Source organism: Nicotiana tabacum, chromosome 9 (genome assembly GCF_000715075.1).
Source record: "Nicotiana tabacum cultivar K326 chromosome 9, ASM71507v2, whole genome shotgun sequence".
NCBI lineage: Eukaryota > Viridiplantae > Streptophyta > Magnoliopsida > Solanales > Solanaceae > Nicotiana > Nicotiana tabacum.
In genome coordinates this window covers 2,610,468-2,682,556 of record NC_134088.1, presented here as the reverse complement: position 1 = coordinate 2,682,556, position 72,089 = coordinate 2,610,468, and the positions used below count along the sequence as shown (strand labels likewise).

Sequence of the window (72,089 nt, the reverse complement as noted above, 5' to 3'; positions counted from 1 at the left end):
GTGGTTGAAGAAAATTATTATGGAATTAAGGCAATGGCAAAAGCTGGATCACTTATTAAGGGGAAGAGATTAAATGGATTTATTTTAAATGTTTTATTTTCTATAGTTTCATTATTATTGTATAAAAGTTATTTAAAGATGAACATAGGTGCTAAAGGTGTAATTAACCAGACACTTGTGTCTTTATTTCTGGTTATTTTTTCTTCATTGGTTAATTTCTTGTGTTTAGTGGCATATACTGTGCTCTATTTTCATTGCAAGAAGAATCATGGAGAAGAAGTTGAATTGCAGTGGGATTTTGAGTATAGCAAAGTATAAAAGAAGTGTTATTTTCTTTTTTATTCTTTGTTTGTCTTTACATTTTGATGGGAGATTAATATTGTAAAGTAATACGAGTTTATTCATCTAATATAATTTGTATATCATTTTGTTACTAGTGTTTTGATGCATTTGGACTTTTGAGGCCCCCTTTTTTTTTTTTTGGTTTGGCTATTATACAATGAGTTGGGGTAAATATTGTTGTTATTGTCTCTTAATCTTGACTTGGTCATTTCAAGTAGTATGAAAATCACATTCAATAATGCAGTGGTTTGGTCTTCTCCCTTTAAAAAGGCTAAAATGAAACAAGTCAAGCAAGATATTGATGGGCTTACTTGATGGAAAATTGGAAACAGTCCAGATCGTGCGCTAACGTTCCTAAGCAATCACATAGTGGAAAAGAAGTGATCGAGCACCCAATAACCGTGAAAATGAATGGTTTTCATTTTTTGACACGGGCTTACTTCATAAGGAAACCTTTAAGGTCAAAAGTTAAAAATGTTACCTACGAGGCAAGCGAGGGGCAACACTTGTCAAACTTGAAGTTCTGCTCATGGAGCAACTAGGATTAAAAAACCAAAATTACCCACTTCCAAGGCCATTCTTGCAAATAACCCCTTACATGACAGATGCTCCCTTTAGCCCAACAGAAAATTACACCTAATGACCTTGAAAACGGATGATATTGATTTTTTGATCCATACTTGTGCCATGGACATACTTTTAAGGTCAAAAAGTCAAGTGATGACCATAAGCTAAGCGAGAGGCAACACTTGTTAAACTTGAAGTTCTACCTATGAGACAAGTAGTGTCAAAAAATTAATAATGGCACCGAAGTGTCCTATTTGTGCAAATCATCCTTAACCCAATGTGGTGAAATGATTAAAGATTTTTCACCCTTAATTAGAGGTTTTGACTAAAGCTCTTAATACATGACATTTTATTAGAGAGTGTTTTACTCCTTTGTGAGCTTACTTGCAGAGCCAAATCACCCCTTTGTGGGCTTATACAGCTAAAACCGAATTAATGTAATAAGTTTCCAATGCCTCATGCATTAAGAAAAAAAGAATAGAAAAAGAAAAAAAAATTCTTTTAGTGCACCGAACTGTCCTTAAAAAAAAATCTTTAAACTTCAACTGATAATTTTCAATCTTCAATTAAACGAATGAGATTTCCTGCTCTATTTTGAAACTATTTTCCTGCAAAATTAGTTACTACTACATTTCATTTGATAAAATGAAGATGGAGTATAGAGGTCAAACTCTCAATCTTTTAACAACTAAAGAAATGGCAAAAAAAGCTAAAAATTTAATATTGGCTTTATTAAGAACTTATCACAATCCTACTTGTTCACACCAATTGCTTCTCAAAGGAAACCAAATCTGTATATTTAATTCTGCAGTTTCGTCCAAATTTTAACATATTGTTGGAAAGAATAAATGAAGATTACAACAGAATATACATGATTGTAGGCAGTTGTAGACATATGTCAAACCAAATTTTGATGTCACTTTTTTTTTAAAAAAAAATTGCTTGAAAATTCTGGCAATGAAATTTCTTAAACCCATATCAGATTACCATTGTTAAACGATCTAATGAGATGAAAATACATGTTAATTAATCATGGTTAAGTGAAAAATTATATGTGCAAATACAGTCACACCTCTCTATAACAATCTTGTTTGTTCCGATATTTTTTGGCTGCTATAATGAAGTGTTGTTATAAGAGTCCATTACTCAAATGGTCACTCAACTATCCCAAATTATCTCCTAAAGTCACTTTACTTTCGTTTGTAACAACAAAGTCACTGAACTATGTCTATTGCACACAGAAGGTCACTCAACTAGATTTTCCAAATTTTGGATTGCCAAATATCTATTTTACCCTCTAAATTATAAACATTTATCTTCTTTTTTTTTTTAAAAAAAACCTTTTAATATTGTGATTTTCTCTTTTAATTTATATTATGGACTTACCTATAAAATAAATAAATATTATTTATAAATTAAAAAATAGAAAACATTTAAGCATATATAATGCTGGAATAACAAAATAATGAGCATAGTAAAAAAATAATTAGAATAATATGTTAGTGAAAGTAATTTTAGTATTAACAACAAAAATTCAAAATTTATTTACACAATTCAGAATGAATAAAAATAAAGGTTGTAAAATATATATTCCATGCACGTAATATAAAAAAAATTATTTAAATAAAGGTATTTTTATAATATACATTATATATTCTTAAAAATTATGCTCAATTATATTATTATATTTCTACCAACTTTCCGACAACACAAAGTTATATCACTGGAAAGCAGAGGAACTATCTGTATATGGTAAAATATGCTATGTTAAGTCGTGCATGGAATATATATAATATAATTGAGCATAATTTTCAAGAATATATAATGTATATTATAAAAATATTTTTATTTAATTATGGCTGTAAAATGCCAAAAAAATATAATTTGGTCATGGCGGTGCGGTGACAATGGTTGCTTAGGCTGTATTTGATATCTGAGACAAATATTAGGCGATTCTAGGACGGATCCATCCGGGCCCAAAGAAGAAGGCATGGGCTATGCACACAAAAATTTGTGACTCGCGCGGATTTCTAGTTTTATGGCTGTAAAATGCCAAAAGATATAATTTGGTCATGGCAGGACGGTGAAAATGGTTTTATTGTGTCGTATTTGATGTCCAAGACAAATATTAGACGATTCCAGTACGGAACCATCCGGGCCCAAGGCGGAAGACATGGGCTATAGCACACAAAAATTTGGGACTCGCGCGGATTTCTAGTTTTATGGCTGTAAAATGCCAAAAAATATAATTTGGTCATGGCGGTGCGGTGACAATGGTTGCTTAGGCTGAATTTGATGTCTGGGACAAATATTAGGCGATTCCAGGACGGATCCATCCGGGCCCAAAGCAGAAGGCATGGGCTATAGCACACAAAAATTTGGGACTCGCGCGGATTTCTAGTTTTATGGTTGTAAAATGCCAAAAATTATTTTTATATTACGTGCATGGAATATATATTTTACGATATTTATTTTCTTTCATTCTGAATTGTGCAAATAAATTTTTGAATTTTTGTTTTTAATACTAAAATTATTATTACTAACATATTATTCTAATTATTTTTTTACTATGTTCATTATTTTGTTATTCCAACACTATATATGCTTAAATACTTTCTATTTTTTTAATTTATAAATAATATTTATTTATTCTATAGGTAAGTCCATAATATAAATTAAAAGAGAAAATCATAATATTAAAAACTTTTTTTTAAAAAAGAAGATAAATATTTATAATTTAGAGGGTAAAATAAGTATTTGACAATTTAAAATTTGGAAAATCTAGTTGAGTGACCTTCTGAGTCCAATAAGCATAGTTTAGTTACTTTGTTGTTACAAACGAAAGTAAAGTGACTTTAGGAGATAATTTGAGATAGTTGAGTGACCATTTAAGTAATTGACTCGTTGTTATAGAGAACATATATCATAACATAACATAAAAATCGGTTCTGAGAAAACTTGACTTTTATAGTGAATTACTGTAATATAGAGAATGACGTTAAAGAGATGTCTGACTGTATGTGTTATGCATTTGTTTGTTTGGTGTAAACACTTGATGCGTATAAGCTTTTACCTGAGTATGCATTTATGCTTAATACAATGTGATTAGTGAAGCTACATTAATAAAATTCCTAAATAATCTAGAGTCCCAACCAAATTCTTATTAAATTATCCGATGTGATTTCATGCTCAACTTAGGAAAGATTTTCCTGCCAAATTTCATTTATTTAACAAAATCAAGAAGAGGCCAAACAGTACTGATGATCCTCTTAACAAGTAAAGGCAAAAAGGGTAAAATATCTAAAATTGATTTTACTGAGAATTAATTAATCCCTTTCATACTTGTTTACGCTATTGCTTCTAAAAGATATAAATCTAAATAATTAACTCTGATTTTTCATTCCTATTTTAGGCATATAAGGTTGGAAAGGTTATAGAAATTTAAAGTAGTATATAAATGATTACAAGACGTAATGGACATTATTTCAAATCAAAATTTTCCATAGCAATGGAAAACCTCCTCCATATTCATCTATTAACTTCAACTATTTTCTCAATTTTATTTGTAGTGTTGGGCAATGAAACATTTCTTTCACCCCTTAATTCCACTTATATTTAGCAAGCTAAAGAAAAATTTATGTCTCTTGATCCATCTAAAATTTCAGATCCTCCAATGTCATCCTATACTTTTGCTCTTTACAACCGCGATGTATTTGAAAAATCAAACTTCAAGGACTACGACTCATTATTTGAAAGTAGGCTTGCTCGATGTCATGCTAGAGCAAGTTATTTATCTACAATTTTTGAAGACAATAACGACGTTAAAGAAGGTGCAAATCTCTCGTGGCAACACGATGCACAAGGAGGTAAGATTCGCGAAAAGGTTCCAACGGGGATTGCATTCGACGGGGTTCAAGTTGCATGATTGAGGATCCAACTTTACACTGTGACCAAAATAGTCGTGAGTGTAGGTATGATTTTACATATACGGATGGATCAAGAACAAAAGGTTTTATAGCAGATGACGTGATAACTTTTGTTGTAGACCAAAGACCAATTAGGGTTACGTTTGGATGTGGCAAAGATCAAATCGGTGAAAGAAACTTCACTGGTACATATTCTGGGATTGCTGGCCTCGGACGTAGAGTAAACTCACTAAAAGTAGGTGGATATTCTTTACCATCACAATTTGGGGCTAGCCTATTTTCCATGTGTTTACCAAGTTTTTATTCAAGAAAGGGATCTACAATTAGTTTCCATAAAACTCCGTGGCCTAGATCAACATCAGCAAAATTATTACCAAATTATAGGTACCCTACACTTCATTTTGTAAACCTTTATAAAGTTTTTATTAATGATAAGGCAGTCCCGGTTAAGCCATCATGGTGGCGTTTCAAAAGAGATATGAGTGGTGGAGTCGTCTTGGATACAGGCACAACATTCACCCGTTTTCCAAATGGTTTTTATGTCATATTTCGCTACATATTTAGAGCTGAAGTACGAGATATTCCTATGGTCGAAGGTCCTATCGGACCTTTTGATACGTGCTATAAAGTGGATCCAAATGGTCGCAATCTATATTTTCCTGTTGTGAAGTTATATTTTGGTAGTGAAGATCCGCGGACAATGTTGTTGTTGTCATTCGACATAGATGCATGTGATTAAGGTATTTAAATTTCTAGTCTTATAATACAAGGTATATCCACGTTCACTACTATATGCCTTCTTCTTTTCTGTCTGTTTCTTTTCTTATGACTCCTATATACAAAAGTTATAGATATCAATATTTGCTAGAATCTTGCATTTGTAATTGTAAAGGAGATAATTGGATTGATTATTGTTGATTGATTAGACGATTAAATAATTAGAAGTCGTTAAGTCAGAAATGCCTGAACTGAGTTGGATTAAAGTAAACATAGAAGAGAGTAAATTAGCGGGGGGAAGAGCTGGAGCAGGAGGAATTGTGAGTGATCAAGTTGCAATATGCTTATGGCACTTGATTATCAACTAGACAGGGCGACAAAGTATTAGAATCAAAAAAATCAGGTGTCATGCGGAAGCTAACAAAATATATATTCAACGATGATAAATCAAACAATAAAGATAAATATATCAAAAGAGTTACAAATATTTAACGTAGTTCAATCAATTGACCTATATCCACATGCGGAAATGAGCAGTCCACTATAGAAAATAATCTCACAGAATTTACTTCTTAAAGAGGTTTATACAAGTGTCAAAATAACAACTGTATTACAAATTCTTCTCTTAAACAAGACTCTCAAATCCCTTAGGATGCGCTACATTGTGGATTCTACCAAGTGAGGAGGAATGAACCTTAATTTATAGGAGTTCAAAATATTTTCCTCCAAGGAAAAGATTGTTAGATGTAGACTTCAATGATGAAAAATAACATATTATTATGTGCAAGATCACTTGAGATGTAAAGAAGGATGCGGGCAAATCTATCAATGATGTACGGAGGAAGACAAGAAAGGAGGAGTAAAAGAAACAAGGCGAAATACCTGTCAACGGAAGCAAGAAAGGAAGGTCCAAGATTAAACCAATATGACAACAAGGATAATTGGTATAAAGAAGGAAGAACCAAGATTCACGGAGATCTGAACTAAAATTGCGCCTACCCTGATTGCTGAAGATATGTGTCGAAAATGAAAGCTATCAATCCCATGGATCAAGGAACAATTTATGGACCAATTATAGGGGATCTTCTTTTGATGAGGAAAAGACCGGCAGTCATGGACCATCTATGGAAGCTCTGCACTTATTCTTGGAATGAATCATAATAAATTCAATTCCAAGGATCAATTCCCTTGGAATCACAAGTCTCTCAATGGTCTGCCAAAGATACGTCAAGTTAAGCTCGAGTATATAATGCAGATTGTCAAGGAAAAATCATATACTTTGATCATACCAACTTCATACTCTTTGTTCTACTCTAAATAAGCACTGTAATCTTAGCAAAGTTTATTGTGTAATTAGTAGAGAGAAGAAAGAGAGAAAAATATTATTGAGGCATTGTATTGAAATATCATGAGCTTACATAGGTTCAAAAGTGAGTTGGTGTTCGAAGTTAATATCAACACAATTGTACTAAACTTTTAAGGAGCTTTGAACAGAGAACACCCTTGCAACTCAAGGGGTATAGAATATGATTCACATCGAATCCGAATCAGTATAAAAATCTGAGTATCTTTAATTCCTGCACTTTATTTCTGCTTTTAGTTATATTTCATCTTTATTTTTGGTTGACTAATTGGTAAAATAATCAACTACTTAGGATAGAAAAAGAAAAATTGGCAACCCCCCTCCCCGTTACTTTCAAAGATTCGCTGAATGTGGAAGATTCAATTTTTGTTTAAGTAAAAGGAAAAACCAATTACGATAAATATATTTCACCCCTTTCAAGAAAATATATAGTAAGAAAATTAGGGTAAACACCTAACGCAAATAACTGTACAACAACAAAATACATAGTGTAGTCCCACAAGTGGGGTCTGGACCTAATACAAAGAACTATGTAAAAGCAAAAATATTGATTGGTATTTAATAGCGCCATGCTAATGGTTTTAGCAAAATTATCTTTGAATTTTGCCTAATTCCCAAATTTTCACGACCATCTACAAAGGTCCGGGAGACCGGATCCGAATCACCTAAAATTTTGCCGCCCGATCAAAAATGACCTAAGGAATAGTAGTCATTGCCCAGCCATGGCCGTTCCTTTTTTATGGCGTTCTACGGCCATAAAACTAGATTACACCCATGGTGTGGACTATAATATACAAAAATCTAGGAATCAAGTGAAATTCTAGTTTTATGACCCTAAAACTCCGAAAAAGAGGAATGGTCATGTCGAGGTGATGACCAATATTCCTTAGGTCGTATTTGATGGGCCAACAAATCTTTACGCCATCTAGGTCCGGGCCAACCAATCCGATGGTATGGGCTATAGCATACGAAAATCTAAGAACTGGGCGGAATTTCAGTTTTATGGTCCTAAAATGCGAAAAAAGGAGGAACGTTCATTGTGAGGTGGTGACTAATGTTTCTTCGTTCATTTTTGATGGGCCGAAAAATTATTAGGCGATCCTCGTCCAAAAAACGAGAAAAGGTCATGGCGAGGCAATGCAGGTTGTTTTAAAGGGCCGACAAAATTTAAGAAGATCTGGGTCCAGGCGCCCGAGCCAATCCGGTGGCATGGGCTACAACACACGAAAATCTAGAAATTGGGCGAAATTCCAGTTTTATGGCCCTAAAATGCGAAAAAGCGAGGAACGGACATGGCGAGGCGATGACTAATGCTTCTTAGGTCATTTTGGATGGACCAGGAAAATTTAAGGCGATGCAGGTCTGGGCGCCCGGGCCCAGCCTAGTGGCGTGGGCTATAGAACACGAAAACTGAGAATCAGACAGAATTCCAGTTCTAAGGCCCTAAAATGCCAAAAAGGAGAAACGGTCATGGCAAGGCAATGACTAATGTTCTTTAGGTCATTTTCATGAACAGACAAAATATTAGGCTATTCGGGTCCGGGAGCACGGGCCCACGCCATACCACACTAAAATCTTGGAATAAGGTAAAATTCCAGTTTTATGGCCCTAAAATGCCAAAAAGAAAGAACTATCATGACGAGGTGATGACTAACGTTACTTAGGTAGTTTTTTATGGGCCAACAAAATTTTAGGCGATCTAGGTTTGAGAGTCTAGGCCGATGTCGATGACGTGGACTATAGTACATGAAAATATGAGAATCGAGCGGAGTTCCAATTTTATGGCGCATAAATGCCAATAAAGAGTATCGGTCTTGGTGAGGTGATGACTAATATTCCTTAGGTCGTTTTTCATGGGCCGAAAGTTTTTTAGACTATCCAGGTCCGAGCGGCCGGGCCCATGTCTGTGGCGTGGGCTATAAGCACACAAAAATTTGGGAATAAGATATAATACCAATTTATGGCCCTAAAACACCAAAAAAGGAGTAACGGTCATGAAGAGGCGATGACTAATATTTCTTAGGTCATTTTTGATGGCCGAGGCGATCCGTGTCCGAGTGCCCGGGCCCACGCCGGTGACATGGGCTATAGAACACAATATTTGGAATCAGGCGGAATTCTAGTTTTGTGGCCCTAATACTCCAAAAGGGAAGGAACGGTCATGGCGAGACGATGACTAATGTCCTTTTGTTGTTTTTAGTGGGTCGACAAACCTTTAGGGGATTCGAGTCCGGGTGCCTTGGCCTGGCATAACCTATAGCACACAAAAATCTAGGAATTAGGCGGAATTCAAGTTTAATGAACCTAAAACGTCAAAAAGGGAGGAATAATCATGAAGAAGAAATAGCTAATGTTTCTTAGGTAGTTTTTGATGGGCCAACAAAATTTTAGGTGATCCAGTGCCCACCGGCGTAGGCTATAACACATGAAAATATGGGAATTAGGTGAAATTCCAGTTTTATGGCCCTAAAATGCCAAAAAAGGAGGAACGGTCATGGCAAGACGATGACTAATGTTCCTTAAATCGTTTTTTATGGGCCGAAAAACTTTTACTCGATCCAAGCTCGAGCTCCTTGGCCAACACCAGTGACGTAGGCTATAGCACAAGAAAATCTGAGAATCGATGGAATTCTAGTTTTATAACACTAAAACACAAAAACAAAAGGAGGAACGATTATAGTGAGGCGATGCCTAATGTTCCTTAGGTCGTTTTTTATGGGACGAAATAATTATAGGTGATCCGGGTCTGGGCACCCAGGGCCACGCCGGTAACATGGGCTATAGCACACGTTAATTTGGGAATCGGGAGGAATACCAATTTTATGGCCCTAAAATGCCAAAAAAGAAAGAACGCTCATGATGAGGCCATGGATAATGTTCCCAAGGGTTTTTTTATTGGCCAGAAATTTTTTTAATCAATCCGGGTCCGAGCGCTGGTGCCCATACTGGTGATATGGGCTATAGCACATGAAAATCTGAGAATAGGGCATAATTCCAGTTTTATGGTCCTAAAACACCAAAAAAGGAGGCACATACATGGTGAGGAAATGACTAATGTTCCTTAGGTCATTTTGTATGGGCCGGAAAAGTTTTAGGCAATCCGGGTCCGAGTGGCCAGGCACATGCCAGTGGTGGTGGCTATAACATACGAAAATTTAGGAATCGGGCGTAATACCAATTTTATGGCCGTAAAAAGCAATAATGGTGGAATGTTCATGGCGGCGCGATGTCTAATGTTCCCTAGGTTGTTTCTGATAGGCCGAAAAAGTTTTAGACGATCAGGATCTGAGCGCCCGGGACCATGCCGGTGGCCTAGGCTATAGCACACAACAATTTGGAAATTGGCTGGAATTCTAATTTTATGACCCTAAAATGCCTAAAAAGGAGGAACGGTCATGGCGAGGCAATGAATTATATTCCTTAAGTAATTTTTATGGTCAAAAGTAGTTTAGACGATACGGGTCCGAGTGCCCGGGCCCACGCCGGTGGCGTAGGCTAACATGAAAATCTAGGAATTGAGTAGAAATCCATTTTGATGATACTAAAACGCCAAAAAAAGAGGAATGATCATGGCGAGGCGATGACTAATGTTTCTTAGGTCATTTATTATGGTCCTACACAAATTTAGGTGATCCGGCTCCGGACGTTCACTGGCGTGGGTTATAGTACATGAAAATGTAGGAATCGGGCAAAATTCCAGCTTATTGCCCAAAAATGCCAAAAAAGGAGGAACGATCATAGCGAGGTGATGACTAATATTCCTTAAATAATTTTTTACGGGTCAAAATTTTTTTAGGCGATCCGGCTTTGGGTTCCCTAGCCCACACCGGTGGCGTGAGATACAACATACGAAAATCTGGGAATCGGTAAAATTCCAATTTTATTGTCCTAAAATGCAAAAAAAAAAAAAATGGAGAAACGATCATGGCGAGACGATGCCTAATGTTCCTTAGGTCTTGTTTGAACGGCCAAATTATTTTTGGTGATCCGGGTCCGAGAGTCGGGGCCCATACTGGTGGCGTAGGCTATATCACATGAAAATTTGGGAATCACGCGAATTCCAGTTTTATTGCCCTAAAATGCAAAAAAAGGAGGAACGGTGGGTCCACGCGGGTGGAGTGGGCTATAAAACGCAAAATTTAGAAACTGGTTGGATTCTAATTTTATGGCTCTAAAATGCCAAAAAGGATGAACGGTCATGGGGAGGCGATGACTAATGTTCTATAGGTCATTTTTTACGAGATGATAAAATTTTAGGTGATACAGGTCCAGGTGCCAATGGCCCACATGGGTGTGTGTGCTATAGCACACAAAAATCATAAGAATCGGGTGGAATTCAAATTTGAATGCCCCTAAAAATGCCAAGAAAGAGGGAACGGGCATGGCGAGGGGATAACTAATGTTTCTTAGGTCAATTTTTATTGGACGAAAAAACTTTAGGCCATCCAAGTCCGGTCATCCGGGCCCACACCGATGGTGTGGACTAAAGTAAATGAAAATTTGAAAATCGGGCGAAATTCTAGTTTATGGCCCTTAAACGCCAAAAAAGGATGAAAAATCATGGGGAGGCAATGACTAATATTCCTTAGGTCGTTTGTGATCGGCCTGCAAAATTTTAGGCGATCCGAGATCGGATGCCCTGGCCCACTCCGATGGAGTGGGCTATAGCACAAGAATATCGGAAAATCGGGTAGAACTTCAGTTTTATGGCTCTAAAATGCCAAAAAGGAGGAATAGTCATGACAAGGCGATGAATAGCGTTCCTTAAGTTGTTTTATAGGCTGGTAAAATTTTAGGCGATCTAGAATAAGGGCGCCCGGGCCCACGTTGGTGGCATTGGATATAACATACGAAAATCTGGGAATCAGGCAAAATTCCATTTTATGACACTAAATCGTCAAAAAAGGAGAAGCGTTAATAGCGAGGCGATGACTAATGTTACTTATATCTTTTTTGATGAGCTGACAAAATTTTAGGCGATTTATGCTCGGGCGACCGAGCCAACGCCGGTGGCGTGGGCTATAGCACACAAATTTGGGAAACGGCTGAAATTCCAATTTTATGGCCCAAACACGCCAAAACAGGGGTTACGGTCATGACGAGGCTATAACTAATGTTTCTTAGTGGGCACATGGAAAACAAAAATATGGGAATGTGGTGGAATTGCAGTTTTATGGCCCTCGAACGCCAAAAAAGGAGGATCGATCATGATGAGTTGATGACTAATGTTCCTTAGGTCATTTTTGATGGGCCAGCAAAACTTTAGGCGATCCCGGTCGGGGTGCGCGGGCCAACGCCGATAGCGTGGGATGTAGTACACGAAAATCTGGGAATCAGACGGAATTCCAATTTTATGGCCTTAAAATACCAAAAAAGAAGGAATTGTCATAGGAGACGATGATTAACGTTCCTTAGGTTATTTTTTATGGGCTGCCAAATTTTAGGCGATTCGGGTTCGAGCGTCTAAGCCCATGAGGGTGGCATGCGCTATAGTATACGGAAATCTGAAAATTGGGTAGAATTCAGTTTTATGGCCTTAAAATGCCAAAAAGAAGGAGCAGTCATGGTGAAGTGGTGACTAATTTTCCTTAGGTCATTTTTGATGGACCGGTCAAATTTTAGGCGATTTGAGTCCAGGCGCCCGGGCCCACTCCGGTGGCGTGGACAATATAACACATGAATATATGGGAATCGAGCAGAATTCCAGTTTTATGGCCCTAAAACGCCAAAAAAGAGGAACGGTCATGGCAAAGCAATGACTATTGTTCCATAGGTCGTTTTCAATAGGCTGACAAAATTTTAGGAGATCCGAGTTCAGGCGTTGGGGCCTACGGCGGTGGTGTGGACTATAGGACATGAAAATATTGGAATCGAGCAGAATTTTAGTTTTATGGCCCAAAAATGCAAAAATGTGAGGAACAGTCATGGCGAGGCGATGACTAATATTCCTTAGGTCATTTTTGATAGGTCAAAAAAATTATAGAGATCCTGGTCCAGGCGCCCGACCCATGTCTCCGGCGTGGGTAATAGCACATAAACATTCTTCAATCAGGTGGAATTCTAGTTTTTTGTCCCTAAAATGCCAAGAAAGGAGGAATGATCATGGAGAGGCAATGAATAACGTTCCTTAGGTCGTTTATGATGGGTCAACAAAATTTTTGGCGATCCGGGTCCTGGAGCTTGCGCCAATGTCGGGGGCGTAGGCTGCAGCACATGAAAATCTGCGAATTGGACGAAAGTCGAATTTTATGGCCTTAAAATCCCAAAAAGGTGGTAAGGTCATGGCCGGCAAAATTTTAGGTGATCCGGGCTCACGTGGGTGGCGTGGGCTATATAACATGCGAAAATTTGGGAATGGGCCGAAATTTCAGTTTTTCGGCCCTAAAACTCCAAAAAAGGAGGAACGATCATGGTGAGGCGATGACTAATATGCCTTAGCTCGTTTTTGATGGACCGATAAAATTTTAGTCGATCCGAGTCCGAGCGCCCAGGCCCACGTCGCTGGCGTGAGTTATAGTATACGAAAATCTTGGAATCGGGCGAAATTTCAGTTTTATGGCCCTAAAATGTCAAAAAAGGAGGAACAATAATGGTGAGGTGATGGCTAATGTTCCTTAGGTCATTTGTGAGTTGGAAAAATTTAAGGCGATCTGGGCCCGAGAACTCGAGACCACGCCGACGGCGTGAGTTATAACGTACAAATATTTGGGAATCACGCGAAATTCTAATTTTATGACCCTAAAACACTAAAAGGGAGGAAGAGTCATGGAGAGGCAATGGCTAATATTACTTAGGTCATTTTTTATGGGCCGAAAATGTTTTAGGCGATCTAGGTCCGAGCGCCCGGAGCCGCGCCATATAGATCATGAAAATCTTGGAATCAGGCGAAATTTCAGTTTTATGGCCCGAAAATACCAAAAAGGAGGAACAGTCATGGCGAGGCAATGATTAATGTTCCTTAGGACACTTTTTATGGGCCGTCAAAATTTTAGGCGATATGGGTCGGGGCATCCAAGCCCACACCAGCGGCGTGGCCTATAAAATATGAAAATCTGGGAATCAAGCCTATTTCCAGTTTTATGGTCTTAAAACGCCACAAAAGGAGGAACTATCATGGCGAGGCGATGAATAATGTTCCTTAGGTTGTTTTTTATGGGGCCAGTAAAATTTTAGGCGATCGAGGGTTCGGGCGCCTAGGCCCATGCTGGTGACGTGGGCTATATCACCCAAAAATCTGGTAAATCGTTTAAAATTTCTGTTTTATGGCCGTAAAACTCCAAAAAGGAGAAACGGTCATGGCGAAGCGATGACTAATGCTCTTTAGGTCATTCTTTTATGTGCCGACAATATTTTAGGCATTTCGGGTTTGGGCGCTCGAGCTACGGCGGTGGCTTGCGCAATCGCAAACGAAATATGGAAATCGGGCGAAATTCTTGTTTAATAGCCCTAAAATGCCAGAAAAGGAGGAACGGTCATGGCGAGCCACTGAATAATGTTCATTATGCCATTTTTATGGACCGGTAAAATTTTAGGCGATTCGGGTCCGGACGCCCGGGCTTATGCCCGTGGGCATATTTTCGGGTGCTATGTCCCACGCTATCTGTCCGGATCCGTATCACCTAAAAAATTTTGGCCCATAAAAAATAACCTAAGGTAGCGCTTTGCCTTGGCTGTTCCTCGATTTTTGGCGTTTTAGGCTATAAAACTGAAATTTCACATGTTCTCCAGATTTTCGTGCAATATAGCCCACACCATTTGCATGGGTGCGGGACCAGACCCGAACCATCTAAAAGTTTGTAGGTCCATTAAAAACGACACCAGGAACAATAGTCATTGCCTAACCATGATTGTTCCACGTTTTTCGGAATTTTAGGGCCATAAAACTAGAATTCTACCTGTTTTCCAGGTTTTCATGTGCTATAGTCCACGCCATCTGCATAGGTCCGGGCGACCGTACCCGAATCACCTAAATTTTTCCATTCCATCTAAAACGACCTAAGGAACAATAGTCATTGCCTCTCCATGACCGTTGCTCGATTTTTTGGCGTTTTAGGGCCATAAAACTGAAATTTCGCCCGATTCCCAGATTTTCATGTGCTTTAGCCCATATCATCTACATGGGCCCGAGCTAGCGGACCCTGTGAGCACATGATTTTTCCCTATATGAATTACTCCCACAAATTCAAAACAAAATAATTTTTCCATTGTTTGCAATTTCGTAGATTCTTTGTAGCATTTCTGTTAATTGTTTGCATTTGTTTGTGCATGTTAATTTTGAAAAAAATACAAAAATATGTTGCATTTTGCATTTAGGATTTAATTTTATATTTTTAGATTAATTAAAAAATTAGTTGTTTTATAAGAAATAGAAAAATCACAAAAAATAACTTATTTTTGCACTTTTTAATTTTAGTTTTTGCATTTTGGTAGTTTTTTATTTAATTTTAGTTTTTAATTAATTGTGGTAATTATTAGTTAGAGTTAAATAATTTAATGTGGTAGGATTAATTTGATTTAGGATTTAGTTTAGGTTTTTATTTTAATTTTGAAACAAAAAGAAGGAAAAGAATTAAGAAATAATTTTTAAAAGGGAAAAGCATTGAATCAGATTTTTGGGCAGTTTTTATTTCAATTCTGTCAAGCCCAATCCAATGCTCCCTTAAACCCGTTAAACCCGCCCAATCCAGACCCAGACCCGCCTCCAATACCCGGTCCGCCCCCACCAGTAACCAAACGACGCCGTTTCCTTTCTTTCCATCACAACCATTGATCTCATGTGATCCAACGGCTGTGAAATGGGCACCAGTAAATATATAAGTGTCCGAACCCTTCACCCCCCTTTTCGTCTCACCTCTCTCACCCAACCTTCAGAGATTCACCCAAAAAACCCTAAAGCGCCGCCTCCATTCCCCCACCTCAAGCCCGGTGGTGCCGGTCCCAAATGACCCCAAATTAACACCACATAGCCACCACGACCCCCTCATGCCAAATCCTCACTCTGTTTTACTCGAATTTTGCCGGAGTTTCTCGAATCTTAAATCTGAGTTTGAGCCCTGAAAGTTCAAAAATCATTTTTCTATCGGACCTGGAACATGCATGGTCTTAGGACACTGTTCCTTTGAGTTTTGAAGTTTGGATTCAACAAAACTGATGTCGTTCAGTTTGTCCTTGACAGATAACAAATGATCGACATTAGTTTTGTTAGGTCCTTTGTCTCCAATAGGTTTCGAGTTCTGAATTGGTAAGCTCCTTTCCCCTCTTGTCTTTTCTTTCTTTTACTATCTTATTCTCTTTCTCCTTCCCCTTTCTCTAGCTTAGTTTTCTTATACTAATTTGGCTGAAACTTAATTAATCTTCCGAGTTTAAATTTGTCTTCTATTCACTATTTTTTTCTTCGTGAAAGCCTGTTCTCTGATTTCTTTAGTCTGTTGTGTTAATATCATGACTAATTCTCTAATCTTGACTTTCTGTTTAAGTCACTCAAGTTAGTTTAATTAGGTTATTTCAACTTAGTTAATTCCCTACCTAGTTGTGTTAATTGATCAATAATTTAAGTCGGTTTGCTTTGAAATCATTTCATGTTATCATGGCTTGCAGATTTTCTCTTCAAATAGATAAGTGTTCGTTTGGGCTTTGGGTTGTCTCTGATCCATTTGGCAAAGAGCATCCCGTCCAAATTGGTTTGGGTTATTGGGTCAATTCTGACCCATTTTTGGGTCTGGTTTTCAGAAGTAATAACAGGGTGCCTAAGGGGTAATTTGGAAATCTGGTTTAGGGAATATATCTGTAACTGATTTAGGCAGCTTCTAGGAAGGTGCCTTTAGGACTGAGGTGAAAACCTGATTCTAAAATTAAGAGTATGAGCAAAAACGAGAATTCAAAAAGGTTTTAAGTGAAAAACTGATACTTTGAAGCTGCCCTAAACGCCTTGCCTATAAAGACTCTTTAACTTGGCATTCAAGACAGAAAATGAAGAAATAGAAAAATCAGAAAGAAATAAAAGAGGGCTGAACTTAAAAAAGGGCGGTTCCATTGCTTCTGGGTTTCGGATTGAGAAGTTTTCCATTGCAGAAGTAATTTCTAATTTTCTTTGAGTTGGAAAAATGGATTGAACTCGGTATTAGAAAAGTTGGTTTAAATCAGTTGATGGGATCACTGTTCTATTGATTTTTTTGTGAGAGAATTTTATTGTTTCATTGGCTAAAGTAAGCTGGTATTTGGCTTGATCTATTCCTCCTGGGTGTCGATTGCTGGGCTGCCTATTACTTACTGCTTCCTTACCTCTTTCTTCTTTTTTCAATTTCCAGGTACACTTCTTCATTCTACCCCATATGAAGATTGATTCGAGGAATAGAAATGAAAATTCTAAAGTTCAAAACATGCTTTCAGTTTTCTATTACGATTTTAGCCTTATTACTTTGTATTTATGGTGTTTCATAGCTCAGTTCATTGTTTCTTTGTAGTTAATGCTAATCTAGGACAATAGTTTGTTGATTTTAGCCTCTATTTGGCCTCGTTTCTTTTAAGTTTGAGCTCTATGTGGCTAAGTAGGTGCCCTACGAGATATCTCTTATCTGTTTAGCTATGAAAGCATATCTGATGTCTCGTCTTCAGTTTTCTTTCCTTCCGTGTGTTCTTTCAAAACTGTAATTGATGTTTAATTATTTGTTGCTGTCATATAGATCAATTAGTGTTTTAATCTTAAGTTATGAATTAAATGTCAGCATGGAATTTAAGCTTCATGAGGTTTTGAGCATGCCCTTTCGTTTCCTTACTTGAGTTTGGCCTTCGTGAATTGGGAATGCAACTGTTTGAATGGATCAATTTTTCTAATTCAATAATACAAGGACAAGATGAAACATATTGGTAAAATCGAGTTAAATAAGGGCAGCATGCTTTCTTTGAAATCTGTCCGAACTTGATAATGTCGGGTTCGACTCTTGAAGATATGGTTTGTTAGAATGCATCTCAAATGTGGAGTGTTTTAGTAATACACATGAATTTGAGAGTTAACGAGGTAAAGATGAATAATGAATAAAGTTTCCTAGTTAATACATTTAGTTGTTGGCACTGATTACTTTAGGCTCTAAATTGTGTGTTTATTTTGAGCTATGATCCATCTTGGTATAAGAAATCTGTTTGTTGAAGGTTGGCTTTAACTCAGCACTAGCCATGCCTGTGTGGATTCGATCCTCGGCCCTAGCATAGTTTGATTTCATTGAGGCTTGGTTTTTCTTTATGGGCCTGGATTTGAAGTGATGTGCAAAATTGGAATGACATATTTTTGGGCCTGTTGGCATTTGTTCACTCAAATTAACTTATATTCTTCCTAATTAAAAATGGTTACAATTTCATTAGGCCTTATTTAATGGGTAATCCCTTTTAATTAATTTGAGGTGAGCTATTAATTAAGTCACAATTTATGGCCCTCAGACATCTAGTTTGAATTTCCTTTTAAATTGGGTTTGAGGTGCGCCGTGCCAAATAAAATATTGATTGCACGACCCCCGTTTTAATTAATTTTGTTTTGTCTTTAAAAAAATCAAGGCGCGCCATTTAGCAAATTTTCATGGCCCTCGCAAAGTTAAAAAGTGTGTAGCTGCTTTAGGCGCGCTATTTTAATAATTAATTTCCTTAAACTTAGGTGTGCATTTCATATGACCCAAATTCGAATCCTAACAATGTTAAATAAAATATGTCGCGGATCACGAGTGCATTTCATGTGGAGTGATCCAAAGACATGTTTTGTATAACGCTGAGTCTTCTTAATAATTAATTAAAGCGGTTATAAAGTTAAAATTGAACCATAGGTTAAAATATGTACTAAAATCAGATAATAGGCCAATTATAATAGTTGAGCGACCGTGCTAGAACCACAGAAATCGGGAGTGCCTAATACCTTCTCTCGGGTTAACAAAATTCCTTACCTGAATTTCTGGTTCGCAGACTGTAATACAGAGTCAATCTTTTCCTCGATTCGGGATTTAAAACCGGTGACTTGGGACACCATAAATTATCTCAAGTGGCGACTCTGAATCTTTAATAAAATAATCCCATTTCGATTGTCACTTAAATTGGAAAAACTCCTTTATACACCTCTTCCGGGAATGTAGGTTAAAAGGAGGTGTGACAGACCGGAATTGCCTAAAATTTTATCGACCCATAAAAAAAGACCTAAGGAACAATAGTCATGGCCTCGCCATGACCGTTCCTCCTTTTTAGCATTTTAGGACCATAAAACTAGAATTTCGTATACTATAACCCACACCATCTACATGGGTTCGGGCGACCAGATCTGAATCGCCTAAAATTTTTCCGGTCCATTAAAAATGTCCTAGGGAATAATATCTATCGCCTCTCCATGACGTTTCCTCCTTTTTGGTGTTTTAGGGCCATAAAACTAGAATTTCGCCCGATTCCAAGATTTTCGTGTGCTATATAACCCACGCCATCTGCATGGGCCCGGGCGACCGGATCTAAATCGCTTAAATTTTGCCTGCCCATAAAAAACGAACTAAGGAACAATAATCATCGCCTCTCCATGGCCTTTTCTCATTTTTTGGCATTTTACGGCTATAAAACTTGACTCAATGTTCTTCAGCGGAGTGGTATAGCACTCTACACTGTTTTAGGGAAGAAAATCAAATGGTTAACGTATTAGCAAAATGGGGATCTGATGAGTACGATGATTTTTTCGAATGCCCACACTAATTATAGACAATAGAATTATGAAGAACTCATTTACATGGCCTAATTGAGCTGAAGCTTTTAAAGAGGTCCAGGTTATTTGCCTAGACGGAGCCAGGGTGGTTGAAGGGGTTTATCCACATATATTTAGAGGATCCCTTTGATTTCTTTGTATATTTACTTCTTTTATTTTGTGAATCCCATCGGTAGAAATCCTACTTCCGCCACTGGTTATTTGTCTATTGCAGACAAGAATGCTGCTCCATACCGATGTACATAGATGATGTAAGAAGTGAAGGGAAGCAACCCATCCACAATTCGATTTTCAGGCTGCAACTAGCCTGCATAAAGCCTAAATTCCTAATAGTCGCTGGTCAGCCTTAGGGCGGCAAATTTTTTTCAGGGCGTTATATACACCATCCCGCTCCATTTTTAGCTGCAAAAATTGAACTCCTCTAAGAACAACTAAACTATTAGCCAGTGGTTATTACTTCCTTTTTAAAAAGCTTACATAAAAATTCATGCCTCAATTATCCAGTCAACGAACTTAAATGTACAACCAGCTTAAGGTATTAAGCATCCATCCACGGTATTGTCCCTTTATCAGTGGATGCTTAATACAATTTGAATAGTAGTTGAGCTACATTAATAAAGTTCCTAAATAATACATATCCCATACCTAATTCTTGTATATCTCATCAGATTTCGCACAAAATTAAAAATATTCTTTCATTTGATAAAAATCAGTAGGTGATCAAACTCTGATCCTCTTATCATTTATTATATCAAAGGAAAAAAGGTAAAACCTTTATTATTGTCTTTATTGAGAATTTAATTGTTTCATTCCTAGTTCTTTACACTATATATGGCTTGTCAAAGAGAATCAAATCTCTATAATTAGCTCTGGTTTTTCTTCCTATTTTGACGTAGAATTAAATATTTTACAATAAAATATAAAGATGATTTCAGGAAGTGGTGATCCTATTTCATACCGAATGAAAGAATTGATAAAATACCTTTGTTCTAAGTTCTATACAAATGGAAAACCTGTTCCATATTCACCTTTTGAGGTCAATTATTTTCTCAATTCTGATTGCTGTTTCGGCTAATGAGAAATATCTTTCACCCCTTAACTCCACTTATATTAACCTAGCTAAAGAAAGATTCATGTCTCTTGATCCAACTAAGCTTCCAGATCCTCCAATGCCGTCCTATACTTTTACTATTTACCATCGCGATGTATTTGAAAAATTAAACTTTAAGGACTACGACTCATTGCTTGAAAGTAGACTTGCTCGATCTCATGCTAGAGAAAGTTATTTGGCTTCGGTTCTTGATTTTGAAAATGGTAACGATGTTAAAAAAGGGATGGTTCCTCCAAATGACAATCCAAATGATGCAAATGCAACTGTGAAAAGGCAACACGACGTGCAAGGGAGCAAGATGCGCGAACTTGTACCAAAAACAACAGGTGCCTATTACTCAAATGGCGAGTATGTTGCATCTTTTTTGTTAGGCAGTGACGAAGTTAGAAGTTTTTTGGTAATTGACACTGGCAGTGATTTAGTTTGGTGGCAATGTGGACCATGCGAGGAAAATAAGTGCTACAAACAAAAGTTTCAAAATCCATTATATAATTCTACTGCATCGAAAACTTTTCGAAAAGTTGACTGCTTGCGATACGGTTCAAAATATTGCTTTTTTGAGGACTCAGCTTTCACTTGTGATCTAGATAGTTCTGAGTGTCACTATGAAATGACATATGGGAGTCGACAACGAACAAAAGGGTACATGGCCGATGATGTAATTACTTTTGTTTTAGACCAAAGACCAATTAGGGTTATGTTTGGATGTGGCAAAGATCAAACCAGTGGAACAAATTTCAGTGATTGGTTCTCTGGAATTGCTGGCCTTGGACGCAGAGTACGTCCACAAAAAAAAGGTGGATATTCTTTACCATCACAGTTTGGAGCGTCACTATTTTCCATGTGTCTACCAAGATTTCATTCAGGAAAGGGATCTACCATCAGTTTTCATAACAGCTCATATCCAAGAGCAAAATCAGCAAAATTACTACCAAACAGAAGGTACCGTTCATTTTTCTACGTTAACCTTTATAAAATTTTTATTAATGACAAAGAAGTTTTGGTCAATCCCTCATGGTGGAATTTCAAACCAAATATGCGTGGTGGAGTCATCGTGGATACAGGAACGACCTTTACCCCTTTTCCTAAGGATTTTTATGTCATATTCCGCTACGCGTTTAGAGCTGAAGTACGAGATATTCCTATGGTTAACAATCCAGTCGGACCTTTCGACACTTGCTATAAAGATAATCCAAATGGTCCTGGTTTAGTATTTCCTGTCGTGAAGTTGTATTTCGGCAGTGAAAATCCAGGTACAATGTTGTTTTTGGCACAAGAACGAGTTGTGGTTCACTTTCGTGGTCACTATTGCCTGGCTTTTGTAGGAACAGATCAAGACATCTCAATATTAGGTGTTAATCAACTCCAAGGTGTAGCATTAACTTTTGATACTTCAGCAAATTCTTTGTCCTTCGACCTAGATGCATGTGATTAAAATATATAAATTTCTAAGTTACACTATAAAGGTGTATCCAAGTTTACCATTATTAGCATTTCTTCTTTTCGGTTTGTTTTCGTAAATCCTACAAAAACTATTGCAATCTTTTTTGTTAGAATCATGCATTGTCAAGCGTAGGATTTGCAGGGAGTGATTGTAAGATTTTTTTTTCCTATCATAAATTTCTCATAGATCATAGGTTTAAAGATAATGTGGTCGGTACTTTGTTAAAACAGAAATTAGAAAACTGTTAGAAGAAACTGAAAAAACTGTAAACGATAAGAAATATTCCGAGTCCACAATTTCCTTGCGCGTCCTTAAGGAATTTTAACCCCCTCATAAGTTGCCAAGGTAATGGATTAAATCCTCCCAGGATGAAACGAAATAAACCTTCCGCAACAGTGGCAATACAAACTGCAGGATACCAACGAAATCAAAGAACGGAGCAAAATCACACTTACGAATTTAAAAGAGAAACTACGAAGTAGAATGCAGGATTTTCAGAAGGAAGTTCTGTAATTTTTCAGTATGTGAAAAGGAAGCCATGCCTCAGAATTTATAGGCAATTGTCGGAAGAGGTGTGACGTCTGTTCATAATGTGAACAGAAGGGAAAGCAACGTTCAGCGTTTTGGATTGTACATTCTAGTTAATTCTGTTAATGAACTGACTGACACTTAATTAATTCTTAAATAATTAATTAGATAAACTTTGTCCAAAAAATTAATCTCATCGGTCGATCATTTGACAAATCCAAATCCAAATCCGAAGCCGAAGCCGAAGCCGAGCCGAGCGATAACGACGACGCGAGGCTTCATTCTCTTCAACTTCTTTAAGAGCTCTAAGAAGTGATCCTATATTTATACACACATGTGTAGTTGTCCCTCACCAATGAGGGACAAAGTTCATTTGTCATAAATGAAAAAAGCTCCCTTGATTCAAATTTTTCAAAATTTTCATTTCCCTCCATTTTATTTCCCACCATTTCCCAATTCACACTTCTAATCTTTAAAGCCCAATGGCTTAAAGTCCAACAATCCCCCACATGAATGGGAATGAATGTAACAAGAATGAACATAGATGAAAGCTATGTAATTTGCAAGTAAGGATTAATTGCATCTGGATAAGTTGGTTTTCCTTTGAACTTTCCGTAGTGAGCATATGTCGGATATACTCGGTCAATCAGTAGATTTGATATCTTTGAACCGTCGAACTTTAGTGTATACCTAGACAATCATATGTCACACAACCAACCCTTAACCGTCTTTGATTCTCATTGTTGTGTTTGTTTCAGCCATGAACACCTCCTGGTTTCATAAGTGCGTAGAGAATTGGCCTTACAGAATTCTCATTGATGTGGCTTCCACTTCACACTTACATAGGTGATGTGTAATCCTTTAGATTGACACTATTTGATAAATACCACATCAAACTTAGGTTATCATTAAAGAACGTGTAAAGTTCTATCCTTGTTACTGATAATTGTCTTCATCACGAGAAGGGACCAAAGATTTTACTTTGACAATGTTGAACCGGTCAATCACAACTTTGTTTGAGCTACTTGAACCTAGAGCTCCTCGGCCATAGTCCCATTCCCTTAGATGATTTCTCAACTCCCTCTCTAGTTAGGCCTTTTGTAAGCGGATCCGCCACATTATCCTTTGATTTTACATAATCAATAGTGATAATTCCACTAGAGAGTAGTTGTCTAACGGTTTTATGTCTTCGTCGTATATGACGAGACTTTCCGTTATACATAACGCTCCCTGCCCATCCTATTGCAGCCTCACTATCGTAATGTATGCATATAGGAGCCAAAGGTTTTGGCCAGAACGGAATGCCTTCTAAGAAATTTCGAAGCCATTCAGCTTCTTCGCCGGCCTTATTCAAAGCTATAAACTCTGATTCCATTGTAGAGCGAGCGATGCACGACTGTTTGGAAAACTTCCAAAATATTGTTCCTCCGCCAACAGTAAAAACATATCCACTTGTGGACTTTATTTCTGTTGAGCCGGTTATCCAATTTGCATCACTATATCCTTCGATAACCGCATGTTATCTATTGTAGTGCAAAGCGTAGTCTTGGGTATATTCCAAATATCCCAGAACTCGTTTCATTGCCAACCAGTGACGTTTGTTGGGATTACTTGTTATTCAACTAAGTTTACTTATTGCACAAGCTATATCAGGATGTCTACAGTTTATGACATACATTAAGCTTCCCAACACACGAGCATAATTCAATTGAGACGTGCTTTCACCTTTATTCTTTACAAGATAATGGTTTAAGTCAATTGGAGTTCTTGCACTTCTGAATTCCAAGTGTTTGAATTTTCCAATACCATTTTCACGTAATGTGATTGAGACAAAGCCAGACCCTGAGGAGTCCTTTGGATTTTAATTCCTAGAATTACATCGGCAACTCCTAAGTCTTTCATATCAAACTTACTAGCAAGCATACGCTTAGTAGCTTGAATGTCGGCAATGTCTTTGCTCATTATTAGCATATCATCAACATATAAGTAAACAATGACTATATGATTTGGAACGTTCATAATATAAACACATTTATCATATTCATTAATCTTAAAGCCATTTGACAACATTGTTTGGTCAAATTTCGCACGCCATTGCTTGGGTACTTGTTTTAGTCCATAAAGGGACTTAACAAGTCGGCACACCTTCTTTTCTTTTCCCGGAACCACAAATCCTTTAGGTTGGTTCATGTAAATTTCTTCCTCTAGATCACCATTTAAGAAGGCTGTTTTTACATCCACTTGATGGATTTGAAGACCATACAAGGCGGCTAACGCTATTAGCATCCGAATGGATGTAATTCTTGTTACCAGCGAGTATGTGTCAAAATAGTCAAGACCTTCTCGTTGTCTAAATCCTTTGACAACAAGTCTTGCCTTGTATTTGTCAATAGTACCATGATCTTTTATTTTCTTCTTGAAAATCCATTTAGAACCCAAAGTTTTGTTACCTGGAGGAAGGTCAACCAATTCCCAAGTGTAGTTGCTCAATATGGATTCTATTTCACTATTGACAACCTCTTTCCAATATTGTGCTTCTGAGGAAGACATTGCTTCCTTGAATGTTCGAGGCTCATTTTCTAGCAGGAAAGTCCGAAAATCTAGATCGAATGAAGTAGATGTTCTTTGATGTTTACTTCTTCTCGGATTTTGCTCATTAGGCATACCATCTGTTTTTTCCTCCCTAGGTCATTTTGACTTTTGGTAGGACAATTCACTTTCCTTTTTATACGGATAAATAGTTTCAAAGAATTCAGCATTATCTGATTCTATTACTGTATTAACGTGGATCTCAGGATTTTCTGATTTATGAACCAGAAAACGATATGCCTTGCTATTGGTTACATATCCAATAAATACACAATCAACCGTTTTTGGACCTATCTTAACCCTTTTAGGTTTAGGAACTTGTACCTTAGCTAAACACCCCCACACTTTGAAGTATTTCAAGTTGGGCTTCCTTCCTTTCCATTTTTTATAAGGAATGGACTGTGTTTTACTATGAGGTACACAGTTGATTATTCGGTTAGCTGTAAGTATAGCTTCCCCCCACAAGTTCTGTGGTAAACCAGAACTTATCAACAACGCATTCATCATCTCTTTCAACGTTCGATTCTTTCTCTCCGCAATTCCATTAGATTGTGGAGAGTAAGGGGCAGTTGTTTGGTGAATAATGCCATTTTCCAAACATATTTCTTCAAAAGGAGATTCATATTCGCTACCCCTATCACTTCGTATCATCTTGATCTTTTTGTTTAATTGTGTTTCAACTTCACTCTTGTATTGCTTGAAAGCATTAATTGCTCCGTATTTACTATTAAGTAAGTAAACATAGCAATATCTTGTACTATCATCAATAAAAGTAATGAAATACTTTTTCCCAACGCGAGATGATGTTGACTTCATCTCGCAAATATCTGTGTGAATTAAGTCTAAAGAACCTGAATTCCTTTCAACGGATTTATAAGGATGCTTAGCATACTTTGATTCCACATATATTTGACATTTGGAATTAATGCAATCAAATTTTGGAAATACTTCCAAATTTATCATTTTTTGCAATGTTTTGAAGTTGATGTGACCTAGGCGTGCATGCCATAAAGTATTTGGCTCAAGTAAGTAAGAAGAAACATTTACTTTATTGATAGGAACTGCTATTACATTTAGCTTAAAAAGTCCCTCATTCAGGTAACCTTTTCCTACATACACATAATTCTTACTTAGTACAAAACTATTAGAAACAAAAATACATTTGAATCCATTCTTGACAAGAAGTGAGGTAGACACAAGATTCTTGCGAATTTCTGGAACATGGAGAACTTGGTTTAGAGTCACAATTTTTCCTGATGTCATCTTCAACGCAATCTTGCCAATTCCTTCAATTTTGGATATAGACGAATTTCCCATGAAAATTGTCTCGTCGGGTCCTGCGGGGGCATAAGAAGAAAATAACTCCTTGTTAGCACAAACATGGCGGGTGGCTCCAGAATCAATCCACCATTCTTTAGGATTTCCTACCAAGTTGCATTCAAGACAACATGGCACACAAGTCCTCCATTTCTTCAACATTTTCAACCATGTTAGCTTGATTCTTCTTATTCTTCTTCTTTTGTACATCAGTCTTTGGTGCACGACAGTCCACGACATTATGCCCAAACTTTCCACAGTTGTGGCAATTACCCTTGAATTTTTTCTTGCTTGGGTAATTCTTTGGTCCAAAAGCCTTCTTTCTCTTCTTATTTTGTGGTGCCTCCTTAACAATGTTAGCCCTTATTATTGTCGAGTTGCCACGTGACTTCTTTTCAACATTTTTGTTGTCTTCTTCTATCCTCAAACGAACAATCAAATTTTCAAGTGTCATTTCCTTACGCTTGTGTTTTAGATAGTTCTTAAAGTCTTTCCACAACGGAGGTAACTTCTCAATGAAAGCGGCAACTTGAAAGGCCTCATTTATGACCATACCTTCAGCAAGGAGGTCATGCACAATGACTTGTAATTCTTGGACTTGAGTTATGACCGACCTAGTGTCAACCATCTTGAAATCCAAAAATCTTGCAGCCACGAACTTCTTAAGTCCGACATCCTCAGTCTTGTAATTCTTCTCAAGCGCATTCCATAACGCTTTTGAAGTTTCCATGACACTATAGACATTGTACAAGCTATCTTCTAAACAACTCAAAATGTAGTTTTTGCACAAGAAATCATAATGTTTCCATGCTTCAGTTAAAACAAATCGTTCGTCATCCAGAGTGCCTTCAGCCACGACCGGAGGATCCTCCTTGAGGAATCACTGCAAACTCAACGTAGTAAGATAGAAGAGCATCTTCATTTGCCAACATTTGAAGTCAATACCGAAAAACTTTCCAAGTTTTTCTGCTGGTGCCATAGCATGAGTAGGAGTTGAACGGCTCGACGAGGCAGCAACACTCGTAACAATAGCATCCATTCCATTAACATTAGTTTGGTCCTCATTTGCTATTTTTCTGTAAAGTTGGCAATAAACAGAACTTTTCAAAATCAGTGAAGGTTTTATATCTTCAAACTGAATACCAAACCAAACATTCAAAACATAAACGATGAAGTTTATTATATTCTTAAAACCATATTCAAATTTAATACCCAGTAAAGTTTTTATATTCTTTAAACATGAGTAAAAAATATATCGGAGTAGAAAGCACCAAGGCTTTAGTCCCCAAACCAGTATACAAAATATATATCACAAATCAATATAGATTTCAACACATAAACATTAATATAAAATTCCTTAAGCTTGTAGTCGCTACTGTGTTAAAACAGAAATTAGAAAACTGTTAGAAGAAACTGAAAAAACTGTAAACGATAAGAAATATTCCGAGTCGACAATTTCCTTGTGCGTCCTTAAGAAATTTTAACCCCCTCACAAGTTGCCAAGGTAATGGATTAAATCCTCTCAGGATGAAACAGAATAAACCTTCCTGCAACCGTGGCAATACAAACTGAAGGATACCAACGAACTCAAAGAACGGAGCAAAATCACACTTACGAATTTAAAAGAGAAACTGTGAAGTATAATGCAGGATTTTTAGAAGGAAGTTCTGTAATTTTTTAGTATGTGAAAAGGAAGCCATGCCTCGGAATTTATAGGCAATTGTCGAAAGAGGTGTGATGTCTGTTCATAATGTGAACAGAAGGGAAAGCAGTGTTCAACGTTTTGGATTATACATTCCAGTTAATTCCGTTAATGAACTGACTGGCACTTAATTAATTCTTAAATAATTAACTACATAAAATTTATCCAAAAAATTAATCTCATCGGTCGATCATTTGACAAATCCACATCCAAATCCTATTCCAAAGCCAAAGCCGAAGCCGAGCCGAGCGACAACGACGGTGCGAGGCTTCATTCTCTTCAACTCCTTTAAGAGCTCTAAGAAGTAATCCTATATTTATACATACAAGTGTAGTTGTCCCTCACCAATAAGGGACAAAGTTCATTTGTCATAAATGAAAAAGCTCACTTGATTCAAATTTTCCAAATTTTTCATTTCCCTCCATTTTATTTTCCACCATTTCCCAATTCACACTTCTAGTCTTTAAAGCCCAATGGCTTAAGGTCCAACAATCCCCCACATGAATGGGAATGACTGTAACAAGAATGAACATAGATGAAAGTTGTGTGATTTGCAAGTAAGGATTAATTGCATCTGGATAAGTAGGTTTCCCTTTAAACTTTTCGTAGTAAGCATATGTTGGATATACTCGGTCAATCGGTAGATTTGATATCTTTGAACCGTCGAACTTTAGTGTATATCTAGACAACCATATGTCACACAACCAACCCTTAACCATCTTTTGGTTCTCATTGTTGTGTTCGTTTCAGCCATGAACATCGCCTGGTTTCATAAGTGCGTAGAGAATTGGCCGTACAGTATTCTCATTGAAGCATCTTCCACTTCACTCTTACATAGGTGATTCCTAAACGTATAATCCTTTAGATTGACACTATTTGATAAATACCACATCAAACTTAGGTAATCATTAAAGTATGTGTAAAGTTCTATCCTTGTTACTGAACATTGTCTTCATCACGAGAAGGGACCAAAGATTTTGCTTTGACAATGTTGAACCGGTCAATCACAACTTTGTTTGAGCTCCTTGAATCTATATCTCGGTATATCCAAAATTCTAGGTAGAGTTACCGCCATGATGACTTGTCCTCGGCCATAGTCCCATTCCCTTAGATAATTTCTCAACTCCCTCTCTAGCTAGGCCTTTTGTAAGCGGATCCGCCATATTATCCTTTGATCTTATATAATCAATAGTGATAACTCCACTAGAGAATAGTTGTCTAACGGTTTTATGTCTTTGTCATATATGACGAGACTTTCCATTATACATAACGCTCCCTGCCCGTCTTATTACAGCCTCAATATCGCAATGTATGCATATAGGAGCCAAAGGTTTTGGCCAGAACGGAATGTCTTCTAAGAAATTTTGAAGCCATTCAGCTTCTTCACCGGCCTTATCCAAAGCTATAAACTCTGATTCTATTGTAGAGCGAGCGATGCACGTCTGTTTGGAAGACTTCCAAGATACTGCTCTTCCGCCAACAGTAAAAACATATCCACTTGTGGACTTTGTTTCTGTTGAGCTGGTTATCCAATTTGCATCACTATATCCTTCGATAACCGTAAGATATCTATTGTAGTGCAAATCATAGTCTTGGGTATATTCCAAATATCCTAGAACTCATTTTATTGCCAACCAATGATGTTTGTTGGGATTACTTGTGAATCGACTAAGTTTACTTATTGCATAAGCTATATCAGGACGTGTACAGTTCATGATATACATTAAGCTTCCCAACACACAAGCATAATCCAATTGAGACGTGCTTTCACCTTTATTCTTTACAAGATAATGGTTTAAGTCAATTGGAGTTCTTGCACTTCTAAATTCCAAGTGTTTGAATTTTTCCAGTACCATTTTCACGTAATGTGATTGAGACAAAGCCAGACCCTGAGGAGTCCTCTAGATTTTAATTCCTAGAATTACATCGGCAACTCCTAAGTCTTTCATATCAAACTTACTAGCAAGCATACGCTTAGCAGCTTGAATGTCGGCAATGTTTTTGCTCATTATTAGCATATCATCAACATATAAGCAAATAATGAATATATGATTTGGAACGTTCTTAATATAAACACATTTATCACATTCATTAATCTTAAAGCCATTTGACAACATTGTTTGATTAAATTTCGCATGCCAATGCTTGGGTGCTTGTTTTAGTCCATAAAGGGACTTAACAAGTCGGCACACCTTCTTTTCTTTTCCCGGAACCACAAATCCTTCAGGTTGGTTCATGTAAATTTCTTCCTCTAGATCACCATTTAAGAAGGCTGTTTTTACATCCATTTGATAAATTTGAAGACCATACAAGGCAGCTAACGCTATTAGCATCCGAATGGATGTAATTCTTGTTACCGGCGAGTATGTGTCAAAATAGCCAAGACCTTCTCGCTGTCTAAATCCTTTGACAACAAGTCTTGCCTTGTATTTTTCAATAGTACCATCATCTTTTATTTTCTTCTTGAAAATCCATTTAGAACCCAAAGTTTTGTTACCTGGAGGAAGATCAACCAATTCCCAAGTGTGGTTGTTCAATATGGATTCTATTTCACTATTGACAGCCTCTTTCCAATATTGTGCTTCTGATGAAGACATTTCTTCCTTGAAGGTTCGAGGCTCATTTTCTAGCAGGAAAGTCAGAAAATCTGGACCGAATGAAGTAGATGTTCTTTGATGTTTACTTCTTCTCGGATTTTCCTCATTAGGCATACCATCTGTTGTTTCCTCCCGAGGTCGTTTTGACTTTTGGTAGGACAATTCACTTTCCTTTTTATACGGATAAATAGTTTTAAAGAATTCAGCATTATCTGATTCTATTACCGTTTAACGTGGATCTCAGGATTTTCTGATTTATGAACCAGAAAACGATATGCCTTGCTATTGGTTACATATCCAATAAATACACAATCTACCGTTTTGGACCTATATTAACCCTTTTAGGTTTAAGAACTTGTACCTTAGCTAAACACTCCCACACTTTGAAGTATTTCAAGCTGGACTTCCTTCCTTTCCATTTTTCATAAGGAATGGACTATGTTTCACTATGAGGTACACGGTTGATTATTCGGTTAGCTGTAAGTATAACTTCTTCCCACAAGTTCTGTGGTAACTTATCAACAATGCATTCATCATCTCTTTCAACGTTCGATTCTTTCTCTCTGCAATTCCATTAAATTGTGGAGAGTAAGGGGCAGTTGTTTGGTGAATAATGCCATTTTCTAAATATATTTCTTCAAAAGGAGATTCATATTCACATCCCTATCACTTCTTATCATCTTGATCTTTTTGTTTAGTTGTTTTTCAACTTCACTCTTGTATTTCTTGAAAGCATACAAGTGTAAACATAGCAATATCCTAATCCTAAGCCGAAGCCGAGCCGAGCAACGACAACAGCACGAGACTTCATTCTTTTCAACTCCTTTAAGAGCTCTAAGAAGTGATCCTATATTTATACACACAAGTGTATTTGTCCCTCACCAATGAGGGACAAAGTTCATTTGTCATAAATGAAAAGGTTCACTTGATTCAAATTTTCCAAATTTTTCATTTCCCTCCATTTTATTTCCCACCATTTCCCAATTCACACTTCTAATCTTTAAAGCCCAATGGCTTAAAGTCCAATAGATAAGACTTCATTTACACTTGCCAAATCTAAATATCTAATATATTTCTGAGAATGTTTCATAAAGAACCATCTTTTAGGTCTAATTAGCCATTTATAGATATCTTTTGTTATATTACGTGTTATAGATACCTTTTATGTTTTTATACAATGTATTTCATGTATTAAAGATGTTGTATTCATTAATACAACAAAAAATAGGCGTAAAAACTGGAATTCCAGCTAAGTCTGATATGTATTTAGCTGTATTTAAGCGTCATTAACGTGAAATACAGTAACATATCTGCGCAAAATCAGGAAGGTTAAACTGGTTAAAAAAGGAAGGAAATCAAATCACATGATATTCTCCTAAATTAACTCAACGAACTAAAACTAGTACACATTAATCTGTATTTTGCTCAAAGAAAGCAACTCAGAAACGTGAATATAACGAAAAAATAGAGCAACATCTGATCGAACTTTTTCCATTCTCTTCTCCTTTTTTTTCGATTGATACAAATCATATATAAAATAAGGTATTCATCCTCTATACATATGGCAAGTTTAACAGTTTTGTTGCGTCATTTTGGCAAGTGGAACGATGAGGGAAATTACATCGATTTTTCAATTGAGGGGATACTTAAAGGAGTATGCCTCCTTTAATGATCTGGTTGCTTCAATTTCTAATCAACTGGGTATAGATTTGAGCTCAAAGACCATTAAAATACAATACAAAGTAGAAGGAAATTGCGCGCCAATGGAAATACACAATGATATGGGTTACAGAGTGTATGTAGAATTGAAAAAAGAGAACAAAGAATTTGGGATGTATCCTTTGTGCATAACAACTATCGAAAAAGATCTTATATCCGGAGGTAGTTTAAATCAAGGCGACATTGTGCAAATAGACGAAGGAGTTCAAAGGTACGATTCTGATACAGATGATACACCGGCTCTAGATTTTATCAATTCAGGAGAAGCGATTGGAGTGTTCGAACTCCACAAGGATTTGATAATTTCAGAACTAATCAAAAGGAGGTTATGGCTGGACAAGTTTATAAGGATAAGGCTACATTGAAAGAGGTGATAGAGAATTATGCTATAGCTCAAAGGTTTCAATTCCGAGTTGATAGGTCTAATGCTGTCAGGTTTGCATGTATTTAATTTTTTTTCCGTTGTATTTTCGATTATTGGTTCGAGCTGTAAGCTTAACGTTGTTTTATTTATGCATATTTGTGTATTTCCTCTTGATGATCACAGATGAAGTAAACATATGTTTGTTTAGGGTCCTTAAATACATGTATTCATATGTATTTTACTAATATAAATACACAACAGTGGCTCTAATTATTTTCTTATTATGTCTACTGTGGTATTAAGTATATGCATATACAAACAAGTGTATTCAGTTGTATTCAAACGCATATAACTATAATGGAATTCAGTAGTATAAAAATTTATATATATAGATGTCAGGATGTATCTATGTCAGATTGTATTTGTCTGTATATGAGCTGCATTTTTTGTAAACACTTATGCTAATCAAATGTAAAATAATTAATTTTTTACAGCTATGCATTATTATGTATTTCAGAAGATTGTGAATGGAGGTTTAAGGCTTCAAGCATTAACAAATCAGAACTATTTAAAGTGAGAGAATTCAATGATAACCATACATGTCCGCCGAAGGACAAGGTGTATGAGCAGCGGCAGGCTAGTAGCAGCCTTATAGGTGGTATGATAAGGCCTAAGCTTACAAACCATAAGTGGAAATACACTCCAAGGGATATTATTGATGATGTGAAATCAGATTTAGGTGTAGATGTTAGCTACATGTTGGCGTGGAGAGATAAAGAAAAGGCAATGAATTTTCTGAGAGGTGAACCAACTGATTCATACAAAAAATTACCAGGATACTTATATACAATGGATATGACATATCCAGGTTCCCACATCAGAATGGTAAAATCGCCAAAAAATGAATTCATGTGCGTGTATATATCCTTGTATGCCTTTATAAGGGGGTTTGATCATTGTAGACCCATTGTTGTTGTGGATGGAACTCACCTAAGATCTTACTACACCGAGACATTCGTTTCGGCAAGCACGTTGGATGGTGCAGGTGAGTATCTGAATTATAATACAATCTGTTAATATTTTGAAATATTGAAATACATGTTTTAAAAATAATTATATTCAATTGTATTTACAGGTCATATATTGCCACTAGCATATGGTATTATTGATTCAGAGAACGATGCTGCTTGGACGTGGTTCTTTGAGCAATTCAAGATAGCATACGGTGAAAGGGAAAACATGTGCGTCGTTTCAGATAGAAATGAGAGTATCATTAAATCTGTATCGAGAGTGTATCCAGATGTACCGCATTTTGCTTGTATATGGCATCTATGGAACAACGTATATAAGAAATTCAAAAAGAATCATGCCAAGTTGAGCGAGATATACTTCTCGATGGCAAAAGCATACACACAAGCTGAATTTGACAGTCTGATAGAGAAGGTGGAGAAGGTAGATATTAGGGTGAAAGAATACTTAGAGTTAGCTGGTTACGAAAAGTGGGCTAGGTTGTATGCACCTGTTAACAGGGGATGGACAATGACGTCAAATATCGCTGAGTCAATCAATGCCGCACTAGTTTCAACAAGGGAATTGCCAATAAACGACTTTCTCGAAGAAGTTAGGAAGATGTTTGGACGTTGGAATTGTAGTAATCGCAAAGAAGCTACACAGACATACACGACGCTTGGAAAAAAATACCAGGAGATGCTGACTTTGAATGAGGCAATGTCTACACGTATGACTGTAAGTTATATTTTAATGTCATTGCTGTATATAGCTTAATGTTTACTGAATTAATGGCATGAATACAATAATTTTTTAAGTAAAACTACCATTAATACATATGAATACAACTATATTCAAACTCATAAAAGATATATTTTTCCGTAGATCTAATATGAATACAATTTAATATAACTAAAAACATGCTGCAAAAACTATTGGAATACATCAGAATATAACTAACAAAGCTGTATTATATGTAATTTTAATATGTATTGTCAATACGTATGATTCTAATGCTTTTATTAGCATCCTGTTGCCTAAAGTACATCAGAAATTTGATAAGTTCTGCACTAATTATAGTCGATATTCTGCTGGTCAAAATATTTAAAGTATTCATCTATATGCAAAAATTTCAGTTGTATGTAACTTATTAATTCAGCATTATACATTTGGTAATTCAGGTATATGTGTTCAAAATTTATATTTCTATTTTTAAATGTAGGTGGTACCATCAACTGAATACTTACATACGGTTAATGATGGTGGGAGGAATTACACAGTCTGCCTATTAGAGAGAAAATGTGTTTGTGGGAGGTTCCAAGTTGATGAATTGCCATGCCCACATGCTTGGGCTGTATTGAAGAGCAAGTTCCTAATGCTAGAAGAATATTGCTCTAACTATTACAAACCAAATACAATTGTAATGACATACGATGTTCCAATGTACCCGCTACCGGACAGAAATGACTGGAATATACCAAAACATGTTACAGAGAAGGTTGTACTACCATCTAAATGGAAAAGACCTCTTGGAAGGCCAAAAAAGAAGCGCGATAAAACTTTAAGTGAATTGTTGCAGCCGAAAAATCAACATTCATGTAGCATATGTGGACAGGGAGGACATAACAAGCGAACATGTAGAAATGCTCCACGTAACAAATAGTTAACACTTTGACATGTATTGGTGCTTCAACGATTTATCAATATTTATGATGACATTGTCAAGTAATAAATTCTCATTGTCAAGTAATATATTCTGAAATGACTTTCGTGAATAGTTTCTGAATACATATAGTTGAAGTATTTTTATACAGATAAATACATATGCACTATACAGTTAAGTATAACTGAGTATAGATGAATACTAAAAAATACAACTGGATACAGCTGAAGTATTTTTATGAATAATACAGTTGAGTAGCACTGAATGTAAATGAATATACCAAAATACAACTAAATACAACTGAATAATACACTTAAATACAACTAACTACTGCTGAATAAAATAAGCTAAATACAACTGAGTACATCTGAATACAACTGATTACGTACAACCTGTTTAATACATCTGAAATTGTGTTCTTTAATATGTATTATCTGAACTTGAAAGATACATCTGAATGGATACTGCTGAATACAACTGAGTACAACTGAATTTGATAGCTAAATACAACTGAATACAACTGAATCCAGAAAAAAATACATCTGAATTCTTTTATATAACCTACCATCAGCATACATAAAGTTTCTGACTTTGACATTAAGATGTTCATTAACTAAAACATGTTCAAGCAAAGTTCCTTGGTATTAACACATACTTGAATCCTGTAAGATAAATATGTATTCAAACTGAAGAATAAGCATGAATACTTATGAACAAACCAGTGAAACAGTGATTGAAAAGTTGCAATTGTCATACACGAACACTGTTGATAAAGTGATAAGTTTTTCAAACTAAATACCATCTACACCAAAAACTACTCAAAATAGTATTCATCTTGAAACTACACTCTAAAACTACAATAACCTAAAGCTACTCTAACACTATCTGCATCTTTGAATATAACTCCGTGATTTGCCTAGCAATCTTTAAAGGTGCTTCATTCTCGCTTATGGCATCGGCGTCTATCTTCCGCATAGCATAGTCCCAGAGGAGAGCACCATATCTTTGATGGAGTAGAGTGGAATCAAATATTGTTTGTGGAATCTCTCCAAGAGTGCTCAAAAACTCTGCGTATGCTGCAACATGCACCCCACAATCCCTAAAAAATAATTGATTGAAACAATTAAAAATAATTCATACAATTAGATTTGTGTATAACATACAATAATGATGCTTGAATACTTACATGCTACAAGCTTTCTGTTGAGGCAGATCTGAAAGGAAAAAAACTTCAAAGGGATCATTATGTGACTTGTCAGTTCATGCTGAGTAAGCAGACCAATCTATGCCTTGACTATCTCTGTAAAAGCCACTGATTGATAGATACAAAGGTACAAGCTTAGCTAGCTTATCAATCTCAGAAACTACATAAGCATCATGACCTACAGATCTGTACGAGTCATACACTTTGATACATCTCTCCTTGAATGAGACAACAACCAATACCCAGTGTAGTTTGTCCTTCAAATTGACTGGTATCATGACATTATCCACAGTATGCCAAGGTACATTAGCATGCAATCTGTAGCCTCTTATGTACTCACATACCACATCCTCTTCTTTGGCTACATTAGCATTACTATCTGTATCAGCATACCTGTCGAATATTTCAGCGATTCTTGTCTTGAATATACAATCAACAGTTGTATACTTGAAGTTGCTTGTTTGATTGTACTTTCCCTTCTTTCTCAAATAGTAGAATATGACGTCAATATGCTATACACAAAGTTAAGTACATGGTGTGAGTCCAATTAATCAAACTATTAAAGAATATAGCTGAATACAGAGAAATACATATGAAAAATATAGTTGAATACAACAGATTGTATGTGAATAAAATTGTTGACTACAACTGAACTACAACTTACTACATCTGATTAAAACAATTGAAAACAACTGAATATAGCTGAATACAGCTGAATAATATTGAATAATACAATTGACTACTTATGATTTAAACACTTGAATATGACTGTCTACAGCTGAGTACATCTGAATATAGAGAAATGCAGTTGAATACAGCTGACTACAGCTGATTAAAACATTTGAATTCAACTGAATATAGTTAAATACATCTAAATACATGAGTTGAATAAAGCTGAATACAAATGCAGTTGAATATATCTGACTACAGCTGATTAAAACAGTTGAATTTAATTGAAATTAGCTGAATACAGCTGAATATAGATGTTGAATAAAGCTGAATATAGCAATTGAATACAGCTGACTATAGCTGATTAATACAGTTCAATTTAACTGACTATAACTGAATACAACTGAATACACCAAAATACATCTGAATACAGTTGAATGCAGATGTTGAATAAAACTGAATATAGCAATTGAATTCAGCTGACTATAGCTGATTAATACAGTTCAATTCAACTGACTATAGCGGAATACAGTTGAATACAGTTGAATACAGCTGAATGTAGATGAATAATACAACTGAATACAGCTGAATAAAACAACATGTTGTTATTCAAAGAAAATTAGTCAGTTAGGGGAAAAAACTTACGTTGTCATCCCATAGCTTCCCGTCAAACGATAGAAGGTAAAACCAATTTTTTGAATTAACTTAGTCAACTCCAAAATCCCATGGTATATGAAGTGTTGACTTGTTCTTCTTGTAATGGTCTTCCAAATTACTTCTACAAGTATGATATAAAAAATATTATATACATTTTTAAAAATATAAATACTTAATACATATACCGGGGGAAAACTCACCTCTGATCATGTCTAGCGAGAAGACCATCACGAACCTATTTGTCATATTCCTCAATGATTAACGTAGGATGTGGCCCCGTTATTGAATCATCCTCAAAGGGGCGTCTTATTTCAAAAATGGGGGTCAACTTTACTGAGGTACTTGTTCATTGAATTCGTGATTAGAAACTTTTAAATTTAAAAACCATGAGGAAAGCTGAATCTTTAGTTTATAAAAACACTAACCTGCAGAGTCGAAGTTAGACTCATAAGGCGAAGAGTACCATCTACTTGGTCGCCGATTCCTATGAGATGGTATTGGGGTTGATTCAGCTTTTTTTGCACTGTTGTGAATCACAATTCTCGTTTCTGGAATTTTACTGGGAAGAAACTTGTCGTCCTGCTCAAATTGAGATACATAGAATTCTGTAGATACACCCTCTTGACCTGTAGATGGTATGTTGGACGACACCTCTGATGTAGTTTTCCCCTCCCCTCTTGACTCCAAACATTGATCATTAAGCACTTATTTCTGTTAGTTGTATGTATCATTGTTAGTGTATTAACTTAATGTTACAATACAATTAAATACATATAAGTGTAGTAAGAAAATAGATTTTGGTAATGGAAATGGGAGTTTGAAATACATCACACATATTCAAGAAATACAAATCAGAATACATCAAAATACAGCTGAATATGTTTAAATACAGTAGTTAATTCTATTTACATATTAAGGTTAACACAGATTTGAATACAGCTAAATACATGTGTTGGTCGATGCCTTTATCAGTTTAATGAGGCAGTTAAATGCTAGTCGAATACATACAACTTTTATAATACAATTATTTAATTATAACAGCAAGCAGGAGATATAAACAAATGCTCAATATGTTAAGAATGTTAAACCTCAACATTATCTCCGACATCTGTGTCAATGCCATCATCACATCTCCCTATGGGTTCCTTTCTCTGGTGTAAACTTTCAGTTTGCTGATTTTGTTGAAGATGGTCAGAAAGCTTCTTGAAGTTATCATTGATCAATGTTCTTAGAGACTTGAACTCTCCCACAACCTTAACAATACAAAAATAATTAGAAGATTGCGCCAAAAATATATGAATGTTATTCATTAAACTGTAATGTTTAATTTGTGGTTAAATACTCACGTATTCTTTGAATGAATTTATGTCTTTCCTCAAAGAAGATACTTCGTCATATTGGGAATCTGGCAGCTGATTGTCATGCAAAACTTTATGTCCAAATTCGGATACACAAACAGGAGGAATCTTGGGTTGATATTCTGTTTCATTAGGATGCCTTTCGTGTTCCTTTGCGCTTTTTATGGGGCGGTGATGAAGATGGACCAACACTTGCAACATGTTTCTTCTTACATTGAAGATCGGGTGTAGGAGAAAAGTCATCCGAATCCTCTCCCGATTTGTCTGAATGAGCAGGAGTAGGTCTCCTCTCAACATCGACGCCTACAGGAGGAATCTGAATAACGGCAAACTCTATATCGCTTGGACTGATGTCCTTGTAAACAATCTGAAAATTGAAATACAATCAAAGCATCACTAGAAACATACAGATGCAGATCTGGAATACAAACTGAAATTTGTATTGAATATAAGGCAACACTAATGATTTGGAAATAATATGCAATTGTATGAAAAATTAATAATGAAGGCTACAACAGCTATATATTGCTGTATGCATATGAATGCAATTGTATGCATTAGATGTATTCAAATGTATGCCGTTTCTGTATCCATTTGTATACAAGTGTATGCAGCTGTTTATTAGTCCCTATGCATTTGTATACATGTATCTTGAATCTGTATGCAAGTATTTATATCTGTAAGCATATGTATACAAATGTATATTGCTGTATGCATCCCCTGAAAATGTATGCAGCTGATTATAGAAGTAGTATGCAACTGTATCTTGTATCTGTATGCAACTGATTATACAAATATTTCTATCTGTATGTATTTGTATACAAATGTATTATGTTGTATGCATCCCCTAAAAATGAATGCAGTCTCTTGTATGCAAATGTATGAGTAATCTGGATGCATTTGTATGCAATTGTATGCAGCAGATTTGTGAGAATATGACAGCTAAAACTACAGCAGGTATTACATCACCAAAAATGTATCTGAATGCAACTGCATACTTCTATATGCAAATGTATGCCTATTAATTATTAATAAAATATAAACTAGCAATGATATAATTTGTATATTACCATGTTTTCGGTGTTAGTGAACATGCCGTTCATCAGATAAGCAAAGGTTGGCTGATATCCGGTGGTTCTCTAATTGAGTATTCTGGGGACCACGTCATCAACTCGGCGTGCAATTTTGGAATCAACATCTGTACAACACTCATAAAACCACACTTGCATAGCCAGTGGCATCCCAACTATCTTGTAAGACTTCTTCTCAGCATCCATCTTCATGCTAATCGATTTTGTCAGCATTTCAAATGCTTTTAAACCCAAATGATATTCAGAATAGCGCCCACTCTCTACCAAGTCAAAATGTAGCCTTGGTATAGTTGTACTATTCTTCTCGGATGAAAAAATGAAGGTGTGTATGAAATACAACAAAGATATCTTCAAGGCATCACCATTATTGTCGGGACCCCAGTTCTTGTCAGCAAAATATTTCATCAATTGTTCCTTCTTGACAAGATTAGCACCTCCAAAGCAAGTCTCAATAAGCCAGTTAGGAACCTTTTCACTAAACTCAAAATCTTCATCATTACCAATACATTTGAGGACAGCCACAAGCGCAAACTCCCTTAATGTGAAATGTTAGAAGTATCATTAACGTGTACTGCAAATACATTGTTAGCAGTGCCTTCTAACTGGAGAGCCATGAAGCATCCGAAGAGTTGATGTTGAACTTCACAGCGCTTCATTTGAAGAAATAAGCCAAAGCAAGTATTGCCAAGTTGTTGGTACTGATCAGGAGTAAGGTTCTCTTTTAGCTGGGAGACTACATCAGTGTTGGTATAAACACTGATATGGGGTGCAAATTTTGGCCGGTGTTTCACAAAAAATTAATTCCCTGCATTTAACAAGAATAAATACATGTAAATACAATTGAATAATTATGAATACATATAAGTTTCTTTGAATGCATATTGATACAATAGCAATTACCTTTTCGTGTCGTGTATCTGATATTTTTTTTGCAGCGACTTCCTTTACATTGACACATGAAGAATCATTCATAGGGGTTTTCCTCTTTGAAACAACTGGATTTTTTTGTTTCTTTTGAAGATTTCTCAACTTGGACTTCTTTCGACTTGTCATTGTGTAATTTAGTTCTTCTCTCTGAAACTGTAGTTGCTGATAAACCTGCAAAATCCGACTCCCCTTAAGTTATTTGCAACGAGAAAGAGGGCCCATCAAAATTGAGAATTTTGGTGGGTATACCTCTGGTTATCATCTTGTGTGGCGTTGAATCCGCCGTTGGAATTCCTATGATTGAAATTCAATCGGACCTTTTACCACTTGCTATGAAGAGGATCCAAATGGTCAGGAACTATACTTTCATGTTGTGAAGTTGTACTTTGGTAGTTTAAGCACGAGTACGAAGTTGAATCTAGAATAGAACGTGTAATTGTAAAACATCGTGGGTTCTATTGTTTGGCTTTTATTGGATGAAGAAAACTTCTCAATATTATAAGTTAATCAACTCCAAAGGGATAGGATTAATGTTTGATACTTCGGCAAGTACTTTGTCCTTTGACATTGATGAATGTCATTGAGGTATATATAAAGTTTCTGTGTCTTGCAATCTCAAGGTGCATCAAATAAATTCACAAGGATTACAGCTAGTACTTCTTCTTCTTGCAAAAATTCACGAATATCACATGAATATCACGGACAAAAAATAAGAGCTGCAAATAAATTCACGGACAAAGAATAAGAGCTGCAAATAAATTCACAGACAAAAAATAAAAGCTGCAAAAATTTCAGAAAACATGAATATCACCACCTCTCAACAATTACTTCTGAACCATTGCTGCTAGCGCATGCTTCATGAAACAAACAGTTTTTACAATGTCACCATTTAGATGAAGATTTTCTCTGATATTTTTTGATAATAATATCTAATTGTAATACTATTGAACTTTATATTGGTTACTTTTCAAATAAAGAGAAAGTATACATAATCAGATGCTGAGAAAATAAATATTTAGTTATCCAATATTCAGATTTAAAGACAACATCTTATAATTTGGGCATCTTAATCTTTAATGAAAACAAATGGTGTTTGATCAGCCAATATACTTAGTCCATGGATGTTTAAGTATAATATAAATACAATCAAACCTTTCTATAATTTCTTTTGTTTGGATCTTATTTGCCATTATAGCGATTAGTTGTTATACTCCTATAATAACATTTTGTCATTTAGATCTTATTTGAATGTTATAGACAAGAATTACTCAAAAAATCTTTTTTTTCCCCATATTTTTAAGGTATGTAAGATAATAAAATTCATTTAAATTTAAAATCTCAAAAGATATTCAAGTTTATAAGAGGTTTTGCATTTCATATTCCTCATTAGAACTTAAAAAATTTAGTTATGGTATGTCTCCAGTAAAATAGATTAGTGGATTATTTTTTGCTATTATAAAATAATAAACATAACGAAGAGATATTTGAGTTAGGCTGTTACAGAGAAGTAATAATTCAAAAAGTATACAACAATAATGATGATTATTACTCCTATAAGTAAAATGTTGTTATAGAGATAAAATATGATAGAGAAAATCTGATCCAAAGAAAACTTGATAGTTATGATGAAACGTTACATTGTTATAAACAAGGGCGCAGATACATCTTTGAAAAATCAGGTTCATCTGAATTGGGTACTTTAGGCGCGAAATATATATTTATTTGTAAATTTTATTAAAATTATAATAAATAGTATATATAAATCTATAACTTTAAAATTATAATGAACGGTCGCTACACAAAGGTCTGTAATGGGGGAATCCACATTAACAAAGTTCCTTAAATTATCTCATGAGATTTCATGCTCTCTATTTAGGAAAGATGTTCGTGAAAAATGAAAAAAAAAATTTCATTTACCATGTGAGCACGTGATTTTTGCCCTATAAAAATTATCCCCATAAAATCTAAGAAAATAATTTTTTCCCATTATTTGCAATTTTATAGATTTTTCGTAGGATTTTTGTTAATTATTTGCATTTTTCTGTGCATGTTTATTTTATTTAAATCATGAAAAAGGTACAAAAATATCATGCATTGCATTTAGGTTTTATGTTACAGTCTAGGATTAATTAGTTAGTTATTTGTTTTGTTAAAAAATAAAAACTACAAAATTGGCTCATTTTTACAATTATTGTCTTTAATTCTTAAATTGTTGATTTTTCTCTTTTAGTTTAAATTTATAGTTAGATAATTAGTGTAACTTTAAAATTTAGATAATTTAGGAATTTTATAAAAGAAAAAAAAAGAAAAAGGAAAAAGAGAAAAAAGGGAAAAAATGAAAAGAAAAACAAAACAAAAGAGAAGGCTATTATTAATTGGGCAAATTAGCTGAGGCCCAAATCCCTTACCCATGTTCCGCCCCAGCTCACTCCCTATAACCCGGTCCAGCTCCCCCCAAGCCAAAACGATGGCGTATTGTCCAAACAAATCTCATCCGTTGATCTCTTTTGATCGAACAGATGGAACTGGGCTATGACATAGTATAAAAATGTCCAAAATTAGCCCCCCCCCCTCAATTTCATTCCCCCTCATTCCTGTCTCTCAAGTTAAGAGAACGAAACCCTAGCCGCCGCCCTAAGATTCCCCGCCGCCTCCACCGTCAGCCACCCACCGGAATTCACCTCACGACGGTTCCGATGGTCCAAACCTCCCCAAACTAACACCACACAACCCTCGTTCCCTCCTCTTTCCAAACACCCTAACCGTTTTCCCAAATCCTCATCAAGCCTTTCGAATCTTAGATTGAAGATCAGAGTCCCAAACCCTAATCCCTTCAAACACTCCAAAATTGATACAAGGCGACCCCTGTCCCCCCCTCTTCCCAAATCCATCAGCAAAATCCCCCAAAACACTTTCAAGCGCCCCTAATTTTTGATCTGAAAATTAAAAAGAAAAAAAAAACCTAGTTTTGCTGAGACTGTTTCTTCGCCTTTCAAAGTTCAAATACAGCTCAAGACTCGTGTTAACCAAGAGTTCTTGTCCAGAGCCCTTGATTGACACGAGTTTTGGTTCGATTTTGAGAGCCAACTACATTGGTCAATCACTGCTTCTCCGCCTTCTTGGCCATTGCTTGGATTCAATTACCAAGCCACTTCCCGGTTAGCCCATATCTCCTCATTTTCTCATTAGCTTTGCTTTATTTGCCTCCTGATTCTGGTTTCATTTCAACCAATTACTTGATTATTTGTTTCTGCTATGTGTTTTTTTAAGTCAGTAGGTTAATTCTTTTTTGTTTCTTTGATTAAATTAGATCTCTGTTGGGCTAGTTTAAACGTTACCAATCTGTCCAGTTTTACTGTTCTATTAGGTTCCATGTTCTTCTCTTTTCCTTCTCTCTTTAACCAATGCTAGCTTAAATTAATAAGCGTTTCTAAGTTCATTGCTTTTGGGTTTTAATTGGTTAAGTTCATGTTTACTGTTAATTTGAGTTCCTTTTGGTTTTGGTTAACTTGTTCATTTCTTTACTGGTTTGAGGTCGTCTCTTGGGCTTATGGTAAGCCAGACCTGGGCATTAGAAGCCTACTCGTTTGGGAATCAGATGACCTGTATTGGTTTAGGCTAGGAGGGTAAATACAGGGGTGTCAGAGGTTAATTTTGGTATTTTAAAGCTTAGGGAATATTTTTCTATTAGTATAGAAGTTTTTAGAGGATAAGGTTGGACTGGTTTGTTGAGAGAGAAGGGAGGTTTCAGATATTTTAGAGGGGTTAAGGGGTAAACTGACCAAGAAAATAAGGGGTAAAGTGGGAATTAGTTAACTAGGTTAGGGCTGCCTTAGGAGTGTTTATATAAGAGCCCTCTTCTTTCATTCTTGAGCAACCATTCATACCTTGAAAAACAGAAAAAATTTCTGCATCCTTTTGGTCGAAAATTGCTGGGACTTGTTCTTTGGTTTCATTGTTGTCAATAGTTTAAGAGTTTCAGGATTTCTGAGCTATTTGGGTAAAAAAATTGGTTTAAGAAAGCTGAACATGGCTTGTTGATTTGCTGAACTACTGCTATTGCTGAAATCCTCATTTTTTTGCTTTATCTTTACCTCCAGGTACTCTCATGAATCCCTGAACAAAAATGAAGCATGAATTGCTGCCTTGAAGTTGAAACCACAAGATTTATTTTAGTTTGATGTATGCTTGTTTTCTCTCTTATGTTTATAGTTCTTTGTAATTTGTTAAGTTGTTTAAAAATGATGTCTAGTGCTCAGTTCAGTCATACTGTTATGGAGCTGTTTGATTGCTTCACATGGGTTTGGACACGTTTTACCATATTCAGGGCTTGTAATATTTGGGGACTTTGTTTTTTAGAATTGGTAAATTAAATGTTATTTGTATAGGTTTTAGCTGAAGTTTACTGTTATTTAGGGTCAAAGCAATACATGATTATCTCATATTAGTATGTAATCGATGGCTTGCATGTGTAAGCTGGACAATTTTTTTTAAAAAAAGGGAAGAACCATGTTCTTATTGTTCTCATCAAAAGCAGGTCGTATGACTTAGGTAATTATGTGTTTGATGCTCAAAAAGAAAATTGCTGTGTGTCAATAGGCTTTAAAGTTGAAGAGATTTTTTTAAGGATTATTGGGCCTAATGTAGGCCGAAGGAAGTCAGTCCTTGGCCATATGGTTTTGCTATATCGTGGGCTCGATTTGGAGCCCAATAGCCTTCAACATTTTCTTGTTTCTTAAGTATTGATTGATTCAATAAGAAAAGGATTGCGACAGAGAATTCAATTCGAATGTTTAATTCAATTTTTGATTTCGATAAACATGTTGTTAATCTGCTTAAATACGAGTTTGAATGGCTCAATGCTGGCCCAATTGAAATGGTTAAGTCGATTGGGATGTTTCCTTTCATCTTCCTGTTCCCCTGTATTAAATTTCAGCCCAGCCCTTTCTTATATTCGACACTGGGCCTACCACTAGACCAGGTCTCTCTCAAGTGATTAAAAACCTGGTTTTGTCTGACGTGCGCTTATAACTAATAAGGGTATATTGAACCTTAATTTAGAGTAGACTTAACATCTTGGACCTTTTTTTTAAGTATTGTCCCTTACAAATAGATCGAGGTGTGCCATCTAATTAAATCTCCTATGGCCCTCACAAATACTTTAATTATATATTAGAACGAATATTCGTATAAAAGCCTTTAGGCACGTTTAAAATGCAATTGCGATTGTGTACACGATTGCGTGAGATAATTATGATTCTAAAAAAACAATTCGGAGTATGCATTCGCGCAACTTCGATCAACCTTTCTTAATAATAGATTGTTATTAACAGGCCACTAATTAAATTTAGTTCACATAGTCCGAGGTGTGCCATCCACAATTTAATCATACATGGCCCTCGTATTAATTTCTTAACTTAGATATAAAAATGACACATATTCGTAGTTTGTTTTAGGCACGTTTAATGTACTATCATGGTCGTGGACATGTTCGCGTGACATGATTACGATTTCTAAAAAACAAAACCGGAGTATGCGTTTGCACAACTTTGGCCAAATTTTCTTAATAATAACAAAGCATTACTAATTGTGGACACATTAGTGTGACATGATTTTTGACGCGCAAAACAAATGGGTACACGCACACATGACCCGTTTCAAGGTAATTTTCTTAATTAAAAAGCGGTAAAAGGTAAATGCGCATAGGTTCTAAAATGAGTAATTAGGCAATTTTTATCAAGCCAAGTATGATCAAAGAGACCATGCTAGAACCACGGAACTCGGGAGTGCCTAACACCTTCTCCCGGGTTAACAGAATTCCTTACCCGAATTTCTATGTTCGCAGACATAAACAGAGTCAAATCTTCCTCGATTTGGGATTTTAAACCGGTGACTTGGAACACCATAAATCATCCCAAGTGGAGACTCTAAATTTTAAATAAATAATCTCGTTCCGGTTGTCACTTAAATTGAAAAAACTCCTTTATACCCTTTCGAGGGTAGGAGAAAGGAGGTGTGATAGCTCTGGCGACTCTGCTGGGGACAACAACCCAGAACTTCTGGTTCATGGTTCAGAATTCGAGCTTGTTAATATGATTTTACTTGGTTTTATTTATTATTGTATTCTGTGAACCTTTTGTGCTAACTGCTGTATGTTTACCGCTTTGATATTATTTGGATTGTATATAGCTGTCTTCTTACGCCACCCCTCTGAGTCTTCTGAAAATGGTGCACACGTTCGCGTGGACCGATTTTTTTTTGTAGAAGTTATACCAAATAGAACGAGGTTCGGCCAACAACAAGTCCGGGTAGACTTCAGTGCTCCCGATATGTTGCCCCCTCTTTGGCTCGAATCGTCCGCTCGGGTAAGCCAGGTCTAGGACACAACCCCAAGTTTAAACTTAGAATAACATAGCCCCATGCTAGATCCCTAGTAGGAATGTTTGTTTGCATCATGTACATTTGACTTAGGAGACTCAATGTAGGGGTTGGGTTCATCTAGGACATGTGTACCCAAAATAACAGACCATCTTGATGCATCCTATGTGCTATGTGAACATTTATTTGATTCGGCCTGCATGCTAACCTGTTAGGGAAAAATAAATCAAAAAACAAAAACCAAGAGCGATGTAGGGAAGGAAGTAAAACCCGGTTCTACAAAAATCCTTGGTATTTGGAAATGTCTCAAAACTCTGCCGAAATTTTTTCAAAAAGAGAGGAAAAAAAGAGTCATTTCAAAAGGGTCAATACTGTGTCCTTTTCAAGTGTGTCAAAACTGACCGAATTACGCAGGTCTGATTCTCATCGGATGTAGGATACATAGGCAACCTACATAAGGTTTGGCCTTATTTTTGCAAAGAAAAAAGAGAAAAAGAGTAAATGTTCAAATAAATATAGTTTGGGGTTTTGGTCAAAATTTAAGCCGATCCAGCTTCGGTAATGTCTTAAGCCATTCTTGCCGAGATAGCCTTAGAGTATCTTAAGTTGTCGAAGGGCTATTTTCGTAAAAGAACGGACGAGTCTATCAGTAAAGTGTCAATTTTTCATAATGTAGTTCTCCCCGGCCTCAAAATTTATTTGGAATTGGGAAGGAGCCACATTTGCAAAAACGACCATTTTTGCTAAAATTAGCATATAAGCGAAGTAATCATGGTACGTTGATTTTCTTTTAGAAATTGAAAAAAAAAAACATGTTTACAAAAAGGATCCACTAGAGTCAAACCTAACCTTAATCTCCCACAGGTATAAATGAATACTGTCCAGGACCCGTCACAAATGAACACCGCCCAGAACCCGTCAGAGTTGGTCATAGAATAGGTTCAGCTGCAGTTGCGTATGTGGTGGAATGATCTAGATGAATATGGTTGGAAGTGGGTGAAAAAATAGTTGGGTGCCCTTATAAACATTTTGAAAATCAAACCACGGGAAGATCTAATCAAGGCTTTGGTAACTTATTGGGACCCTATCCACAATGTTTTTCAATTCTTGAACTTTGAAATCACCCCTAATTTGGAGGAAATAGCTGGGTATATTGAGTTTGGCCGGGATTAGAGGAAACAACAACTTATATTTCCATGGGCTCCTTCGGTGCACAAATTCTTTGACCTCCTAAATATCAATAAACAGATGAAAAAGGACCATGTAAGCAAAGGATATTGTTATTTCTACTTCTTGTACTTCAAGTTCGGGTACTCAGTCGGGTTCGAAATGCATGAAAAGGGTTTGAGCAATAAACAAGATAAGGGCCTTTGGCAAACTCATCATTGGTTCGCTTTTATTGTGGCGGTTTTGGGGATCATGGTCTTTCCAAATGCGGAAGGGACAATGGACAGAATTGCACAAATCCTCACTACCAAGAAGATCATACATTTGTCCCGTTAGTGCTGGCAGACATTTGTCGAGCATTGAAATTATGTAAAACTGGGGCTCAATACTTTGAAGGTTGCAATATTCTTCTACAAATATGGTTGATCGAGCATCTCCACCATCACCCCAAATTCATGAGATATGGTTCGAGCACGGATAACTTCATCGAGAGTTATGAGGAAAGGGTGAAAGACTACAATGCTCCAGAAGGGTTTGAAGCCTGGGTCTCCTACTTGAAAGCTCTCAAAGCAAGTCAGGTCGAGTGGACTATAGGATGGCTCCCGATGACAGAAGCCATATACATGACAGCTACCAAGGGTTACCTATGGTTGATGGGTGTGAGGAGTATCCAACCATATGCACCGCAGAGGGTCTTAAGGCAGTTAGGAAGATATCAGGTGGTGCCCGAAGATGAATATCTAACTACTCAGGTCATTGAGCTACATCTAAAAGCTGCATTGCCCGAGACTTTAGTTCAACCGGATTGGAATGGTTACCGTTATCTGAAAAATGGCACCCAGGTAGCAGATGTTGCAAAGGGGGAAGTGGATCCAAATTATGCCATATGGTTTGAGAAATGTCTTGTGTAAACAATGAAACAGAGCTTGAGCCCGAGCCCGAGAGGCTTGCCAAAAGACCTCATGTTCAAGATTTTGATGAGAAAATCCAAGAAAGGTTGGCCTGGGGAGAAAAAGAGAAAAAATATCAAGATGCAATTCACACTTTGGAAGCGAAGCTGAGAAACATGGAATTAAATAATGATCTCCAGGCACAAGAAACGGAAGGTGAAATAACAAGGTTGGCCCAAGAGAATGAAACTCTCCGAGCCCAAGTCCGAAAAATGAGAATAGCAGCTGAGAACCCGGGCAGGAGCAGAAAAGATGAAAAGCTCATCTACAGACTTACGCAAAAAGTACGTGACTATGAGGATGATTCACAAAAGACTGAAGCGGAGCTAGCAAATGCCCGAGCTAAGTTAGCTAAGAATGCGGAGGGACGGGCCAGTTTCGTTTGGCAATTGAAGGAGAAGTATGACAAGGGAATGGTGAGTATAAAGAAAAAGGTCAACGCCCATGAGAATGAAATGGCCAAGCAGGAAAGAGACTTAAAGCAGAAAGGGAGCACTGCTATGCCCTGATGGCACAGTTAGAGAAGGACCTGCAGCAGCTTCAAGAGCAAAATCATACAGCTGAACAAGGTTTGGATGCCATATCTCAGCAGATCGGATGGTTGCTACATGAGAAGGGTATTGTCAAGGAAAAGGTTAGGAGAATTACGGACCACATTGTGATGAAGTGCAACGAGTGTGAAGACATGACCAGATCCATGTTCTTTGCTTCAGTTATGATTTTTGTCCGACAGATCATGGATGATTTGTTTCTCCTCCAAGAAGATATGGCGCAAAGGCCCGCAGCAAGGCCAACTGGAGCAACAGTTGAGGCACTTATGTATTCTTGACTTTGTTCGAGTCTGTATTTTGTTAGTTTATTTTCGAGTCTGTATTGTTAGTTTGTTAGTTCATTTTCGAGTCTGTATTTTCAGTTTTCTTTTGAAGTTGTTGGTCCACTCATCGAGTCTGTCAGTCTTTATGTTTAACTCTATAGGGGAAGTTGTCGTAATCAAGATGTTTTATTTTATTTCATTTTATGAAAATTTGAAAACCCCAAAAAATGTTTTTTTATTATTTTATTTCACACATATCCCAGAACTATGCTTGGTCTGATTCATGTGGCGTCATGATATGTAGGCAATCCCCATAGGATTCGATCATAACCATGAAATGAAAAGAAAAAGAGGAGAGAAAAACAAGAAAAACTGTGGGAAAGAAATAGTGGCAAAACAAGAGAGGAAAAATGAGAGAGTAAAAGGATAAAAACAAGAATCAAGCAAAGAAAAACAGGAATGAAAAAAAGAAAGAAATTGCAAAATGAAAATTAGTGAAAACCGGGATGACGCGAGCAACCGTTCAAATGCCTAATAGAAATGATTAACTGCTTAGGTGCATTGCATCCCCAACGTGCAGTTGCCTATCTATTAAACTCTAATCGCTAACAAGTTTGCTTGTTGTCATCAAGTACGTGCAGGTGGTTAGTTTGTTTGGCATTCTAGCAACTCACCCATACAACACCAGGTCCAAAAATAAGTTGATCATGGCCGGCCAAGAACTGGATGCAAGTATTATTGATCCGTCAAGGGAGAGAGAAGAGTCTGATGTTAATCTAAAAGAGGAGTTACATAAGTTGAAACACCAAATGGCAGAGATGTACCAGACATGGATGAAAGGGCATCCACCACCTTCATACCCCGCTAACCTGGCTTTCGTCCCGCCATTGGCTCAATCCCAAGAACCTCCCACTATTGATTCATCTCCAGGCTTTCCCCATTACCACTACTATCAGGGCACTACTTCCCAAACCACACAAGCACTACCAGCTAAACCAATCCCATACCCCCTCCACCAACCACCCTTGTTTTCGTGGAACCCCCTCCCGCTACACTTCATCGATCCTCCAGTGAGCCCTTATTCCAGACCCAATATAACCAATACTATCCCCCGGAGCCTACTTTCAAGGCCCCGGATCATTACTCTTACACTTCTCGTTTCGACCTCCCAGTTGAGATTAAGAAACCACCTAAAAACCCAGAGCAGGAGGAGATGTTTAGGAAGGTAAGAAGCCTGGAACAATCGTTCAGAAACATGCAGGGATTGGGAGGCCAGGTGAGTGTAGCCTACAAAGATTTGTGTTTATTTCCCGATGTTCAGTTTCCTGTGGGGTTTAAGATGCCGAAGTTTGATTTGTTTGACGGGCACAGAGACCCGATGGCCCATTTGAGGGGATTCTGAAGTAAAATGAGAGGAGCTGGTGGGAAAGATGAGCTGTTGATGGCGTACTTTAGCTAGAGTCTGAGTGCCGTAGCATTGGAGTGGTACACTCGTCAAGATCACAACAGATGGTATACCTGGGATGATTTGACCCAAGCATTCGCTCGTCATTTCGAATACAACATCGAGATTGTTCCAGATCCTTTGTCTCTAACTAAGATTGAGAAGAAGCCTAGTGAAAGTTTCAGGGAATATGGTTTTCGCTGGAGAGAACAAGCGGCAAGAGTTAACCCCCGATGGAGGAGAGAAAAATGGTGGAGTACTTTATGCAGGCTCTAGAGCCTACTTACTTTGGTCATCTGATATCGGTCATAGACAAGTATTTCAACGAGGTAGTAAAGATGGGTGGCATGGTGGAAGAAGGGCTTAAATCAAGAAAAATCATGAGCTACTCGGCCATCAAGGCAACTACCCAAGCCATTCAGAATGGTACTGGAGGAGTGATCGGAAAGAAGAATAAAGAAGATGTGGCAACAGTTGATTCAGGATCGTGGTTTGGACCGAGGGGCCCGTCACACCATTATACCCAGCCTCGACCTAATCACCTAACCCACACCCAAACCCCATATAATCCACCCCAACATTACTTCCCATCACTAGACCCTCAAATTTCTATCCACCATGCCCATACATATACTCAACCTCCTGCCTACTCACAATGGCATGCCCTAGCCCCACAAAACACTACCCAGCTCCACAAAATGCTTACCCACCCCCACGAGCCTACCAAAACACTGCTGGCCCAGGTTTTCGACCCAATCCAGCATTCAAAAATGAGAGGTTGCAACGAAAGAAAACCTTCACCCCGTTGGGGGAGTCTTATACCAGTTTATTCCATAGATTGAGGCAGTTGGATATGTTAAGGCCAATTGAGTCAAAATTACCGAATCCTCCTCCAAAGAATCTTGATTACTCCGTGAGCTGTGAATATTGTTCTGGTACTCCAGGGCAAGATATGGAGAAGTACTGGCACCTAAAAATTGCAATCCAGGAGCTCATTAACACAAACCAAATTGAAGTCCAAACCCAAGAGGCACCCAATATCAACCAGAACCCATTGCCAACCTATTAGGAAATGAATATGATCGAGATAGTACACAAGGTAGGGGGGGAGCCCAAGAAACCTTCACAGTCCGTCATAATAATTCGGTCTAATGAGGTCAAGCCAGTCAAAAAACCAACGGTTGAAGGATTAGTAAACAAGTTGAGCATGACAAATGGCGATCCATCTGTGGTAGTTAAGAAAAGATCCCCAAATGATGCTGTAGCAAAGCAAGATAAGTCAAAAGTGGTTGTGCCAGGGTTGCGAGTAAGCCTATCATAATTGTAGAGGGTGCCTGTACGGACCCTGTCATCATCAAGCCTGTAACCCAATTGCCGGTAGTCAACACCAAGGCTATCCCATGGAACTACAAACGGGTGATAGTGACCTATAAGGGAAAGGAAGTGAAAGAAGAAGTCAATGAGACCCAGGGATTAACTTGTTTGGGGAGATGCTTTGCCCTGGAAGAGTTAAGAAAAGCTAAAGCATCCAGAGATAATCTAGTTCTAGTAAAGAAGGCAGTCACTGAGGAAGAAGCGAAGGAGTTTTTGAGGAAAATGAAGGTACAAGATTACTCCATCATGGAGCAGCTGAGAAAGATGCCCGCTCAGATTTCATTGCTATCATTGTTGATCCATTCAGATGAGCATCGTCGGGCCCTGATGAAAATTTTGAACGAGGCTCATGTCCCCGACAAAATTTCAGTGAACCATCTGGAGAAGATCGCCAACAAAATATTTGAGGTGAATAATGTCACCTTCTCTGATGAAGAATTGCCTGTGGAAGGTACTGAACACAACAAAGCTCTCTATCTTACGGTAAAATGTGAAGATTCTGTAGTCACCAGGGTGTTAGTCAACAATGGTTCTAGTGTAAACATTTTCCCTCTCTCTACTCTAAACAAGTTGAAAGTTGATAATGAGAGGATTCACAAGAAAAACATATGCGTCCGAGGTTTTGACGGTGGAGGAAAAGGCTCGATTGGTGATATAGTGCTTGAATTGACAATAGGATCGGTGGAGTTCACCATGGAGTTCCAGGTATTGAACATAGCCGTCTCTTACAATTTGCTGTTAGGTTGGCCTTGAATACATGTCACCAAAGCAGTCCTGTCCACTTTGCACCAGATGGTCAAGTTCGAGTGGGATAGACAGGAGATCGTCGTGCATGGTGAGGAGAATTTGTGTGCTCATAGTGATGCCTCCGTCCCGTTCATTGAGGCTGAAGATGACAAAGGACCCTGGGTCTATCAAGTTTTTAAAACAGTGCCGATCAAGATGGTTCCATAAGGGAAATGTGTTCCAACTCCAAAGATAGCCTCTGCGTCCGTCATGGTGACCTTTGAAATGCTAAAAAATGGCTTCGTGCCAAGTAAAGGTCTGGGTGCATCCTTGTAGGGTATCATACAGCCAATGTCCCTTCCTGAAAAATTGGTTACATTCGGTCTTGGATTCAAACCTACAGTGACAGATGTGAAAAGGGCTAAAAGGTTGAAACAGAAGGCGTGGGCACTTCCGAAGCCTATCCCGCGCCTCTCCAGGTCTTTTATCAAGCCCGGTGTCAGGAAGCACCCCGTGACGACAGTCCCAAGTTTTGTGGTTGACATTGATGAAGAGTTAATTGAAAGGTTCCAGAGATTATTTGATGATGCGAACATGGTAGAAGTTGGAGAAGGTTCTAGCAAAGCAGACGTGCAGTTCGTCGGGCCGAATGTAAAGCTTAACAATTGGAAGGCTACTCTTCTCCCTACTTGTAAGGAGTCTTGGTAGTTTATTTTGTTTTCCTTTCTATCTGGGTCATTCAAGGGTTGTGACCCAGATTTTTATTTTTTCGCTTGTTTTATGTACAAACCTTGTTATCCTTTATTTCAATGAAATGAAATTTCCCTTTTCCATCATTCCCGATAGCTCTTATTATTTTTTTATTTTTCTTCTTTATACAGTTCTTTTTATGCTGGTTTCAATGACATGACATGCATAAGGAATCTTCGGCCAAGTCTTAAAAGTCAATCTACTTCTGAAATAATAATCCAAGAAATAGATTGTGATGATGAATCGGAATATGATGAAGATGAGGCCTTTGAAGAGATTAGTAAGGAAATAAATCATTTTGAAGAAAAACCCAAGCCTTATCTGAATGATACGGAGGCAATCAATCTAGGGGACCTAGATGATATCACAGAAACTAAGATAAGTGTCCATCTTGAACCGCAAATCAGGGAAGAAATAATTAAAGCATTGCTTGAGTATAAGGATATTTTTGCATGGTCGTATGATGACATGCCATGCTTGAGAACCGATTTGGTGGTCCATAAATTGCCAATTGATCCAGCATTCCCTCCCGTCAAGCAAAAGTTAAGAAAGTTCAAAACTGATATGAGTGTGAAGATTAAAGAAGAAATCACGAAGCAGCTTGATGCAAAGGTCATTCGAGTCACGCGGTATCCCACTTGGTTAGCCAATGTTGTGCCTGTGCCAAAGAAAGATGGTAAGACCATAGTGTGTGTTTATTACCGCGACCTCAACAAAGCAAGCCCAAATGACAACTTTCCACTGCCAAATATCCATATTTTGATTGATAATTGTGCCAAGCATGAGATTGGGTCTTTTATAGACTGCTAAGCAGGGTATCATCAGATCTTAATGGATGAAGAAGACACGGAAATGACAGCATTCATTACGCCATGGGGAACATATTGCTACCGGGCCATGCCTTTTGGTTTGAAAAAGGCTGGGGCAACTTACATGAGGCAATGACTACCATATTCCATGACATAATACACAAAGAGATTGAGGTTTACGTGGATAATGTGATCATAAAGTCCAGGAAGCAGTCTGACCATGTCAAAGATTTGAGAAAGTTTTTCCAGAGGCTCCGCAGGTACAATCTTAAGCTGAACCCTGCAAAGTGTTCCATTTGGGAAATTGTTGGGGTTCATAGTCAGTCGTCAGGACATTGAGTTGGATCCGTCAAAAGTCAAGGCTATCCAGGAGTTATCACCACCAAAGAACAAGACTAAGGTGATGAGTCTGCTAGGGAGACTAAACTACATCAGCAGGTTTATTGCTCAACTCACGACAACTTGTGAGCCCATTTTTAAGTTGCTAAAGAAGGATGCTGCAGTCAAATGGACTAATGAGTGCCACAAGCATTCGATAAGATCAAAGAGTATTTGTATAACCCCCTATGTTGGTCCCGCCAGAACTCGAGAGACCTTTGATTCTTTATTTGATAGTCTTGGATAATTTATTTGGTTGTGTGTTAGGTCAGCATGGCATCACTGGCAGGAAAGAGAAAGCCATCTATTATCTCAGCAAGAAGTTCACAAGGTTAAGTATACTCCCCTTGAGAGGACATGTTGCGCCCTGACTTGGGTAGCACAGAAGTTGAAGCATTATTTGTCGTCCTACACTACTTACCTCATTTCTTTCCTGGATCCGTTAAAGTACATCTTCCAGAAGCCCATGCCCACAGGAAGGCTCGCAAAATGGCAAATCTTGCTCACAGAGTTTGACATCGTATATGTGACTCGGATAGCGATGAAAGCCCAAGCTTTGGCCAATCACTTGGCCGAGAACCCAGTGGATGAAGAATATGAACCTTTACAGACTTACTTTCCTGATGAAGAAGTAATTTCTATTGACGAGGTCGAGAAAGATGAAAAGCCTGATTGGAAACTCTTCTTTGATGGGGCCGCTAACATGAAAAGCATTAGACTAAGAGCTATACTTATTTCCAAAACAGGGCATCACCACCCTGTCACTGCTCAACTTTGTTTCTATTGTACCAACAATATGGCCGAGTACAAAGTGTGCATTCTTTGTTTAAGGTTAGCTGTGGACATGGGAGTCCAGGAAGTGTTGGTTTTGGGAGACTCAGATCTGTTAGTGCACCAGATTCGGGGAGAATAGGAGACTCGATATTTAAAACTCATACCGTATCGACAATGTCTGCAGGATCTCTGTCAGTGGTTCATATCAGTGGAGTTCAGGCATATCCCTAGGATCCACAATGAGGTTGCTGATGCTTTAGCTACTCTAGCATCGATGTTACATCATCCAAATAAGGCTTATGTTGACCCTTTGCATATTCAGGTCTGCGATCAACATGCTTACTGTAACATGGTGGAAGAAGAACTTGACGGTGAAACTTGGTTCTACGATATCAGGGAATAATCAGGTCGAGGGTATATCCAGTACAAGCCATAGGGGATCAAAAGAGAACAATTCGACGTTTGGCAAGTGGATTTTTCTTCAGTTGGGGAGTTTTGTACAAAAGAACTCCAGATCTTGGATTGTTGAGGTGCATCGATGCTAGACAAGCCACGACTATCATGACCGAAGTGCATTCCGGAGTTTGCGGGACGCATATGAGTGGGTATGTTCTAGCAAAGAAAATTCTTTGAGTAGGTTATTATTGGCTCACCATGGAGCGAGATTGTATTAGTTTTGTGCGCAAGTGTCATCATTGCCAAGTACACGACGATTTGATTCATTCTTCACCATCTGAACTGCACACAATATCTGCACGATGGCCCTTTGTTTCTTGGGGAATGGATGTCATCAGACCAATTGAGCCAACAACATCCAATGGGCACAGGTTCATTCTGGTGGCCATTGATTATTTCACTAAGTGGTTTGAAGCTAAAATATTCAAATCTGTGACCAAAAAGGCAGTGGTCGATTTTGTGCATGCAAATATCATTTGTCAGCTTGGAATCCCAAAGGTGATCATCACAGATAACGATGCTAATCTTAACAGTCATCTGATGAAAGAGGTATGTCAACAGTTTAAGATTATGCATCGCAATTCCACCCCATACTGCCCCAAGGCGAATGGAGCAGTCAAGGCAGCCAACAAGAACATAAAAAAGATACTTCGAAAAATGGTGCAAGGTTCCAGGCAGTGGCATGAAAAGTTTCCCTTTGCGTTGTTGGGTTATCGCAGTATTGTTCACACTTCAGTAGGTGCAACTCCTTATTTATTGGTATAGGGCATTGAAGTAGTGATACCAGCGAAGGTTGAAATTCCATCCCTTCGGATTGTTGCCGAAGCCGAAATTAATGATGATTGAGTGGGTCAAAACCCGTCTAGAGCAATTGAGTTTGATTGATGAGAAGAGACTAGTAGTAGTGTGTCATGGCCAGTTGTATCAAAAGAGAATGGCAAGAGCATACAAGTGCGTACGTAGAAATTTGAAAGTGGTCAGCAAGTATTGAAACGCATCATTCCCCATCAGGCTGAAGCGAAAAGTAAGTTCGCCGCAAATTGGCAAAGGTCGTTCACTGTAAAAAGAGTGTTGTCCAATGATGCTTTATATTTAATAGACATAGAAGGCAAATGTGTAGACATCGCTATCAATTTTAACGTAGTCAAAAGATATTATGTATGATTTCTTTGGTTTGTCTAATTGCTGTTTGTACTTGGCATATTTTGAAGATTGGAATGACGAAGATATTTTATTCTTCTATATAAACACTTTATCCTTTGTTACCCCTTTGAGCCTTATTTATTTCCTTTCATACCGCTGTTTTAGAATCAGTAGCAATATTCAAAAACACGAACGCAAAGGTAAGTAAAGAAGAAGAAGAGAAAAAGAGAAGAGAAAAGAGAAAGAAAAGAATGGAAAATAGTGAAAAAAGAGAGAAAAAGAAAAAAAACAGAGAAAGAAAAAGAAAAAGAAAAAGAAAAGTAAAAAAAACAAAGCAATTCCTATGACATGAACTGCGTTCGACCTGATTCCTTTTAAGGATACGTAGGTAGCCTCACGGTTCGGTCCCATCAAAATAAAAATTCAAAAGTCCCCAAGCAAAGAAACCGGGGCAGAAAGTTGTGGTTGTTGTAAGAGATCTGATTCCAAAAGTTGTAATTTTGAAACCATTCAAGCTGTTTCTGAGCCTTTGTGATATCCTTTCTTTCTAACTCTATCCAAAAGCCCACATTACGGTCCAAAGAAAGACCTTTCGATCAATATTCGAGAGATGCCAAGTCGAGCAAGTAGAGGTGTGATTCATATCAGGGGCAACACTCTGGTCTAAGCAGAAAAAATGAAAAATGAGAGAGTCTTATTGGTGAAAACTCTCACGGGCACCGTAAGGCGATGGAAAGCTGAGAGAAATTAAAAATGAGAGTCTTATTGGTGAAAACCCTCAGGAGCATCGTAAGGCGATGGTGAGTTTAGAGATGAATAAATGAGAGAGGTTTGTTGGTGAAAACCCTTCAAGGAACCGCAAGCCGAATAAGGTTGTTGACTTTGTAAAGGAATCAGGATTATGGGAACCCTATGCATAAAATGTTTAGACTGAAAGAGGATTGACTGAATGGAATAGGCTGATTAATCCAAAGTGCATTGATCGTAGCCTACTCCACACTACTAATTATGTAGCGAGAGAGGGTCGGAGCGGTTTTTACCCGATTTTGGGTGGGGATCGATATCCACAGAGAGCTAGAATTGGAATTGAATGTCTATTTAGCTTAGGATTAATGTAAGTGTTCCAAATTACACTTCTAATCATTTTTGGGGGTTTTCTATATAATTCTACTTTTATCAAATTACAAATTATAATTGCAACTAGATTAAGCTAAGAGATAAGCTAAAAGGGTAATTCAAATAGTTTAAAAGGAACTAGGGTAGTGACATCTGCCTAGGTGGTCAATTGACGGGTACTTGAGTCTAAGGCGCAATTGACATGATTGGGGAGTATGATATAACCGTTGCACAACTTTACCCACTCTACACCTCTCAGTGGTTCAAGTGATTTTACCCAATTGACTTTCTCAAGACCAACTGGGTATGCAAATTTACACAAGCAACTTAGGGTTCAAGTTGGGTATTACTCTCTCGAGGTTTAACCGTTTAATTGGGACTATCAATCTCTTGAGTACTCCCCAATTTCTTGTTGGATCAATTTCAGAGACTTAGGCTCTCTTTCTCAAGAAGAGCCCTAGTCAACTAAACATAAACTAGTGTTTGCAACCAATAATTCACCAATTAACCATGAAATTGACCCAAATATCAAACACCCATAGTCAATTTAGCCATAAAATACAAGACCCATCAATTACCCACACTAGGGTTAAGCCACAACCCTAGCTATGGGGTCTAGCTACTCATATTCAAAGAAGAAAAACAAAAAAAGATGAAGATAAGCTCAAATTACTAAGATAAAAATAAAGATTCAGTGTTGCAAAGTAGATAAAAGTGCCCAAAAATGGCTACAAGAGTCGTTCCCACGAGCACAGTTGCTTCTAAAGACTATCTGATACCCTAAAAATGGAAAAAGAATCTATTTATACTAAACTGAAAAATCTGGACAAAAATGCCCCTGCGGGGTTAGTGCGGACCGCACAAAATGGTGTGTGGCCGCACTAGGGATCTGAACTTGAAGATCTGATTCTTTGAACTAGGGCTCCGTGGATCACATAGAATGGACTGTGGTTGTGGAAGCTTCTAGTGCGGTCCGCACAAAATGGACTGCGGACCGTATTGGCTTGAAATCTCCAACTTAACACTTCTCTGATTCTTAGCTCTACGGACCTCACAAAATGGTAGTGAGGCCGCATTGCCTTCAGTGCGGACCGCACAAAACCTAGTGCGGCCGCACTGCCTTTTAGCCTGGAAATCGTGCTATCTTAATCTCCTAGTGCGGACCGCACAAAGTGGTGTGCGGCCGGACTGGGGCCTGTTTTGCCTGAGCTTGTCTTGTCTTTGGCACTTGTGCAAGCTTCACTCCTTTTGAGATGATCTTTGACATTTTATCAATTTATTGAGCAAACCTACAATCAAGCACAACTTGTGAGCCTTTCAGGACTATTTTGTGTGAATTTCTAATCAAAGCATAAGCAAGAAGGGGTATAAAATGCATCAAAATCCCTAGTTATCAACTTCCCCAATCTTAAGCTTTTGCTTGCCCTCAAGCAAACAAAATAAGACACACCCCTTAAGGGAAAATCCAAGAAGTTTTCAGCTGTCCTAAAGCAACCTCAACTAGCATCAATTGGGACTAACAATTGCCCTCAATACAAATGAATCATTAATAACATTTACTCATTGAAACACCATGGGTTAAGTGCGACACAAGAGCATCAAGGGTTGACTCAACACATCAAAGAACTCTTTCAATTACTTTGGTCATTGTGGAACCCAAACTCACACATCCTCAACTCTCCCTAAGAAAACCTCACCTTTAGAATAGTGTCACGCAAAAGGAGGTTAATGGAAATTCACTCATCTCTCTCAAGAAAAAGTCACAAGTCTGGCTCTAAGTACCATATGATTGCCCCTTATCTGAGTATCTACTAATGTAAGTTTCATTCAACTCAAGATCATATAGGGCTTTTGTGGAAAAATTGTGAAGGCTTTTGGTTTAAGGTAGGGAATGTTTTGGTCTAAGTAGGTTCCATCTTCCCTTAAGCACTTCTTTTGATTCATTCGGCACTCATTCACTTGACTCTTTGAGTCATTTCACTTATTTCTAAGGGGTTAGAGAGGCACACTGTTACTTTTTTTATGCATTTGAAACCTTGTCTCCTTTTTCAACTTTCCACATATTTCATTCTTTGCTTTTCTTGAATCCCTTTTTATTCTTTTTCACATTGGACATTCTTTTTGTATTTTTGCTTTTCTTTCTTTTTTTTCATTGCCTTTCCTTTTCTTCATGTTTGTACCGTTTTACCACTTTGTTGCAATCCTCGTCTCTCCCCCTAAACTTATACTTTTTCCATGTGCTAAAGGAAAGATCGGGTTCCAAGAGAGGCTATCTTTTAGAATGGGTATAGGCTTGTATCATGGTTCTTGAAAGAAAAAAAAAAGGTCCAAAGCTCAAGAGGGTTGACTAGGGATCTTATCATTGGGAGGCTATGGAATTGTTCAAACTATTATTTGGATCAAGGAGAGCCTATAATCATGTCTCAAGTCAAAATTCACTTAGGATTTTGCCTCAACAAACATTCAGGATAAGTTCTAGACCAATGGCTCGGGACTTGGACTTGCAATTCAATTACTCACCGCACAAGCTAAGGGATTTCTAAAGATATATTGTCGGGGGCCCACAACAACCTTAGATACGATTTGAGCACAGAATGGTCCCGAAATACCACTTTATGATTATCGATCAACACAAGAGTCTCAAGGTCATGACTTTCACCATCCTAAACACAATAATTTGTTTTTGAACATGAGATCAAAGGCAAATGTGTTAGGCCCAAGTGAAGTTTTGCTTGAGGTACCCTTAACTACCAACTACTAAAAACAAAAAGAAAAATGGACTCAAACCTTTAAGAAGGTTGTCACTCCATCCATCATTGGGAAGAGCCACCCGGTTCACACAACACTCCACCTTTGTAAAGAATCGTGGCATTAAGAAAACCAAAGGCTTATTGCAAACTTTAAAAACAAGAAGCTACGAATCACAAATAAGAAGCTAAGAACGAAACATTTACGGAAAATAGAATGAATATATACAAGAGGGGATTTGAATAAGCAATAGATGGAATACATATGTACAATGAAACATTAATTTTTATACAGACCCAAAGTAAAATAAAAATACGATAAATGTAACGAAATGTCAAAATTATATACAAACCAAAGATGAAAAATCAAGATTGCATAAAAATGTATCAAATATATATACAATCATCCGAATGAATAACAGGTAGGGCCTACCCCCTCAAATGAAAGCTGGCATTGTCCCCAATGCCAACTAGTCTAAATAAAGCACCAAAAAGATAAGAGGAAAAAGGATATAAGAAACTCCCTATGGCATGTCTGTCTGCATAGGGTCATGTGTGGTCCCTAAGTCCATTCAGTGCTCGGGGACCTCAAACTGGTCCCCTGTGACCTGCTGCTCTGCTACTGGGACCTGGGCCTGGACCTGGATAGGCTTTGTAGGTAGTGCACCATGTGGATGACTAGAAGAGGTCTCCAGTGGGCCAGCCAGCTGGATGACTGCATCATCAGCTCGAGGGATCATCCTCTTCCTCTTGGGAGGCCTCTGTGACTGCTCCGGCTCTGGATGAACTACTGGTGCTGGGTCCTAGAGCAATAAATCTAAAGACAGGTGGTATGCCTTCAGTCTGTCTACATATACTCTCAGCTCCTTCATGGGCTCTTTAGAGGCCCGTGTCTTCCTCAGCTTCTTGTGCTCCTGAGAAAGCTCCTTGAGAGCCTTGCTATGTGAATCAACTGCCTTTGAGAGCATTGCCTGAGTGTCGAGGATTTACTTCTAGTTGTCTAAAATCTCTTTAAGAGCATCCTCAATCGACTAGGGAACCTTTGGAGCTGGAGGTGCCGACTGAGCCTCTACCACGGTAGTGAGGGTGGACAACTTGGATGAGGCAGTCTGCATCCAGTTATTGATACTAAGGAGCACCTGGCTCAGTCGGTGGGCAGTAATAGGATGGGCCCGGGAAGATGGAATCTCAATGCTCCCATCCAACTCTCGTCCTAAACTGTCTCCACGTGTTGGGGTTGTGAGGTAGAAAGTCTCTATCTATGAAGCTCTTCTCTGGGATCAATTTTCTCACCGACCACCACTCCCGAAATTTATGGTATGCCACCTCACTCATAAATTTGTCCTCCCATTCCTCAGGCTTTCTAGTTCTAGCAACACCTCCCACCTGAGGCTCACCTCTTTCTACTACTCCCTCATCTCTCTCTACTTCCTTGTCATCTCTTACGGTACCCTCAAGATAATGAAGCTGTGGGAGAGGTGGAGTATTCAATCCCACTACCTGCTGCTGAGCCTTCAGACGACCCAGAAGAAATGTTCACTTATGCTTGGGTAGCGGGGTAAGTGGGAGGAGTGTCTCTCAGTCTGTGCCTCTCCGGATAAGGGATGTATTCTGGTATTGAGTCCAAAGAGATCTCTCGGGAGGGCTCGTACTTACTCCCCAACATGTCAATGGCTCTGTCAGCAACTTTTATGGCCTTCCTCATGTTTTTGATGTTTTGCCTAGCTTAGGGAGTGAGTTTAACCATTTTCTGTTTCCCTCCCTGGGAAGATTCACCTCTGCCAGGTTGTTTAGATCCTTTGCCTCGTTGTTTAACCATTGTCTACAAACAAAATCAAGTGAACTTCTTAGTATCAGTAGCCTCAGTTAAAAACATTGTTGCAGAACAGAATTAAAATGTTGTAGACATGTTGCAGAAAACAGCCCAGTGCTAGTGCGACCGCACAGGGGTTAGTGCGGACCGCACAAAATGGCCATGTGGTCCGCATAGAGATAAGGATTAGACTACCCATCCTCTGTATCTAGGTAGTGCGGATCGCACAAAATGGTAGTGCGTCCGCACAGGGGCCAGTGCGGTCCGCACAAAATGTAGTGCGACTGCACTGCCCAATGTTCAGCTTCCTAGAAGTTCATCAGTGCGGTCCGCACAAAATGGTAGTGCGGACCGCACAGGGGCATCGCGAACCGCACAGAATCGACTACGGTCCGCATTGAGTGCCTATAAGCAACACTCACTTAGGGTTCCAAAAACTTTGAAATTAAGTCTAATCTAACACCTAAGTCATGCTCCTACGTGTTTACCCAGAGTATTCAACTAACTAATTCTACTTTAATCAAAAGATTAACTACTTTAACCTCAACAATATGAAGAAATTACGGGAAGAACGAAAAAAAATAAAGAAAATAAAAAGTAAATGGAAATAACGAAATTAAAGCAATTCAAAGAGGAAGAGTTACCAGTGGTGAGATTTACAAATGATAAAGAGAACTTTAGCAGCTATTTACGAGCAGAAATTATGATGAACAGTGCTTTTTAGATGTCTGAGAATTAGAGGATTGAAAAGTTTGAAAAGGAGGGCCTTAGGGTCTATTTATAGAAAGGCCCTGCGGCCCATTCTCACCAACCAGTGCAGACCACACGAAGTTGACCACGGTCCGCATTACACTATTTTGTTCAAGTTTGCTCAGGCACCCCACTGCGGTCCGCACAAAATGACTGCGGCTGCAGTGGCCCACCGCGGACCGCATAAAATGTAGTGCGGCCTCAGTGGCAGCTTTAGAGAGGTGGTCACTTTACCCTTCACCAGTGTGGTCCGCACAGAATGTAGTGCGGCCGCACTGGAAACTTCAGAGACTTATGCATTTTTCCACTATGTCTTGCACTGTATCAACATAAACCTGTAATATCTCACAACCAGTCAGCTCAAAAATCAATCCTATACTACGAAGAAAATCAAAGAAACAAGAAGAAGAACACATGGGTTGCCTCCCAAAAAGTGCCTGATTTAACATCGCGACACGACGTAGGTTACCATCACATCATTTGAAATGAAGAAGTGCCACCACGTGGCTGTTATCAATTTTTCCAAGATAATGCTTGACCCGATGCGCATTAATTCTGAAAACTTTACCATTTTTGCTCTTTAAAATCAAGAGCACCAAACGGGGTCACACATACCACTTCAAAAGGTCCACTCCATTTTGCTTTGAACTTTCCCAAAAACAGACGTAACCGGGAGTTGAACAAGAGAACCAAATCACCTATTTTGAACTCCTTTCCACGAGCATATTTATCATGAAGGTACTTCATCTTGTCCTTATATAAGGATGAACTGGCATAGGCATGGAATCTGAATTCATCAAGTTCATTGAGCTGCTCCACACGAAGATTGGTTGCAACATCCCACTCAAGATTAAGCTTCCTCAAAGCCCACATGGCCTTGTGCTCTAACTCAACCGGTAGATGGAAAGCTTTCTCAAATACCAACCGATACAGAGACATACCAATCGGAGTTTTGTAAGCAGTTCTATAAGCCCATAGAGCGTCATCCAACTTCTTCTACCAATTGGTCCTATTTGCATTGACCATCTTAGACAATATACTTTTGATTTTCCTATTGGAGACTTCAACTTGACCACTTGCTTGAGGATGATAGGGGGTAGAAACTTTGTGATTGACACCATACTTTGAAAGCAAAGTGTCGAAAGCTCAATTGCAAAAATGAGACCCCCATCACTTATGATTGCACGAAGAGAACCAAACCTTGTAAAAATGCTCTCTTTGAGAAATGCAACAACACTCCAGGCCTCATTGTTGGGCAAAGCCACAGCTTCAACCCACTTTGAAACATAGTCCACCGCCATACGAATGTAAGTGTTCCCACAAGAGTTAACAAATGGGACCATGAAATCAATGCCCCATACATCAAAATTATCAACCTCAAGGATGGTATTGAGAGGCATCTCATTTTTCTTCAAAATTCCACCCGCTTTTTGGCATTCGTCGCATCTCTTCACCAAATCACCCACATCTTTGAACAAAGTTGGCCAATAAAACCCCCAACTAAGAACTTTAGAAGCCGTCCTCGCCCCGCCATGATGGCCACCATAGGGAGAGGAATGACAAGCCTCCAAGATACTCAATTGCTCCTTCTCCGGGACACACCTTTGGATCACCATCCATGCAATCTTGAAAAAGTACGACTCATCCCAATAGAAGTCCAAACTATCCCGCCTGAGATTCTTCCTTTGGTTAGAAGAGAGCTCATACGAGATTATACCAGTCACAAGGAAATTAGCAACATTGGCAAACCATGGCATATCATTCATCGACACCGAAAGGAGTTGTTCATCAGGAAATGAATCATTGATCTCTAGGCCATCACGAGGCCTCCCTCCTCCTCCAAGCGGGACAAGTGGTCTGCCACTTGGTTTTCACTACCCTTCCGATCCACAATCTCCAAATCAAACTCTTGAAGTGACAAGACCCATCGCATCAGTCTAGCTTTGGAGTCCTTCTTCGTCATCAAGTACCAGAGAGCGGCATGGTCGGTATGAACAAAAACCTTAGCACCCATAAGATATGGCCGGAATTTTTCCATAGCACATACAATAGCCAAAAGTTCCTTCTCGGTCACCATGTAGTTCACTTGAGCATCATTCATTGTCTTGCTCGCATAGTATACCGGATGAAACATTTTGTTCACTCGTTGACCCAAAACTACCCCAACCGCAACATCACTAGCATTACATGAGCTCAAAAGGCAAGCTCCAATTAGGCACGGTAATGATAGGAGTGGTGGTCAACTTAAGCTTGAGAAGTTAAAAGGCTTGCATACACTTGTCATCAAACACGAACTTATCATCTTTTTCCAACAACTTGCATAAGGGGTTCACTACCTTCGAAAAATCTTTGATGAATCTCCGGTAGAATCCCCCATGCCCAAGAAAACTTCGGACTCCCTTGACGGATCTAGGGGGAGGAGCCTTGAAATCACATCTATCTTTGCTTTATCCACCTCAATGCCATGCTTCAAAATTTTATGCATGAGAACGATTCCTTCTTCCACCATAAAGTGACATTCCTCCCAATTGAGGACAAGATTGGTTTCTTCACAATGGGCCAACACCCTATCAAGATTCTTCAAGCATTAATCAAATGAGTCCCCCACAACACTAAAATCGTCCATGAACACCTCCAAAATGTCTTCCACCATATCGGTGAAAATGGCCATCATACACCACTGAAACGTAGCCGATTCATTACACAACCCAAAAGCCATCCTAGAGAAAGCAAATGTGCCATATGAACAAGTGAATGTGGTCTTTTCTTGATCTTCCAGAGCAATCAAGATTTGGTTGTACCCAGAATACCCATCCAAGAAGCAATAGAAGGCACGCCCAGCAAGTCGGTCTAGCATCTGATCCAGAAATGGCAAAGGAAAGTGATCCTTGTGGGTCACTTTATTCAACTTGCGGTAGTCCATGCATACCTTTCAACCAAAGACGCTTCTTGTTGGAATCAACTCATTTTTGAAATTTGTCACCACAATCATGCCACCTTTCTTTGGTACACATTGCACCGGCGAAGTCCAAGAGCTATCAGAGCTAGGGTACACAACCCCGGCATCCAACCACTTGATCACCTCCTTTTTCACAACCTCTTGCATTTCCTCGTTTATTATGGCATTGATGTCATCAATTATCACTGCTGTGACGAGGTCTACAAAAGAGCACACCTCGGTACTATTGGGCCACTTCATAGAATTGCACACATGAAAGACACCTTTTCATTACCCACCCGGAAGGTGAGTTCCCCTACTTCCACATCTACCAATGCATCCCCATAGCTAGGAAAGGTCTTCCCAGTATGATAGGAACTTCGTAGTCCACCTCGCAGTCCAAGATTACAAAATCAACTAACAAGATAAATTTGTCCACTCGGACAAGCACATTATTAATAATACCTAAGGGTCTCTTTATCAATCTATCTGCCATTTGTAACCTCATGGAAGTTGGCCTAGGTTGCCCAATACCTAAAGTTTTGAAAATTGAGTAGGGCATCAAATTAATACTAGCTCCCAAATCACATAGAGCCTTGCCAAAATTCGCACTCCCTATGGTGCAAGGAATGGTGAAAGCACCGGGATCTTCAAGCTTCGGGGCCATTGAATGCACTATAACACTAACTTGGTGAGTCATATTTATAGTTTTACAATCCATAGAATGCTTCTTTGTGACCAAGTCATTCATGAATTTTGCATAGCCCGGCATTTGTTTAAGTACTATTGGGCTGCTTCATAGAATTTAATTGACATGACAATGAACTTTTTAAACTGATTATCATTATTTTGCTTTGAGAGCCTTTGAGTATATGGTGGAGGTGGCCTTGGCAAAGGAGCCTTGGCTTTTGGCACAACCGACTCCGGCATGTCAATTATGTGTTCCCTAGACGGGTTCACATCATTTTGAGTTTCTACCTCGACTTCTTGAATATCAATCCTCACTTCATTGTTCATATTTTCCTTAACCACATCTTCAACTACTAAGGGGACTTCGTCATCTTGCAACTCAACTTCATCATCCACGACTTGCTTTTGCTTAGAGGCATTCACATTATCGCCTCTCCCACTTCTTGTTATAACTGCCATAACATGATTATTCCCACCCTTCGGGTTCACTACCGTATCACTTGGTAGGGCACACTTCGGGCGAGTATTCAATGACTGAGAGATTTGGCCTAATTGCACCTCCAAGATTCGGATAGAGGTATTGTGAGAAGCTAACTGTGCATCAGAATCCACATTCTTCTTCATCATCTGCTCGAACATCATTTCAATTCTACACATATCACTACTCGAAGAACTAGGACCTTGAGATGGAAATGGGGGTGGATTGTTCGGTTGTTGGTACATTGGGGGACTTTGAAAGCCTTGCCCCCGATTCCCTTGGTTTTCATTGTTCCATCCTCCTAGATTATTGTTGCCACCCCAATTGTTGTTATTACCATTCCAATTCCCTTGGTTGTCTTGATTGTTGTTCTGATTGCCCCAGTTGTTGTTTTGGTTGTTGTTTCCCCAATTACCACTATTTTGATGTCGATTGCCCTAATTGCCACTATTTTGTTGTTGACTGCCCCAATTGCCTTGAGGTCTCCACTGTTGTTTGTTGGAAGAGTTGCCCTGTTGGCCTTGATAGTTCTTTACATATTGAACCTCTTCACTTTGGTCATCATAACCATCATTTTGAAACCCATCACATCCATCATCAAATTGCTCAGGATTCCCTTGGTTTTGTTGCCTTCTCTTGCTGACAAGCATATTAACACCCTCCATGGCATTCACTTGGCGAGGATTTTGAACTTGTTGCAACTGTGCCTTAGCCAATTGATTCATAGTAGTTGTCAACCCGCTATAGCTTGCCCATGGTCATGTAATTCCTTGTGCAAATGAATAACCGTAGGATCACCTTGAGGCATATTGGCTCTACTTTGCCATGCAGAAGAAGTGTCAGCCATCTCATCAAGTACATCACATGCCTCATCATACGACAGCTTCATAAAGTTGCCCCCGACAAGTTGGTTCACTATGCATTGATTTGTTTTATTGATGCCCTGGTAGAAAGTTTGTTGGATCATAGCCTCAGTCATATCATTGTTGGGGCATTCTTTCACCATCGTTCTATACCGCTCCCAAATCTCATGCGAAGGTTCCGTGGGCTCTTGCTTGAAATCCAATATCTCATCACGCAATGCCGCCATATTCCCCGGCGAGAAAAATTTAGCAATGAACCTATCTGCCAACTCATCCCAAGTTGTGATGGAATGGTTTGGGGAGTCTCTCTAGCCAATCCAATGCCTTCCCCGGAAGTGAGAATGGGAAAAGCCTCAACCTAAGAGCATCCTCAGACACATTCGTCTGCTTGCTCCCCCAACATGTATCCACGAACCCCTTGAGATGTTTGTAGGGATTTTGATCCGTAGCACCCGTGAAATACCCACGCTACTCAAGTAAGGTCAACATCACGTTGGTTATTTAAAAATTGCCCGACGGGATTCAGGGTGGGATGATAACACTTGCATAGCCCTGGTTTGGAAGCACTCTGGGAACCACTCTTGGAGGTGGCAGAGGCAGTCTGTAATATCACCATTCGGATTAGCATTGGCATTGCGGCCTCTACGTTGTCCGTGAGGTATAAGAGGCACCTCATCTTCCCCGACATCATCTACCTCCTCCCCTACAATCACGTTTCCAAGAGGGTCATTAGCGTTATTCCCTGCCATTTTAGTACCTGATTAGTGACACAAACAAGTAAGTAACAAAGAAGGAAAGAAGAACAATACACAAAACTAATTAAATAGATAGCCAAAACCGTTAACTGCCCAGCAACGGCGCCAAAAAGTGATCGCAACCTACTCCACACTACTAATTATGTAGCGAGAGAGGGTCGGAGCATCATTTACCCGATTTTGGGTAGGGATCGATATCCACAAAGAGCTAGAATTGGAATTGAGAGTCTATTTAGCTTAGGATTGCGTAAGTGTTCCAAATTACACTTCTAATCATTTTTGGGGGTTTCTATATAATTCTACTTTTATCAAACTACAAATTATAATTGCAACTAGATTAAGCTAAGAGATAAGCTAACAGGATAATTCAAATAGTTTAAAGGGAACTAGGGTAGTGACATCCACTTAGGTGGTCAATTGACGGGTACTTGAGTCTATGGAACAATTGACATGATTGAGGAGTATGATATAACCGTTGCACTACTTTACCCACTCTACACCTCTCGTTGGTTCAAGTGATTTTGCCCAATTGACTTTCTCAAGACCAACTGGGTATGCAAATTTACACAAGCAACTTAGGGTTCAAGTCGGGTATTACTCTCTCAAGGTTTAACCCTTTAATTAGGGCTATCAATCTCTTGAGTACTCCCCAATTCCTTGTTGGATCAATTTCAGAGACTTAGACTCTCTTTCTCAAGAAGAGCCCTAGTCAACTAAATACAAACTAGTGTTTGCAACCACTAATTCACCAATTAACCATGAAATTGACCCAAATATCAAACACCCATAGTCAATTTAGCCCTAAAATACAAGACCCATCAATTACCCACACTAGGGTTAAGCCACAACCCTAGCTATGGGGTCTAGCTACTCAAATTCAAAGAAGCAAAACAAGAAATAGATGAAGATAAACTCAAATTACTAAGATAAAAATAAAGATTCAATATTGCAAAGTAGATTAAATTGCCCAAAAATGGCTACAAGAGTCGTTCCCATGAGCGCAGCTGCTTCTAAAAACTATCTGATACCCTAAAAATGGAAAAAGAATCTATTTATACTAAACTGAAAAATCTGGATAAAAATGCCCCTGTGGGGTTAGTGCGGACCGTACAAAATGGTGTGCGGCCGCACTAGGGATCTGAACTTAAAGATATGGTTCTTTGAACTAGGGCTCCGCGAACCGCAGAGAATG

At 38.1% G+C, this 72,089-nt stretch overlaps 3 protein-coding genes and 1 long non-coding RNA gene across 5 annotated transcripts; 3 read left to right on the top strand and 1 right to left on the bottom strand.

The window, feature by feature from the left end:
• The first annotated feature begins 4,830 nt into the window (after nucleotides 1–4,830).
• On the top strand, nucleotides 4,831–5,574 carry LOC142164328 (aspartic proteinase nepenthesin-1-like). Its single transcript, XM_075222316.1, has one exon. It carries the CDS (start codon nucleotides 4,831–4,833, stop codon nucleotides 5,572–5,574), a length of 744 nt encoding a protein of 247 aa, XP_075078417.1.
• A 15,066-nt stretch (nucleotides 5,575–20,640) lies between these two features.
• LOC107776821 (aspartic proteinase nepenthesin-2-like) lies at nucleotides 20,641–22,182 on the top strand. The gene has a single exon (XM_016596747.2). It carries the CDS (start codon nucleotides 20,641–20,643, stop codon nucleotides 22,180–22,182), a length of 1,542 nt encoding a protein of 513 aa, XP_016452233.2.
• A 10,349-nt stretch (nucleotides 22,183–32,531) lies between these two features.
• LOC142164327 (uncharacterized) lies at nucleotides 32,532–35,678 on the top strand. Its single transcript, XM_075222315.1, has 5 exons — nucleotides 32,532–32,854; nucleotides 32,905–33,078; nucleotides 33,502–34,052; nucleotides 34,143–34,753; nucleotides 35,238–35,678. The coding sequence occupies exons 1-5, from the start codon at nucleotides 32,532–32,534 to the stop codon at nucleotides 35,676–35,678; spliced, it is 2,100 nt and encodes a 699-aa protein (XP_075078416.1).
• A 765-nt stretch (nucleotides 35,679–36,443) lies between these two features.
• LOC107759830 (uncharacterized) lies at nucleotides 36,444–42,147 on the bottom strand. Of its 2 annotated transcripts, none has more exons than XR_012694690.1 (9): nucleotides 41,558–42,147; nucleotides 40,637–41,462; nucleotides 39,555–39,933; nucleotides 39,297–39,461; nucleotides 38,634–38,919; nucleotides 38,409–38,549; nucleotides 38,197–38,329; nucleotides 36,865–37,394; nucleotides 36,444–36,777 (listed from the first exon to the last, which is right to left on the bottom strand). It is a non-coding gene; the product is annotated as an uncharacterized LOC107759830 (long non-coding RNA). The 2 variants fall into 2 exon arrangements; XR_012694691.1 differs by having other exon boundaries at nucleotides 38,409–38,541.
• Between the last annotated feature and the right edge of the window lie 29,942 nt (nucleotides 42,148–72,089).

Bases quoted from the DNA above. Each gene is read 5' to 3' on its own strand.
- LOC107776821 (XM_016596747.2), top strand. From the start codon at position 20,641: ATGGAAAACCTGTTCCATATTCACCTTTTGAGGTCAATTATTTTCTCA.
- LOC142164328 (XM_075222316.1), top strand. From the start codon at position 4,831: ATGATTGAGGATCCAACTTTACACTGTGACCAAAATAGTCGTGAGTGT.
- LOC142164327 (XM_075222315.1), top strand. From the start codon at position 32,532: ATGAGGGAAATTACATCGATTTTTCAATTGAGGGGATACTTAAAGGAG. The intron at 33,079-33,501 runs GTTTGCATGTAT...AATTTTTTACAG, and splicing joins GATAGGTCTAATGCTGTCAG to CTATGCATTATTATGTATTT. The intron at 34,053-34,142 runs GTGAGTATCTGA...TTGTATTTACAG, and splicing joins AAGCACGTTGGATGGTGCAG to GTCATATATTGCCACTAGCA.